The following is a 72089-nucleotide window of genomic DNA, read 5'->3' on the forward strand; positions in this document are numbered from 1 at the left end:
TCATGGTGAATAATTCTTTTAACATACTGTTAGATTCCATTTACTGGAATTTCATTGAAGATTTTTGCATCTATATTCATAAAGGGTATTGGTCTATAGTTTTCTTTTGATGCCACTGTTTAGCTTTGGTATCAGATAAATACTGGCTTCATGGAACAAGTTAGTGTTCCAATCACTTCTGTTATTTGAAATTGAGAAGGATTGAGGTTAATTCTTTATTAAACAATTGATAAGCCAATATTGATTTGTGTTTTTTGATTTCTTACATTAGAGTTTTGTAGTTTTTCTCATAAGATTTTTCCCATATTTTATTAGATTTATACCTAAGTATTTCACTTTGTTGTTGCTAATGTAAATGACATTGTACTTATATTTTAAAATTCCAGTTGTTCATAGTTGGTCTATAAGAAAGGAACTGGCAGTTGTATATTAACCTTCTATCTGAAACATTCCTGTGATGGCTTATTAGTTCCTGGAGATATTTTGTTGATTCTTTGACATTTTTCTACACAAAGAGTCATATAATATTGAGGTAATTTTTTATTTCCTTCTTCCAAACTGTACATGTTTCCTTTTCTTCTCTTGCTAGCTAGGGATTCCAGTATGATTTTGAGTAGGAGTGGTGAAGGTAGAAATCCTCACAGCTCTAATATTTATTATTTCTTTTATTCTGCTTATATTGAATTTAATTTGTTCTTATTTTTCTAGTTTCCTGAAGTGGAAGATTAGATTATTTATTTTAGCTATTTCTTCTTTTCTAATGAAGAAATAGCTAAATTAATTCTTCTTTTCTAATTCAATTTTCCCTCTAAACACTACTTTTTCTGCATCCTGGAAATTTCAATGAGTTGTATTTTCATTTTCATGTAGTTTAAAATATATTTTATTGTGGTAAAAATACTTAACATGAGATCTAACCTGCTAAATTTTTAAGTATGCAATACATTACTGTTAACAACAAGTGCAATCTAGAGATAGCATGTCTCTAGAAATTATTTATCTTGCATAAATGGAGTTTTATACGCTTTGAACAGCAATTCCCTGTTTCTTCCCCTTTGCCCCTGCATCTATCATTTTACTCACTCTTTCTGAGTTTGAATATTTTAGAGACCTCGTTTAAGTGGAATGATGCAGTATTTGTCCTTTTGTGACTGGTGTGTTTCACTTAGAATATCCTCCAGTTTCATCCATGCTGTTGAATATGGCAGGATTTTCTTCCATTGTAAGAAAGAATAACATGCTGTTGTATGTATATATTATATTTTCCTTATCCATTCATCTGTCAATAGGCATTTAGGTTGTTTCCATATCTTGGCTATTGCAAATAATGCTGCAATAAACATGGGAGTGAATATATCTCCTGCAGATCCTGATTTAGATTCTCTTGGATATTTACCCAGAAGTGAGATTGCTGGGTCATATGGTAATTCAATTTTTAATTTTTTGAGAAAACCCCATAGTGTTTTCTGTAGAAGTTGCACCATTTAACATTCCCACCAACCACATACAATGGTTCCAATTTCTACACATCATGACAAACTTATCTTTTGCTTTTAAAAAAAATAATAGCCATTCTAAGGGATATGAAGTGGTATCTCATTGTGATTTTGATCTAAAAAAAATCATAGTCATCCTAACAGATGTGAGGTGACATTTCATTGTGGTTTTGAACTTCCCTGATAATTAGAGATGCCAAACACCTTTTCATATACCTGTTTGACATTTGCATGTCTTCTTTGGACACGTTTCAAGTGCTTTGCCCCTATTTTAATCAGGTTGTTTGTTTTTATGCTATTGAGTTGTAGGAGTTTCCTATATATTTTGGCTATTAACCCATTATCAGACATATGGTTTGCAAATATTTTCTCCCACTCTGTTGGTTTTTTCCTTACACATTTTGACTATTGTGTTAATAATGTTGTTATGAACATGGTTTTACAAATATCTTTTCAAGTCCCTGGTTTCAATTCTGGGTATATACGCAGAGGTGGAATTGCTGGATCATATTATACAATAATTCTTTTTTTTTTTTTTTGAGGAACTGCCATACTATTTCCCACAGTGGCTGTATAATTTTACATTCCCTTCATTAATGCACAAGTGTTCCTGTTTCTCCACATCCTTGTCAACACTTGTTATTTACTTTTTTAAAAAAAGTCATCATAATGGATGAGAAGTGGTATTTCATTGTGGTTTTATTACATTTCCCTAATAATTAGTGATGTTGGGCATCTTTTCATTGGCTTAATGGACATTTGTATATCTTCCTAGGAGAACTGTCTATTTAATCTCTTTCTTCATTTTTCAGTTGGGTTTTTTCTGTTTGTTGTTGAGTTGTGGAAGTTCTTTATATATTTTTTTTAATGGATTTTTTTTTAAGTTTTGTTTTTTGTTTTTAAAGGAACTCCTTTATTTCTTTATTTATTTATTTTTGGCTGTGTTGGGTCTTCGTTTCTGTGTGAGGGCTTTCTCTAGTTGCGGCAAGTGGGGTCCACTCTTCATCGCGGTGCGCGGGCCTCTCACTATCGCGGCCTTTCTTGTTGTGGAGCACAGGCTCCAGATGCGCAGGCTCAGTAATTTGTGGCTCACGGGCCTAGTTGCTCCGTGGCATATGGGATCTTCCCAGGCCAGGGCTCGAACCCATGTCCCCTGCATTGGCAGGCAGACTCTCAACCACTGCGCCACCAGGGAAGCCCTATATATTCTTAATATTAACTCCTACTAAGCTATTTGATCTGCATACATTTTTCTCCTGCTTCATTGGTCGCCTCTTTACTCTGTTGTTAGTGTCCTTTAATGCACAAAAGCTTTTTAAAATTTTAATGTAGTGTAATTTATCCATTTTTCTTTTGTTGCCTATGCTTTTGGTGTCATACCCAAGAAATCATTTTCAAATCCAGTATCATGACAATTTCCCCCTATATTTTCTTTTTTTAAAATTTTATTTATGTTTTTGGCTGTGTTGGGTCTTCGTTGCTGTGTGCGTTTCTCTGGTTGCGGAGAGTGGGGTCTACTCTTCGTGGCGGTGCACGGGCTTCTCATTGCAGTGGCTTCTCTTGTTGCGGAGCACGGGCTCTAGGCCCACAGGCTTCAGTAGTTGTGGTGCAAGGGCTTAGTTGCTCCACAGCATGTGGGATCTTCCTGGACCAGGGATCAAATCTGTGTCCCCTGCATTGGCAGGCGGATTCTTAACCACTGCGCCACCAGGGAAGTCCCCTCCCCCTATATTTTCTCCTGAAAATTTCATAATTTTAGCTCTTACATTTCCGTCTTTGATCCATCTTAAGTTAATTTTCATATGTGGTGTAAGGACCCAATTTTATCCTTTTGCATGTGGATATCCAGCTTTCCCAACACCATTTGTTGGAAAAATGTCCTTCCTCCACTGAATGAACTTGGCACCTTTTTGGAAAATCATTTGGTCATATATGCAATGCTTTATTTCTGGACTCCCAATTCTATTCCATTGGTTTGTATATCTGTCTTTATGTCATTACCACACTCTTTTTTTTTAAACAACTTTATTGGAGTATAATTGCTTTACAATGTTGTATTAGTTTCTGCTGTATAACAAAGTGAATCAGCTATATATGTACATATATCCCCATATCCCCTCCCTCTTACGTCTCCCTCCCACCCTCCCTATCCCACCCCTCTAGGTGGTCACAAAGCACTGAGCTGTTCTCCCCTCGAGATGTAGCTGCCTCCCACTAGCTATCTGTTTTACATTTGGTAGTGTATATATGTCAATGCTACTCTCTCACTTAGTCCCAGCTTACCCTTCCCACTCCCTGGGTCCTCAAGTCCATTCAAGCCTCTTAGGGAAAGTAGGGCATTTAAAAGCAACTATGTATACACTTCCCAATTTCAAAACTTACCACACTCTTTTGATTAGTGTAGTTTTGTAGTAAACTTTGAAATTGGGAAGTGTATACGTAGTTGCTTTTAAATGCCTTCCTTTCCCTAAGAAGCTTACCCCTGTTTCTATTGTGCCTTAGCTGTTCTGTATTCCTCAATCAATAATCTCTTGCGTGGGCATTCTGGTGAGGAGCAGAGCGGTGGCGGGCACAGCTAGTCAGTGAGGTGTGGAGCCGGGGTGCAGCTCATTTTCCCACACACACACCCTTCCCCCTCAGGTGCGAGCCCCTCCCCTATGCCGGCCTGGCCCGCCTGACCAAACTATCCCTTATGGCGTGAGCAGGGGGTGGCTCCTGGTGCCCCTCAGCAGAACCCCCACCATGGGCAACCAGAGCTCCAAGGCTCCCTGGGGCAACGTGACCGCCGAGGAAGCAGCAAGCACTTCCCCCGCTAAGGTCAATGGATGGGAGAATGGCCACGTGAAAAGTAATGGAGACTTATCCCCCAAAGGTAGAGGGGGGTCGCCCCCACCCTGTGAACGGAACAGAGGAGGAAGCCGGGACCACTGGTGATGCCATCGAGCTGGAACCCCCTAGCCAGGGCTCTGAGGTCAAGGGGGAGCTTCCCCCTGCCCCCCAACCCCCTGCCAAGGAGACCCCCAAGAAGAAGAAGAAATTCTCTTTCAAGAAGCCTTCCAAATTGAGTGACCTGTCCTTCAAGAGAAATCGGAAGGAGGGGGCTGGGGGTGATCCATCTGCCTCGTCACCCACAGAGGAAGGGGAGGAGCAGGGGGGGTCGGTGCCTGCAGTGAGGAAGGCACTGCCCAGGGAGGGAAGACTGCCTCCGCCCCTAAGAGCCAGGAGCCCCAGGCCAAAGGGGCAGAGGCTAGTGCTTCCTCCAAGGGAGGAGGAGACACAGAAGAGGCAGGGCCCCAGGCACAGAGCCATCCACTCCCTCTGGGCCAGAGAGTGGCCTTACACCAGCTAGCGAGCAGAATGAGTAGCTGGGTGGGGGCAGGTGGGTGATCTCTAAGCTGCAAAAACTGTGCTGTCCTTGTGTGAGGTCACTGCCTGGACCTGGTGCCCTGGCTGCCTTCCTGCACCCAGAAAGGAAGGGGCTGTTGCCCCGCTAGCCACGTTCCCTCTCCTCCTCTCCCTGTGTGGATTCTCCCATCATCCAACTGGTCTTCCTCTTAAGGCCAGTTGAAGATGGTCCCTTGCAGTTTCCCAAGTTAGGTTAGTGATGTGAAATGCTCCTGCGCCTGGCCCTACCCCTTCCCTGTCCCCACCCATGCATAAGGCAGTTGCTGGTTTTCTTCCCCAATTCTTTTCCAAGTAGGCTTTGTTTACTCCCCAAATCCCTGAGCCACATGTGGGGGTGCCTACACTCCCAAACCCTGAGTGTCCAGCCTTCCCCTGTTGAGTTTTTAGTCTCTTGTGCTGTGCCTAGTGGCACCTAAGCTGGAGAGGACACTGCCCCTGTCTAGGTTTTTATAAATGTATTACTCAAGTTCAGACCTCCAGCTTGTGAATCAACTGTATCTCTTTTTTTACTTGGTAATCAAGTATTAAGCTTTCGGGTTGGGGGGAGTTCTGTAATGTGAAACAACTTCTTGTTGTCTTTTTTCCCCTCCCATTGTTGTAAATAACTTTTAATGGCCAAACCTCAGATTTGTACTTTTTTTTTCTAACTGCTAAAACCATTCTCTTCCACCTGGTTTTACTGTAACATTTGGGAAAGGAATAAATGGCCCTTTAAAAAAAATCTCTTGCATAGTAGCTGATACTATGGTGGTAATCATTTTGCATTTATAAATGTATCAAATCAGCACATTGTACACCTTAAACTTACACAATGTTATGTGTCAATTATATCTCAATAAAGCTGGGAAAAAATCCCCACAAAATAATCTTTTGCATGCAGGCATCTGGTGGATTTTCATTAGCCATGCTCTCAGCTTCCCAAGGCTACCCTTAGCCTGAGATCCAAGCTATTTTCGGTCCTTTGAACTCTGAGTTAAGCATTGTAGATATCATTCCCTTACACAGTGCGCAGACAGTTTAGAACATAGCAAATTCAGTCGAACTTTCTCTACTTCACTAAAAGTAACAAGGGATAAGACTATTGCTTCTCCCATCTGCGCTACGCTGTGCAAGGCAGGGATGGAGCACGGACAAGTAAAGATTCCACAAAATTCCCTGCCATTTTAAATGTGGCTTTTGTCTTTAAAATTTTTTTATGCAATTTTTAAAGGTTGCTTTCCATTTACAGTTATTGCAAAATATTGGCTGTATTCCCTGTGTTATACAATACATCATTTTAACCTATCTTAAACCCAATAGCTTGTACTTCCCACTCCCCAATCCCTATATTGCCCCTCCCCCCTCCCCTCTGATAAACACTGGTTTGTTCTCTATATCTATGAGCATGCTTCTTTTTTTGTTATATTCACAAGTTTGTTGTATTTTTTTTAGATTCTACATATAAGTGATATCATACAGTATTTGTATTTCTCTGTCCGACTTATTTCATTTAGAATAATGCCCTCCAAGTCCATCCATGTTGCTGCAAATGGCAAAATTTCATTCTTTTTTACGACCGAGTAGTATTCCACTGTGTGTGTGTGTGTGTGTGTGTGTGTGTGTGTGTGTGTGTGTGTGTGTGTATACACCACATCTTCTTTATCCATTCATCTGTTGATGGACATTTAGGTTGCTTCCATATCTTGGCAATTGTAAATAACGTTGCTATGAATATTGAGATGCATGTATCTTTTCCAATCAGTGTTTTTGTTTTTTTCAAATATACACCCAGGAGTGGAATTGCTGGGTCATATGGTAAATCTATTTTTAGATTTTTTGAGAAACCTCCATACTGTTTCCATAGTGGCTGCACAAATTTACATTCCCACAAACAGTGGGAGGGTTCCCACTGTTGAGGGTTCCCTTTTCTCCACATCCTCGCCAACATTCTTTATTGTGTTCTTTTTGATGATAGCCATTCAGTCAGGTGCAAGGTGATATCTCACTGTGGGGTTTTTTTGGGGTTTTTTAAAATTTATTTATTATTTATTTATTTTTTTAAATTTTTGGCTGTGTTGGGTCTTCATTTCTGTGCGAGCTCTTTCTCTAGTTGCGTCAAGCAGGGGCCACTCCTCATCGCGATGTGCGGGCCTCTCACTATCGCGGCCTCTCTTGTTGCGGAGCACAGGCTCCAGACGCGCAAGCTCAGCAATTGTGGCTCACGGGCCTAGTTGCTCTGCGGCATGTGGGATCTTCCCAGACCAGGGCTCGAACCCGTGTCCCCTGCATTGGCAGGCAGACTCTCAACCACTGTGCCACCAGGGAAGCCCCTCACTGTGGTTTGATTTGCATTTCCCTGATCATTAGTGATGTTGAGCATCTTTTAATGTGCCTGTTGGCCATCTGCATTTCTTCTTTGGAAAAATGTCTACTCAGTTCTGCCCATTTTTTAATTCAGTTGTTTGTTTTTGTTTTAATTTATTTATTTATTTATTTTTGTCTGTGTTGGGTCTTCGTTTCTGTGTGAGGGCTTTCTCTAGTTGCGGCGAGCAGGGACCACTCTTCATCGCGGTGCACGGGCCTCTCACTATCACGGCCTCTCTTGTTGGGAGCATAAGCTTCAGATGCACAGGCTCAGTAGTTGTGGCTCACGGGCTTAGCTGCTCTGCGGCATGTGAGATCTTCCCAGACCAGGGCTCGAACCCGTGTCCCCTGCATTGGCAGGCAGATTCTCAACCACTGCGCCACCAGGGAAGCCCCTGTTTTTGTTTTTTTTTAATGTTGAGTTGTATCCGCTGTTTATATATGTTGGATATTAACCTCTTATCAGTCATATCATTTGCAAATGTTTTCTCCCATTCAGTAGGTTTTTTCGTTTTGTTGATGGTTTCCTTTGCTGTGCAAAAGCAATGGTATGTTTTAATGAATAAGATTTTAATTTTGTTGAAGTCCAATTCAACACTGTTTTCTTTTATGATTAGTGCTTTTTGAGTCCTGTGAAGTCCTTGTTCCTCTAAGACTGTGGACACATTCTCCTATATTTTCTACCAAGAGCCTTATATTTTTAACTTTTATGTTTATGTAATAACCCATCTCAAATTAATTTGTGTATGTGATTTAATGTGGGGATCAAAGTAATTCTTTTTCTATTTGGATACAGACTGTCCCAGCACCATTTGATGAAAAGACTTTCTTTTTCCCATTGGATTACTTTCATGCCATTGACAAAATTGTTTGACTGTATAAGTGCATCTATTCTTGAACTCACCATTCTGTTTCATTGAATTCAATTGATGTTTATTTGCTCATGTGTATCAAAGTGATTGATTATTTTAACTACTAGCTTTAGAGTTAGTTTTAAAGTCAGGTAAGGTGCTCTACATTTATTTTAAAGTCAGGTGAAGTGCTCTACATTTGAAGGTTGTTATGAATATTCTAGGTCTTTTTCATGTCCACATAAATTTTCAAATCACCTTGATCATTTGTATAAAAGAGCCTGTTGGACTTTTGATTGGAATTGCATTTAATCTACAGCTTACTTTAGGGAAAACTAACAATAGTGAGTCTTCCAATTCAAGAACTAGTGTACCTTTTATTGATTTAAACTTTCTTAATTTCTTTCAACAATATGGTATAATCTTAGGATATTTTATACATTTATTAGTAAATTTGTCTCTAAGTATTTTATTTTTACAGATATTATTGTAAAATACCATTTACAATATTTCATATTACTAAGTACAATTTTAATTTCATATTAATTTAATTTCATATTATTTTAATTTCATATTATTAAGTACAATACAATTTTTTTTGGTTCTTTTTTGCAGTAAATTGTTTAAACAAGGAAACACAAAATGATACTCTTCAATCAGTTTTTGACAAATGAATATACTGATGCAACATGAACCCTTATCAAGATGGAGAACATAACTCTCACCTCTGCAAGTTCCCTCATGACCCTTAAAATTTCCACAACTACTCTGATTGAGTAACCACTGGTCTGGTTTTTCTCCGACTATGGATTAGTTTTTGTGCACATATGTCCATATTCCCCAAATTGTAAACATTTAAATGGATACAGTTGAATGTATGTAACTATACCTCAATAAAATTCACAAAATTTATGCTGAATCAAAGAAGCTTTACACAAGAGTGAATAATATATGATTCCATTGAATTTTAGGAAATGTGACATCATTCACAATATTGACTTTTTCAATTCCTGATGACTATATCCCTCTCCATTTATTTTGCTTTCTTTAATCAGTACTTTTTCAGGTTTCAACATATAGATCTTGCACATATTTTCTTAGACTTATATCAAAATAGCTCACGTTTTGGGGTACTAATCAATTTCAGTTTGTTCATTACAATTTTTTAGACATAAACTCGATTTTATGTGTGAATCTTGTATCTTATTACCTTGACACATTTTCTTATTAGAGCTAATAGAGTCATGTAATTTCTATGGGAATTTCCACATTGAGATTCATGTCATATGAGCCCATTTTATTTTTTTTTTCCTTTACTATATATTCTTTTTATTTTTCTCACCTTACTGCACTGGCTGGGATGGCTAGTAAAATGTTCATGAGGACTGCTCTACAATGAAATCATTGCCGTCAATTTTCTTTAAGGGTGATAAAATGAGTAAAAATACCTTTTAAATTTGCCTTCACTCTATCCATTTCTGGAGATCTTATTTTCTCTATATAGATTCAAGTTTCTGCCTGGTATCCTAGCCCTTTTTCCTGAAAAAAAAATTCATTTAATATTTCTTGTGCAGTTTTTGTGATAGTGGATTTTCTCAAGCTATTTTTCAGATTTCTATATCACTTTTGAAAGATAGTTTCATTGTGTGGAAAATTCTGGTCTGACATTTTTTTTCTTTCAGTGCTTTAAAAATTCCACTCCATTGCTTCCTGGCTTGGATTATATCTGATAAATCTGCTATAATTCTTTTGTTCTTCTGTATACGATGTCACTTTTTTCCTGAATGCCTTCAAATATTCTCTTAACCTGTGGCTTTCAGCAATTTGAATATAATATGTCTAGATTTTTTTTAAATCCTGCTTGGGGTTTTAGGAGGTATTTTGTTTTTTTGTTTTGTTTTGTTTTTGTTTTTTGGTTCTGTGGGTTAGTGTATTTTATTCTATAGGGAAAAAAAATTAACCATATGTTAAACGGTTTTACTTTGTTCCACAACTTTAGGGTGCGTGTTTCTGTGGGTTTTGTTGTTGTTGTTACATTTTCTATTTCTGTTTCAGTTTTTGTCATTTTCTGCTTACCTATATTCAAGTTCCCTGAATGTTTTTTTTTCTTTTTGCCTTTGTCTAGTCTATTGATGAGTTCATAAAAAGCTTTCTTAATCTCTGTTCCCATATTTGTTTCCAGCATTATTAGAAGCTTTCTGATAATTTCCAACTGTATCCTAAAATTCTCATTTTGTTCATGCTATCTTCCTTTTCCACCAGACCCTTTAACATATTAATTTTAGTACTTTTTAGATTCTGGGCAATCTCTGAGTCAGGTTCTGTTGAGAGATTTGTCTCTTGAGTTGTTTTTCTTGCTTTTTTTTTCTGCATGTTGTAATTTAAATTGATTGCTGTACATAGTATATAGAACAATAGAGATGGAAGTAAAGATTATCTAGAAACTGGAATGACCCTTCTGTTAGGCCTTTAGTACGACATGTTGACTCAATTTAAATTGGGAGTTGAGTTAGTTTTGTTACTGTTTTAATCACTGTCAGTTCACCATCAGCTGCAAATTTCTCTAGCATCACATTGTACCTAGGGTGGTAATTGGTTTACCTGAATATTTTTCTCAGTGCTCCTACTCCTTTAAAGCTTTAAGGCTTTAAGACTTTCCCTAAGCATGCCTTTCCCTATGTGAGATCTCTTCTGTATACTTGCCCCTCCACCAATATAGGTTGCAGTTTCTTGCTGCTCAGTGTTTCCTATCCTGTTGAGGTTAGGGAATGAGAGATTTTCCACTTTCCTGGTTCAGCCATAGTTTTAACATTAACAGATACTATAACCCTTTTTTTCAAAGGTGGTACCTTCATGGTAATCTCCAGTGGTAGGAAAAACCTCTAGTGCTTTGGTCCTAGTAGCATTTCTTGGCCCTCTTCAGGAGTAGAAGATCTTTCTTCCTGCAGTTGCAGTGAGTGACCTAAGAGCAATAGTTTACTCTCCTTCCCCAGTGTCATAAGACGTTTCTTTCTTATTGGAAAAGGTTTTTGGTGGAGCTTCATACCTTTCTCATAAACATGTCTGCTACTTTCCTCCAATCCTTTACCCAAGGGTGATTATTTCCACTCTCTTGTCTATCCCCCAATTCTTCTCATAAGCTCTCAATGATGTCTACAGAGAAGAACTTGCAAGGGTATGAGTTCACCTTCTATCTGTGGTTCCCAGGGGCTCTATGTTTTCATACTAACCCACACTTGACCTTTAGAAATTTGTTGAAACTTTTAGTCAAATTCTTATAACCTGCTTATATGAAGGCCACATCTTCTTCCCGTTGCCAGAGGTCAACCAGTGCTCATGTTTTTTAAAAATATTTATTTATTTATTTATTTTTGGCTGCATCGGGTCTTTGTTGCGGCAGGTGGGATCTTTCGTTGTGGCACATGGGCGTCTCTTTAGTTGTGGCATGCAGGCTCCAGAGCACGTGGGCTCTGTAGTTGTGGCACGCGTGCTTACTTGCCCCATGGCACGTGGGATCTTAGTTCCCCAACCAGGGATTGAACCCCCTGTTCCCTACATTGGAAGGCAGATTCTTAACCAGGGAAGTCCCTCATGTTCTATCTTGAAAGCACACATCTTTCCTCACAATTCAGGCTAGTTGGTTGCCCTGTAATCTCAGCTCTCTAATGTATTCAAGTTATGATTTTATAGTTTATCTGGCTTTTTCTTGTTGTTGTGGGAGTGATGCCTTTTCTAGCCTTCTATGTCTTATGTGGAATCTAGAAATTCCTGAAGTCTGTTTGTATCTTATTTGTTTAGGTTTTTTCTATAGTTGTTATAATGGGAATGATGATCTTTCACTATCTTCTACCTTATGATTTAAAATCAAATGTCCTAATAATCTTCCTAAAATGTAGATTGGATCATGACACTCCTTTGCTTCCTATCTTTCAGTGGTTTCACATTGTATAGCAAATTTTTTAAAGTAATAACATTTTAAACTAATTCATTCATCCTCTCTCTTTCTCTCTCTCTCTCTCATTTCTTTTTCCTATAAGATCTTGCATGATCTTGTTCTTTCCTACCTTTACAACCTTATTTCATGCCATTATCCTTACTTTCTATAGTCTAGCCCAGGGGTTGGCAAACATTCTTTGTAGAAAGCCAGATAGTAATTATTTTAAACTTGGGCCATATGGTTTTGGTTACAAGTATTCAACTATGCTGTTGTAACATCAAGCAGCTATAGACAACACTAATTAGTTTGGCTATATTCAAAAAAACTTTATATATGGACACTGATACTTGAATTTCATATAATTTTGACATGTCATGAAATATTATTCATTTTTAGTTTTTTTCCTTCTAACTGTCTAAAAATGTACAAACCACTCTTAGGATTCAGGCCATACAAAATATATATATATAACAGGTCAGATTTGGCCCATGAGCTGTAGTTTGCTGACCACAGTTTACTTACATTACATGGCAAGTACAATCCATTTCCTTTGGATTGACTTCTTTATCCTTAGGTTTGTCTTTAAATATGACCTTTGCACAGATTCCTTCTCTTAACCACACTTTCTAAAGTAAATATGTCCCTCTCCCTTGTCACTGCATCCTATTTCCTTTTAATGTTCTTATCACAATGTATAACTATAAGTTCATGTTTCCTTGGTTATTGTCTGTCTCCTCTAATAGATTTTAAGTTATTTGGTCAAGGACAATGTCTGTTGGGGTTTTATTCACCAATGCCTAAGACTATCATTTAGTAAGGATTAAATAAATATTTCTTAAATGTACTACTCAATCTCCTTCTGCCCTTTCGGCTTTAATTGCTTATTTGAAGGTGTTGATCCATCTGACTGCTTTAATTATGGATTTACTGAAGACACTTGGAAGGCTTAATTATGTCAAGCAGTACCAAGTCTATGGCTTGATGAACCTAGATTCATTTGCTTCCTCTTTGCACATCATGGACGACAGCTTGATGGTAGATCTATAACCTGTAAGTTTCCATAGCTGAGTTCTAAAATTCCTCTGATTTTGTTGGGAAACAAAGTAGAAAACTTAGTAGTTGGCCTCAACAGCACAGCTAAAATCTTACATATCTTAAAGAAAGTAGGATGAGGAACAAAAGAAAGACTTTTTTATGAGGTCATAACTGAAAGTTTATTAATTGATTAGTAGCTATCTGAAATGCTGTATAAAGGATTGTGGGGCAGCATCCAGTTGTTTTTAGTTATGGGAAAAAGAATAGGCTACTGTAAGAATGAAAATCAACAATTCAGTGGTTTAAAGAAATATTATTTCTTCCTTACATGACAGTCTCAATGTAAAAAGTTCAGAGCAGAAGGACAGCTCTGTTTCTTAGAGTTGTTCAGGGACTTGGTTTCTTTCCAAGTCACTGTTCTTCCATCTCATAAGGAAGGATCTGTCATCTGTAAGGTTGAAGGTGGATAGCCATTGTCTAGGTTGCAGCTGGTGGGAAGGGATAAGAGAGTGGAGAGGTGATCATACCCTAAGCCAGGCCCATAAATGACACCCATCACTTCCATTCACATTTTGTTGATTATAATCATCTAGCTATGCATAACTGCAAAGGAAGCTGGGAAATGTAGTCTAGCTGGGCAGCCACGTGTTAAACAAGGGAGACTATATTTTGGTGGGCAACTAGCAGTCTCTAGCAACTAGGCTTAGCAGGAATAAGTGTTAGGATTGTTTAATACCATCTGCCATGGATCGAAAGAAAGAAACTGTGATGTATTAGCTGTTCTTGCCTTAGGTGTGGAATGTCATGTTTTCTCTCCTAGAGGGTCCTGAAGTTTAAGTATGATTCAACAGGTATTTGTTGAGCATCTCCTATGGGCAAGACACTGTTATTAGTTTCTGTGCAGGTACAAAATAAACAGTCCTGCTTTATCACATATTGAAGAATCAGAGACTCAACTCCAGATAATGGAATATCAGACATCAGCTACGAAGAAGGGGAGACACAAGCTTGAGAAATAAGGCCTTCTTGTACCTTGGAAATCACATCACACAGGCACTATACAGCGCTACCTATATATAAGTCTAGCTTTATAAAAGTGAGAATGTGGGCTTCCCTGGTGGCGCAGTGGTTGAGAATCTGCCTGCCATTGCAGGGGACACGGGTTCGAGCCCTGGTCTGGGAAGATCCCACATGCCGCGGAGCAACTGGGCCCGTGAGCCACAATTACTGAGCCTGCGCGTCTGGAGCCTGTGCTCCGCAATAAGAGAGGCCGCGATAGTGAGAGGCCCGCGCACCGTGATGAAGAGTGGCCCCCGCTTGCCACAACTAGAGAAAGCCCTCGCACAGAAACGAAGACCCAACACAGCCATAAATAAATAAAAAATAAATAAATAAATTAAAAAAAAAAAAGTGAGAATGTGGTTTCAGAGATATCATTAGGAAATGGGCAGAGAGCACTTGGCAGGATAATAGCTGCAAACACTAAGGTGAGAAAGGATCAGAATATAGGCAAGGGTTATAGAAGCAACTAAATGGCATTGGTACCTGGTTAATCAGCCTATCAATTAAATGTGCAGACTGTCCTCCCCACTAAATTAACATGTTTTGCGACTCTAGGATATGAGAGCCCTTGCTTAATAATGGGTCCTTCTGTGCCTTGCTATCCTAAATCCTGCTGCCTCTTCTGTGACTTCCCTTACAGGTTTATTCCCTCTAATACTGGCCATTACTCCAGCATGTCTTATTCCAAAGATGGACAGGTAAAAATAAAAACAAAACTTTGTTGGAGGAAAAAGTGCGTAGGGATTGGCATTGGAAAGAGGAAGTTGAGCACTGTCTCTGGCTCAATTAAGAATGGCATTTAAGAGGGACTTCCTTGCTGGTCCACTGGTCCAGGGGTTAAGAGTCCGCACTCCCAATGCAGGGGGCCCAGGTTCGATCTCTGGTCAGGGAACTAGATCCCACAAGCCACACCTAAAAGATCCCGCATGCCGTAACTAAAGATCCCACATGCCGCAACTAATACCCAGTGCAGCCAAATAAATAAATAGTAAAAAAAAAAAAAAAGAATGGTGTAAGATGCCAACAAAGGAGTAGAAACTCTTGCCTATAAACACTGGGGTCATATGCCTATGAAGTCACCAATCTAACATTCAGGTATTTAAGTATAGGAACATCAAAGATCCCTTCACCTACTCAAGGATTGGACCTGTTACCTTCTTTAATTACAGTGACTACCTTCCTGAATACATTCTACTTCCCACAGCCTTAAAAATATTTTTATGCACTATTCCTATCCCAGCCCTCTTCTTCAATAATTTTTTGCTTCTCACATTTTTTAAATTGGGTTTGTGCTTCTCAGTATTCCTGACCAAAGCAACTGAAGCTAGAAAAAAAAAAAGAAACCTCAAATACTTACCCAAACTGGGTGATTAAGCTAATTTTTTTAAAAAAATTGAGGTAACTAGTGTGGTTAGGAAGGGACAGTGAGGTAGAACTTGTTACATCGAAATACAAAGTTTTCAAAACAGTACATTTTTATTTGACATTAAACAACAAACTCCCCAATTTGTCTCAGTTGTGACATACAGACAGCTCTAGATTGCTTTTTTGCTGGTCACCCATGCTGAACAAGACTTTTCAATCTTCAAAACAACCATGGCTCAGAGATTCTGCGTTTCACATCAGTTCACAAGTCCAAGTGTGTCTTCCATTCATCGGAGCATTTTGTCATAGATTCCCTTTGAGGTAGAAGGATAAAGATGAAGCCATTTCCTTTTTAAAAAAAGATTTGTTCACAACTTCATTTATGCCACAAAAATCAGATGATAGCATGTTCTCTTATTCTTGTTTAGCAGTAGTGGTAGTCTTGGGATGCCAGAAACTGTGAAAGGAAGGCTCTTAGTTACTTTCTCCTTTCTACTTTCCAATAATGCACCCCCCACCCCCATCTGAAGAAAGGGGAGTTACTGAATCCAGCTAATAGCACATATTAAACACCAAACATTAACATGTCAGATATACCTGATGCTTAAATTAAAATGTACAAAGCAAAAACTACAAACATCACCTTCAAATCCTCTTCAAATTTGCTCCCTCCAGCAACTATCTTTTGCCATTCATCTATTTCCTTCTCCATTTACTTATGTTATTGTTGGCTTGCCATGTAAACTAAAGTTTAGATGGTTTGAAAGTATGTAAGAATTATAGTCAACAATAAAGTCCTGTTCCTTTGCAGTGAATTTTGACTTTAACTTTAAGACTACCTTACGATGGAGAGGTAACATAGATTTAATTAATAAATTCCATAATTATCTAACCCAAGGCTTAATCAATAACCATTAAACAAAAAATTGTTTCTCAAAAACTTACAGAAATGAGTGGGGACAAAGGACTTTGTCCTCATCTCAACAGTTACCAGTTACTGGAATTGTATTAAACTAAAAACAGCAATCCCCAAGTTAGATCTGGAGGTAGTAATGCTTTTAAGACCGACCCTTTTTAGAATCAGGTTTGACCTTTTCTTTCACTCTTCCTCCTATCCCACCCTCTGTGAGTGATTTAAAAAATAGAAAAGGCCAAAGCCCATTTGGGCCTAGATATAGAAGATTTTTTTTTTTTGGTATTTTTTCCCTCCAATTTTTGCCAATTACTTCCAATTTTTATCATTCTTAAAACTTAAGCATGGTAAATTGTTAAGCTATTTCATTCACTGCATTATTTAATTATAATAAGTCTTTTCTTAAGCAGGTTTTGCTGGTAAAAAGGAAACGATTTCTAAGTTGTAAGTTGAGAAGCTGTTGCAAAACAGAAATCATGTCTCCATCTCCAAACTTGCTAAGTACTACCAGAGGATTGTTTTTTAAAGAGATCTATTTAGGCAGTGTATATTTGTTAGAATGTAAAAGGTAAAGAATTGAAAATAGACAAAACCTGTGTGTTTCAAAACCAATTGTGGCTTAAGTATGAGTGGTTCCCCAAAGCTGGTACCAATGAGACTGAGGTTTGTACCAATGAGACTGAGGTTTGGGAATCAGTTGTTTCTCATCCCTCTTTCTGCCCACCAACAGTCACAGCCATTTTTCATGAGGGATGGGTTAGGAAAACTGAAGTGTTTAAGGAAGGTTCCTGCAACTTAAGGAGCAAGCTCAGTAGAAACCCTTGCTTATTGTAGTGGCCAGAGTGGTAGAAGAAATATGGAGTAGGAATTAAACCACACATTATTATTGAGGAACTAAGCCATACCCCTAACCAGAAAACAGGCCAAAAGGCAAGTTTTAAAAGTTCTCTGGGAAGGTACTCATTTTTTCATGTCTCTGGGGCCAACTGAGAACCTAGCTAAGGAGCTTATACACAATAGGCACTCAAACATACTTGTAGAGTGAATGAATAAATGAAAAAAATGAATGAACAGTAACCTCTCCTCTTATATTCCAGTTTCCAAGCCAAGCAAGTGTCTTTCAGTCAAGATCTGAAATAGAATAGACACTTCTATTCAATGAAGAGTTTCACTCCATTTCTTGTTTTTTTTAATTGCGTCTCCAAGTGCTTTTTGTACCAGATCAATTTCATTTAGCATCACCTTCTTCAATGTTTGTATGAATGAATAACTAAAAAGCTCTCTTATTCCTACTCTACAAAACATGCCAAAGAGGTGATCTAATTAATCTTTCCATCTCAGTGTCTTAATATCACAGCTGCTCAATGAAGTTTTTTCAACTAATGAAAGAACTGCAGTCTCTTATTAAATTTGCTCTTGTGTTTCCTCCATAAGCTAGTTAGATTAAAGTATATTTTGGTCTAGGTTTTTTAAATCTCTTCATTCTCCTCAGCAGAACAGTATCTCATTCAAGTGAATAATTTACAAAATATGGAAAATTTAGGAAGAATCTTTTTTCTTAAGTGGCTTCCTGACTCTATGCCAGGCCAATGAGCAAATACTTTTAAAACTAGTTGTTTCATCTTAATTCTCATCTTAAACCATTTAACTATAATAAAAGCAAAATGTTAAAGAATTAAAGGACAAACCCTAAGGCCTTTTATCAGTCTTCTGGCTTCAATCTAGGTCAATGAGCAGTGACATTGGGACTTTCTAGAGCCAGGAAAAATGTCTTCATTTAATATTGAAAGAACCATATCTGGTTGTTTTTTTTTTCCTATTTTTTCAATCTCCAAGACAAGTCAATAGGTTTTCTGGACCAGACTTAATCAACTAATTCATCCAGAGAACAGGAACTCAAGTATTTACTCAAAAATCAAAGGTGTTTCTGGATCTTCAGCTATGATCTGTGATCTATCTAATGCCCTTTAGACTAGGCCCATTTCACTTCTGTTATGTTCAGGACCTAGAATGATGTATTCCACATAAAAGATGCTCTGTTAATCAAATTAATCTAAAAGCCAACCTGAGCCATTTTTTACTCCTTTAATGTCTCTAAGCCAGGCCAGGGTGGATCTAATTCACCTCCATCTTCAGCATTTAAAAGACCAATGGAGAACCATAACACCTTGCTTTAAAAAAAAAAAAAAAATCCCCATTTCTTTGGTCAGGCCAGGGAGCAAGTAGCCTTCTGGTATAGATTTTATCTTTCCACCTAGCTCAGCATTCAGCATACTGCCTTGCACAATTCCATTTTGCCCATGTTTTTAAATTTCATCAAATAGGCTTGGCAGTGGTTAAGTAACTTTCAGTCTGGGTTCCCACACCTGTTACCTCATTTCCTCCTGTGACCATCTGATAAGGATAAAATCATTTTTATATCCTAGGGCATGTGCAGTTCTGAGCCTCATAGAAAGGAATCAGTAATCATTCATTAAGGCAACAGTTAATTCCTTATATCTGTATAGAACAGTAGGCTTTGTAAAATTTACACACAGATCTCTGTTGCAGGTTCAATAATAATGACAATGAATTTTTGCAACCCCAGTTGCTATCTCTGGGAATAAGAGAGAGAAAGTAATCAAAGTTCATTCAGCAGATATGGCTTATATATTTATATATGCCAGTTTAAGACTTACAAATTAATTTTAAACATTACCTTCTGCTGCCCAGAACACAATAAAGAGGGACTATCTTCACATCCCTGATGCTTATCAAGGAGACTGGCACATAATAGATAATTATTATCCAGTCTTGCATTCATCAGACATCTAATCCTTTACATATAAAAATGTTCAATAGTTAACAATCCTTCCTCAAATTTTTTGACTTTTTTTCATGGTATAGTAACTGTGATATAATTTTGTAAACCTAGTACTAGGCACACCAAATGAAAAAATCAATAGTTACATTTATATGGTGCTTTAGAGTTCATAAAATGCTAACATTGCCTTATTCTCAGCTTTAGGCACAATAAAATGATAAATTTGTATGTTTCTTTATGCCTATAACAGTGAGTTCATAGTAGGCAACTGATATTAATAATCCATTTATTTAACAAGCATTTAAACCCTCAGTTTGTATAACTATTTATACTACCTTTCTCATATGGGTCAAGCACACAATGAGAATTTTGTAGAGACCATGCCTGTCTCACATAAGTTTTGTTCACATAGAAAACATCTAATGTCTTATATTTATACAGCACTTTATAGTTAGAAAGCTCAATCTCATTCATTACATTTTCCTGCTACCAGGGAAAATATACTGGTAATAATTTGATATCACCAGTAAAGTCTTTATTGATTAAAATAAGCAAGATCTAATTCTTACATTTAAATAGTATAGGACATAAACCTCCCTCTTATTACTTGGGAGCATTATCTTGGATTTCATAGTACCTGAAACAATAGCTGGTACATATAAGGCACTTAATACTTATTCATTCATTCATAAACATATAGCCCATTGGTATTTATACAGTGCTTTAGTACAAAGCACTTTAATATGTACTGCCTATCTAAAATTTTTAATTGTTCTATAATGAGAACAATTTTTTCCCTTTGACATCTGTAGTGGCTAGCATGGTATCTGGCACATTATAAGTGATCACAATAGCTTAAATCCCTTGTATTTCCAGTGTATTTTATAGTTTAAAAGCAGTTTTTATGTTTTCTCTTCTGCGACTTGGAATACTGTATTTTTACTCAAAATCACCATAGCCACAGAAACACAATGGCCAGAAATACATGAATTATTCATTTATCAAACACTTAATTCCTAATATCTATACAGTATTACATACTTTTGACAAAGCACTTTATTCATGCCTTTTTTATTCCTTGTATCTACAGTGCCTAGATTGTATATACTATGTAATCAATGTTCATTCATCAACTCTGAAACTTGTAAGTCTTTAAAGTGCTTTATAGTTTACAACTCACATTCACATATTTTTCTTCAGATCACCTAGATATAATCATAATCATTGCATCTTTAATGTCTAACACAGGGACAGGCACACAGAAGGAAATTAATATTGTTCAGCACACAGTCCCTGGCAATTACATCAGGGGTGATAAACTGTGGCCCACAGACCAAATTCACTTGCTTTTTTTTAAAAAAGCAACAGAGACCAAATGGCCCGTAAAACCTACAATATTTACCATCCAACCCTTTCAGAAAGGGTGTGATGACCCTGATTTACATAATGCTTCACAACTGACAGTGCATTTTCAAATGTTAGCTGTGCATGGATGCCAATACACCATTAATGAGAATGCCTTGCTTTTTTTCTGTGTTTTACAGTGCTTTCATATATATTCTCAATCATTAAAATTATCTTTCCTCAGGGTAAGAGGAAAAAAATCAAGGAAAGGATTAAACCTCCTAAATATTCCCAACTTCTCTCACCTTTATGCCTAGAGGTAGGTATTAAACCCAGGGGCAGGATTGGTACAGTTTACCACATTATTAGGCCACTACTATGAGCAGGGAGTTCAGGCTGCCTCCTTGGGGCCTCACTCTTTCCCAGGCCCAATCCTCCTTTTTCATAACTATCAGTAGGAACCCCAAACCTCAGGAATCCTGCTCACCCAAGCTCAAAGAAGTAATATGTTGCTGGCTGGTGCTTCTCAGCAAGCTGGCACATCTGTGTATTTCTTGTCTAGTTCTTCTCATTGGCCTGGAGCATCTCTTCACATTTTCTCTAGATAGCCTGGCACTTTTTTTCCACTCAGTAGCCTGATGCTTTCCTTCTCTCATCAGCCTAGAGCTTCCGAGGAAAGAGGGGACTGAAATATAATGTCACCTATGTGTTCCTCTCAAGTGGAGAGGAGGTGAAGAGAAATGGAACTTTGCAAAACACCAAAAACTTAATAAATGGCTTAAAACTGTGATAAAAACTGGCTTAAGACTGGCCCAGGCATAATATTACTGATCTAAAGGTATGTTTCTTTAAAGTAGCAGCAACATCAAAAAGGACATCTCAAAAGAAGTGGGTTTAAACGAAGACATGAGAACAGGAAAGGGAGAACTGAAAATGTCCAAGCATAGGGAGGAGAACAATAGAAAAGAGCTGCGGTTTAGGGTTCTCATCTTGGAATTTCCTTTGGTCTTGGGGCTTCTATCCTTCCTGGATTCTGGGTCATGGGCCTCCAGCTTCCCGCCTAATTTAGTCTGGAGATATCTGTCTCTCTTGGGCCTTCTGTCTGTATAGACAGGCTTGAGTCCTGGGTCTTTATGTGTGCTTGGGCCCTTCCATTTTTGGGTCATAGGTCTTCAAGCCAAGGCTTTTCATCCCATCCTGGGTCTTTGGCCTTCTGTCTCACTGAGACTTGAGTCTTCCGTCCAACTCCAGTCTAGACCCTTGGGCCTTTTATTGGTCTTGGATCATCTCACGGGCAGCCTGGCATAAGGAACAGCTCTTCAATGCTTATATTTTGATAGCTGACACTCTGCACCTATTAGGAAGGGGTTAGGAGGCCCCTTTGTTACAAACACACACACACACAAAAGCATGCACACACACATGCACAAAAAATATGCAAGGAGAGAGGACTGCATGAAATCGAAGTGGGGGAGACATAGACTCAAGAAGAGACTGAAATACTCAAAGGTAAGTAGAAAGGCAAAAGCAGAGAAGAAATAAGAGAACACAGAGATGAATGCTGACATGGAAAATCACAAAGAACAAAGAGACACTGGGGCACACAAAGCAGGAAAAGAAGAGAAAATGGCCCAAGAGAGGCAGAAAGAATATGTAGAAAACAGCAATGCAAGATAAAGAGTAGAAACAGCAGAAGGGTGGCCAGTATCAGAAAAGGTGAAATGTCAAGCCAACAAGGGGAGGGGGTGACAAACAGTTCACAAAGAGAAAAAGAAGAGAGGTAGGCATAGCAAGAAATGAGCAAAAGGTACACAGCATGTGACTCAAGAGACACAAAGAGAAGAGCAGTGAAAGAAGAGCCAGATCTAGGAGAGCAAGGAGAATCAGTAACAAAATGAAAAAAACTAGAGAGAGACATCTAAGACAAGACACAGACCACTCTTGGGTACAAAAAAGAAAATGAGACAAAGATATACAGAGAAGAAACTAGTAAGAGAATCATGGAAATGGGTAAGACACACTTTAGTTAGAGAAGAAAGACCAAAGACATTCAAGGAAGAAATAGATAAGCAAACAAATACACACTTATGAGTTTAAAAGATAAGCAAAGGCAGACATTCAGTGGAAGAGGCTAAGAAATAGAAGAGACAAAATACAGTGAGGAGCATGGTAGGCACAAGAAGCATCACAAAGAGAAGACAACAAAAGAAAACAAAAAAGTTCATTAATAATTGCAATAATCTATTACTAGTGCCAATACTATTTATATTACCACTAACATTAATAATTATAATAACAGTATAATAACAACAACAATCACCACCAACACAAATACTCTTCTACTTAAACTTTTAACTTAGGAATTTCTTTACATAGGACCAAACCACACCAACTCTGTGCCACTAGATGGTATTAGTGGTCACTTGTATTGTGTCAAATGAACTTATGAAACTTCTTAGGTTACCTTTAACCTACCATGTGCTAGGCACTGTACTAAGCTCTTTATATACATGATTTCATTTAACCTTCACAAACAGACAAGTTTAATCAGAATCTAAATTGCCAAAGGCTGTTCACCTAATGAGTGGCAGAGGATTTAAACACAATATGTGCCTCTTAACATTCTGTTACAACTGTTTCCTAGGATTTCCAGGAGAGCCAAATGAGGTGCCACAGATGAGTGAATATTATAATAAAGGGCCCTTAGAGAGCACCTAGTTAACCCTCTCATTTTATATCTTCACCTTTCCCCATCCCTTATAAAACTGACTTGATTTTCACACCCTTCACAATTATAATGGCAGCTTCAGGGACTGGGTTTTCCTTAACACTAAACCTTAACCATAGATTCTCTCACAAGAAGAGGTGAGAAAGGCCCACTCTTTCAGCAAAAAACAAAAACTTTTTTGGTTTAAGTTTCTGTATGTTTAGGCCTCTAAGGGTGGCAAAAGATTTATGCAGTGAAGATAAAGAACAGACAAGGTAAAACTAAATTACCCTGTGACACAACTGGTAGACAGACTATATCATCTTTGAGTTGCTTCAGGGAAACCAATTAATAAATAGATTACTGGTCATCCTCTCATCTCACATTCAGCTCCCCTTCCACATTAGATCACCATACCCCATCCCACACAAACCTCCAACAAACAGCTATTAGCTCTAAAGTGATCCTCACAGGATTACGCCACCACCAACTTACTTCATTCTGCTATTCTAAAATTCTAGAGTGCCAGGCATGTTGATCTTCCTTTGGTGTGTTCAAATGTCTTGCTCTTTGCACTGCTTCTGGGAAAGATAATGATTGGACAGATATGAAGGGAACAATCAGGAGCTACAAAAAATGAGAAGGAAACCATGTAAATGCCATAAAGAAGTATTAACTGAGTACTGTGCTAGAGTTATGGGAAGATTCAAATTAATGAGCTATAGAAACTGTCTCTACGGAGCTTAGAAAAGTATAAAGTTGAAGCTTTTATGTCTTTAGAGATAAAACTAACACAACTGCCTCATTCAACAGAATAGGAAACTATGGCATAAATAGGAAAACGTCTTGCCTAATAACACTTGGTGAGCCACTGGAAACAACACCATCAATCACAGCCTTATTCCTTTAGTTGGATAGTAATCTGTACAAAGCCTGTACAATCAGGACTTACTACACTGAACAGTTACCTCTATCTCCCAACCTACATCCCCCTAACCACCCTCTCTCATCACTGACCTAGAATACGCAGGGTGCTAGTTCTTTAGATCCAGCCTGACGATAGATAACTGTGCCACTTCTAGTCACATTCCCACTCATAGTTGTGAAGCTTCTGTCAATTAGCAGGCACAGCATAAAAAGACACAACTCTGTTTTATCTTCTCAAACAGCTTGTTTTTTGTTTTGTCCAACAGCTATCCCAAGGCATCTTGAAGTATGTAAATGATTGGTAAAGTTCTCCAACAGGGCCTCAAGGGAGACTTTGGAGACCAGAGGATCCAGAATGATGATCTGCCCATGATCAATGTCACAGATGTGGCAGTTGTTGTCCATGTTCTCCTAAAAGAAAGAAAATTTAGCTGAAAGCCTCTACCACATACTAAAGTCCCACCCTAAATACCCTAACTCATACAGCCTGCTATTCTCTTCACATCATCATTTTCACCCATATCACACCCAGTTGCTTCCCAGGTTAATTAGGAAGCAGTTTTTACCAAAGCAGACATAGTTGACAATGATGAAAATAATCTAAATGGAAAGCTAAGTGCAATGTATACTGAAAAAAAAGAAATTAAAGACTATTTATTATGCTTTTAGGGACAGCTTACCCACCTCTGGATGTGTGGTGGTTGTCTTGAGATTTCATCTTCCTAACTGGGCCCAGGAAAGAATCTTGGTAGAACCTCCTGGCCTAGGATTGTTGCTCAGTGATAGTGAGCTTTTCCCTTGGAGGATCCTCATGCCCCATCTCCACCTAGGGATCGTCAAAGGGAATGGGTCATTAACACTGTAAAGCAACAAGCCTATTCTTCTGAGGAAGATCTGGAGAAGAGATAAAAAGAAAAATAAATTACTTAAATGCAGTACACTGGGAAAGTCTGTCCCAGTGAGTAACTAGGGGTTAAATTAAACTATGTCTACCATTTTCTTCAGATGGATTGAGTACTGGAGATTTAGAACTATGTAGAACTCTATTTTCTAGCTACCAGTCTAACAACATGCAAATTCTTCTACTCATTCAAGCTCCATTCCTTGTACTTCCCCTCATCTCCAAGAGCAATTTAGAGCTGAATAATTACCAAAATTCCCATATTGTGTTTTAGTCGCCAGTCTCCACTGATGAACAATCCTCTAGAGAGTGTGGATTTTTAATGTCCTGGTATTCTCATAAAATACAATGGAGGTCAAGAAATTAAGGGGCTGAAAATAATAAAAGGAGAAGCTAAAGCTTTCTCAACCAAGAGAGCCATCAAGACACTTTAGAAAAGCTCCAATGTGGTCTGACTGTATGAGTTCTGTAAGAATTCTTCTTCACATTGCCTCAGGCTTCTTTTATACAGTATTATCTATCTTAAGAACTGAGCAATCTATCTCAACCAAAGTGCCTCTCTCTCATCTAGTTTTGTAGCATTCCCCTCTTTTAATTTGTGTATTAAGTAGTAAGATGCTGGAGCATTGCCAAGGTAAACAGAACTGTTTTCTACTCAGTCTACATGGTACATTTCTTGAACAGCTTATATAAATGAGGCACCACCAAAGTGCCAGGATATTCAGAAAAATCAAGAATGGCTACAGGTGTATAAAACCCCAGTTATTACAACAACTAAGCAAATCTATGCAAAAGGAAAAACAAGGTACAGAAGGCTAGGGGTCCAATAAGTAGCTTACACAGGCCCTTGGGTCTCTGTTATTCTACCCTTATGCCCAAAAAGAAAAAAAAAGAAAAAACTGTGTAGAAATTGATGAAAATTGGTCCATGTTCTGTTTTAAAAAGGAGAAGTGCAGGAAGTTAAAGCCCTTAAACCCAAAGACAGAATTCACACAATAATAAGCTCCTTACACTACCTTTTTCTCCAGGTAGCCGGCAAGCCATCCTCTTAGATTGGTTGGAGCTTATCCAGATTCTCAAAAGGAAAGACCTGTTGAATGTAGAGCTTCTTAAAGCTGCTTGCAGTTCCTCAGGTCTCACATGCTCAGAATGTCCTTGAGAAGAAAGACAGGGCTCAGTATGATACCAAAACTGCTGAGGAAACCTCAACAACAATCAAAAAAACCAAAACAAAACAAACAAAAAAGCCATTAAGAAGCATTAACCTGAAGCATTAGATATAGGTGTCTCCTGTCTCTCCTCTCTAGCCTGTTGTCTCCTTAAGGTCCTGTAATGGCAAGCACTGGCAGTGTCACAGAAGGACTAGGCAAGTATAGAAAAAGAACTAAATGAAAATATGGGTCAAACCAATAGCCACCTTAAGGGCTGACTACATTTGTGGCCTAAAGATGCTGAAAATACTTCAAGATACAAGGTAGCAGAGCAATTTCTACTACTGCCTGGAAGTACAATTGCCTTGACCATTTTTAATAATTAGCTACCTGCCCTTACTATAGGATAGGAGCTCACTGAAACAGGTCTAAGTCAGGTTTGCAATCTTGAAAGCACTTTTTATGTTATGGTATGGTGTGGAAAGCACAAGGTATGGCTTCCAGATCCCTGATCAAGAATTACCATATTATAAGGACCTTTATGTCAATATCAAACAAATCCTAGTCTGTGAAAGATCACTTATTCAACTCTATTCTCTAGATAAGATGTCCAATAAAGCCAAACTGGTATTCTATGATGTTCCCAATATGAGAACAAGCTTCAAAGTCTTTTGGTAACATCCTTCCCCATCCTTACTTAACTTAAGATTAGATACTTCATTGCTAAGTAAAGACTTCTAGTTAAACATGGCAGTTCATACATATTATACATATCTACTCTGGCTCCTTCTTGAAACTCCATTAATGATAGTTAAGTGGACAATCCATATGCAATCAAATTTACCCAGAGAATCTTAAAATTAATGAATCCAAGCTCAAATTCATTTATACACTGCTTAGTTAAGGTACCTAAAGGGAAACAACTATTCCAGTCTCTCCAGGTCTTCTGAGCCACTCTGAAGCATATTTACTGAGTATGGCTACTTTAGAATCAAAGCCCTCTAGTTTTGTTAAATTTAGCATGTCAGCTAAGTTTCATACAAATACTTGCGATCCAACTTGAGTTGGATTTTGAAAGACACCAGTGTTAAGTGCTAATTGTCTGTAGCCAAAAATATGGTAGCGGGAAAATAGTTTTCTTCCAAATGAGTCCTTAAGACTTGAGGCAGAGGAAGGCATTAACTCTGTTTAACCATACACAACTATACTCTTTGCCATCAGAGCTTATAAGGTTTGGGGGAACAGTTAGTTAAGTTCAGATATCAGTTTCCTTCTCTTCAAGCTGGTAAAAAAATTTTCCCAGGATGCTTTCACATATAATATTTTAGCAGCCACCACAGATCAACTTTTAATTCTTTACTTCAAGTCACAAACTCCCATCCAGGTGTACATTTGATGATCAGGGCCCAGCTACCCTGAAAAGAAATTATATCATAGCAGCCCTGGGTCTTAAGATCTTCTATAATTTAGGGAGGTGGTTAGAGAAATGTATAGATAAGCTACAGAAAGATAGTAGAAAAGCTCAAGGGGGATATAGGAAAAGACACAAAACTAGGGTCAGAAAACTCTCTCCAATCCTATATATTAAGGTTCTATAAGGAGGAAAATCAGAAATCACAATAACCATTTAGAGAAATGCCAAAAAATTTTAAGTGCTTCCTTTCTTGATCCTTTGAAAATGATAAAATGTAATTTTCAGGGGTTGAGGTATTTAATTCAAGTCCCTGTCTTAATTCATCAGCAGTCCTTGACACTGAAGTTGAGATGGATGGCGATTTGATCCAAAGTCAGAGTCAGGACCAAAAGGTGTGTTCTTATTCCCGGTTCAGAACTTTTTCATAATTTTGCCAGCATCTCACTCCTTCTGCCCCCAAACCCATGAAAAAGAATAGTGATTCACTCCATCCAAGAAAACAAGTGCTTCATTAAAATGCATTTGTAAAAAGCAAGGAATACTGGAGTAGTGCCTGTAAGCCCTCAGCTTACACAGCTCCTGACCCAACTGATCAAGGTGCTCCCTAGGCACACCTTGCATTTTCCCCTTGCTATCACTTTGCTTAGTAAGAGTGTTTTTCCCCCACTCTTCTTCCTCTATGCCCCACAGAATTTCCCAAACTTTTTACGGTACTCATCAAATTGCCCAACACCATAATGATTTGTTCATTTCTGCATCCTCCATGAGATAGCAAATTCCTGGACAGGAACTATGTCTTTGGTTTTACTATTTATTCCAGTGCCTGGTCCAATAAATATTTGTTGCACAACGATTATCTCAAGTTTGAAGATGCCCACATTCCCAGAGCATCCCTTTCTACAACTGCTAGAGATTTTATTTCAAGCAATGAACTGAAATACAACTCCAAGATTAACCTTTGGCTGCTGTCTAGGGCAGGCTTCAATCCACCTAAAATCGGTCCATCCTTCCTCTTGAGTGGGGGTACCAGCTCAGAATTCATCCCTTTAAAACAAATTCCAATAAATATAGTTGTATATTAGTATTGAACGATAATTTGATTAACAGCAATAACAGATTTCATAAGCATAGACCAGTGTTTCTCAAATTGGGGTGATAAGATCCCTGGGGGTTTATGGATATATTCTCATGGATCCCCAAGTTCTACATAAATTATTTAAAAAATTATATATCTTTGACAAAGATATCTTGAAATTGGAAAACATGTTTATATTGCAAATAACTTTAAGTCAGTGTTCCTCAAAACACATATTCTTTAGGATCTCAAAAAAAAATTGTTTCTTTAAAAGGTGTTGAATCCTGACAAGTTATTTCAGTTTGAGAAACAATTGCAAAGACCACGTTTCCAAGAAGGCTCAGGACCATCTGTATATTACCTCCAGTCGGTCAGACAAATAATGTCTTTAGGCATTGGCAGGGGGGAAAACAAGCTGTGAGGAAATACGGATATGAATTAAAATGGGCAGTAAGAGAAGCCCAGCTCATTAATATGATTCTTCTTGCTCCTGCTGGGATACATGTATATGCACAAAAAAATGCTTAAAATTTGATGTTAATATTTTTCAGCTGGATCTTTGTGTTTGTTTAACATCAAAGAGTCTAAGCTTTTTCGCTTACCAAAGTATCTGTTGAAAAAGGCGAGGGGGAAGAACATTATATCAACTTCATCATAAAGTAGACGAGGTCATGGTTTTCTTATAAAACATACTTCTCCATTGCCCTCTTGCCAAACAGGTTCCACAAATATCTCAAACTAAAAAGACATTGCTACTCTCATCTGTTCTTGGGCAGAGATCTAACATATCAGATTTATACCCCCAATCCCTAGAGCTTGAAAAGCATAAGCTTCAAACAATTAACAATCAACAATTTGTCAGCCTTGGCATATAGCCAAACACACTGGCTAGACCTTATCTCTAATCACTTTCCATGCCTCCAAAAGAGGTAAAACCCAAATGACATTAAAATAAACCAATTGTACTACCCAGATGGCTGCAATATTAATCACGTCCTGGACCAAAGACAAAAAGTTAACCCACCTCCTTTAAGTTTATCCTATTAACTTCAAACCCTAGTGTGCTCCCTTTTTAAAGCTCTATAACTTATAATTCACACAAGACAGCACTTGATTATCATATCCTAGCATTATTTCAAGTGTGCTTATATTAGCTCCTTTAACAAGACAACCATCTTGGGGATGAGATTATATAGGACTATATCATTTCTACCCCTCACTTCAGTGTAACCGAGCATAGGGCCAGATACACAATACTAACTCTGTAATTTTGTTTGTTAACTCATATGGTGATATATAAATTGCAGATGAGGTAGAAACATGGAAGGAGACTTATAGGACCCTCTGACTTTTCTATGAGTAGCATCTAAAAGAAAGAAAACAGAACAGGGAAAAGATTACTTAATAACTACAAAATAGTACTTACAGTATTCTAAAGAGCCAGAGACTTCTTACAGCTGTCCAAGGAGCTAGTAGTGCAAACAGCACCCTGAGCTGGGCGAATCTTTTGACATCCTTCTCAGAGAAGAGTATCCTTTCTCAGTGATTACAAAGAACTGCTGTAGTGATAACTAGTTATTTGCTCCAGCAGTTCCATATTAAATACTTCTATGCCACCAAACACCCTGTACACTAGAGCTGGAATATTATTCATTTTTACCAGGCAGCTATCTCACTGTTGAAATTTATATCCGAAAGAATGATTAGATCTTGGCTTATTTTTCTTTTCATATAAAATGGGGAAACTGGTTCCATCATTTCTAAGTCCTCACTTCAATGTGGTGCTTTAGGCTACTTTAAATTAGCAGAATTAAACAGGGGGCATTTTATGTAATAGATTAATCAAATAAATTGATCTATGGTTTTCAAAAGCACCTCAGCATATGTTCTCTCATTTTATCCTTTTACAGCAATCTTCTTGAAATAAGTAGGGGCTGGCTGGAGCTCCAGATGAAAAAATTTAAGGATTAGGAAGTTTAGGTAGTTTTTCTACAAGTGAAAATTGTTAAAGCCCAAACAAGGAATGGTTTGAAAATGGTGGTAGAGCCCAAAGATACTGGTCTTAAAAGTTCCACTCTAGAACTCCTTTGATCATACTAAAATATCAAAGTCACAGTGGTCTATCCACAGACCCACCACCCTTAGTAAAATGAGAGACACTGGTCATCAGGTACATGGTATAAATAGGTTTTTAGACTTCAAAATTTCAATGACCAGGTTATCAATTCTACCTTGCAATCGTCCTTACAACATAAAAAAATAACAGCAACTTTTTGGTTGTATCTTGGCAGTTGACACTATACAATGGCAATATACAAGAGGAGAGGAGAGATTCTTTGCCAGGCAATCTGCTTTGAAAGGAAGAATGCACAGATAGTGCTAAACTTCCTTCCTGGGGAGACAATTTTCAATTGATACTTATGTATAATGAAAACCCAAAATAAAGGGTAGCAATCCAGTTCCCTTGGGTCTGACTTGCCTTGGGCATTTTGCCTAGTAAAGCAGTAAGAGGGGGGCAGGAATGGTTCCTGTCCCCAGAATGTGAAAATAATTGGAACTGGGATCATTAACAAATGCAGGAAAAGGAGTGAAGGCCCAGCCACCTAGTTCAGGCCTGCTTTTGGTAGTCAATGCTGCACAAATACAATGTCAAAGTGGTAGGGAGATCTGGGGCTGATGGGCTAAAAAATGGGACAATTAATACTGTGTTAATAACACCGAAGGTGTTGTGGGAGGTCAGCACTACTCAGAAGTAATGCAAAGAAGGAAGTGGAAGGGTCCATGTCTAATAGGCTGGACCAAAGAAAGTGCAACCAAGGTATTACAGAAATTCAAAATGGGCAAAACAATGACATCTGAGATTGTTAACGTTTTAAGTCCAAGAGAAAAGCATTTTGCTCAGTCAACATTTCCCAGCAACAATGCAAAAGGGTCAGGGCAGGGCAAGAGCAGGAGGGGCAAGAGAGCACAGTCTTATCTGGATACATGGACACCTGAAATTGTGAGCATTAATATTCCATAAGAAGGGTCCAAGGGCAGGCAAGGGGTCTGGAGAGGGAAGATAATGGCAAGACTATGACTACTTGGAATTTGATACACTGGAGCCAGTGCAAAAGGAGTGGGAGTATGGGTCGCTGTTTGATGGACAAGTTCACAGCATACTGCAGTGTTTATACTTTATTATGCCATGGGAAACTGGAGCTGGGAATGCTTGCCTAACAAAGCCAGGGAGGAAAAACCCATTGCTAATTGCCATTGTGCTCATCACAGTCCCAGTAGAAGTTTTGTGTCATTAGCAGCCCCTGCAGTAATGCAAAGGGGCTGCAAGGGGATGCTATCCTACTCTAATAAGAAGGGAGAATAGATAATTGCAAATATTCACATTATCAGTCCAGAAAAGGGGCCTTAGTCAGTACCCCTGATGTATACAGTGAGGGTACAGGGGTCCTATCTAATGATCGTACTTTTGATATGTTATTGGTGCATATTAATTGTCCAAGAGCTGAGGTCATGATAGTTAGCTGAGGGGATATGACATTAGTCTACTGATAAAGACAACAATTTCAATTATGTATATTAACAGTCCACTAGAAGGGACCTTGGGGGAAAACAGTATCCCCTGCAGTATTACAAAGGAGATAAAATAGTCCTAGAAGTAACAGGGTTGTGGAAAACTGCAATTCTGCACATTAACTGTCCAAATAGAAAGGTCTTGGTGGTGGGCACAACCTACTGGAAGGCATAGGAAATGGGGGGGAGGAGGGGATCCTTGTCTACTGCCCAAGAACCAAATGCAATTATGCACATTAACAGGCCAAGGAATGGGGATTTAGGGGTCAGCAACCCTGGTAGACTGCAAATGGAGGGCAACAGGATAAGATGAACTAAGTTGCAATTATGTACATTAATGTCAAAGGGACATGGTGTGGTCAATTAAAATCGTATACCTTGTACAAATATAAGGATCTTAGAGTAGCGGGCACTCCCTGCTAAAAGGCAAAGGGAGTGGGGAGATAGGTGTCCCCATCTAGTGTACTGGAACATGCACAAATGCAATTATGCACAATAACAAGCCATAAAAAGAGGCCTTAGTGATCAGTACCCCTGCTGTACTACAAAAGGGGTCTGAGAGGATAGGATCTTATCCATATGGGATGAGCCATGTGCAATTATGCACATTAATGTCCAAGGTGACTGGTTGTGGTCAGTTACAATTGTGCACCTTGACTGTCCAAATTTAACAGTCTTGTGGATGGGGCACTTCCTGCTGGAAGGACAGGGAATGGAGAGGTGTCCTTGTCTAGTGCACAGGAACCCAGACAAATACAATAACAAGACAAGAAATGGGACCTTAGGGGTCAAAATCTTTGTGGTACTTCAAAGGGGTTTGAAGGGGAAGGATCCTAATGTAATTGTCATTACACGTATTTGAGAAAGGGGCCTTAAGTGGACAGTACCCCATGCAGTAAAGCAAAGAGAATGTGAAAAGAGTCAGGGACACAAGTTAACTCAAAGGACCATGGACAATTGTAATTACATAGTCACAGTCCCAAAACAAGGGCTTTAAGGTAGTAAGTAACCTGTGCTTCAATAAGTGGAGTCCTGATCTAAAAAGCACAGTTGTGGACAACTGAGAATGTGTACAAGACAACTAACATTGTGCACATTAACTGCAGTAGTGTGTAAGATCTTGAGTAGTAGGCACCTCCTGCTGGAATATAAATAGAATGGGGAGGGTCCTTACCTGGTGTACAGGTACAGGAGCAAATGTAAGTATACACATTAACAGTCCAAGAAAACGAATCTTGGCTAGTCAGAAGCCTCTGCAGTAATGTAAATGGGGCAAGGAAATGGGATTCTAATCTAACATAAGGGAGCATGGGTTACTGAAATTATGCACATTTAAACTCTAGAGGAGAAGCAGCCACAGTTGATCAGGACCCCTGATGCAAAGGAGGTGAAATGGGATGGGATCCTAGTGTAATTTTGCACATTAACTGTCCAAAAGAGAAACTAGTCAGTAGTCTCTCCTATAATACTAAGAACTCAAGATATTAGCTTGTCACGAGGGCACATGCACAATGAGTCCCAAGAGAAGGACTCTGAGTCACTAACATCCCCTGATATAATACAGAAAGGGAGGGATATTAGTTTAAAGAGAGGGGCCTTGAACACTGGAATTTTGCATGTAAATACTCCCAGAAAAAGTAACGGAGGTAATTAATACATCTTCTTATAAAACAAAGAGAGTACAAGGGACTTAAGTGAAAGATATATTTGTGGTCAATTACCATGGTTCACTTTATTCTAGTACAAAGGTCTTGAGTAAAGGGCATCCACCACTGAATAAAAGGGAAATTAGTGAGGTCTTTATATACTGCAGAGGAAGAAGGACAAATGCAATTGTGCATTAACAGTGAAAAGGGGCCTTGGTGTTCAGGACCCTATGCTGTAATGCTGACAGGGTGTGAGAGGATGGGATGCACCACAACAGTCCCAAGTACCCTCTGTGGTAATGCAAAGAGAGTAGAAAGGGACTGGAAACTAGACTAACAGAAAGGACTATAGTTGCAGTTAAGCATCTTAAGAGTCCCAAAAACGCTCCCATGTAATGCAAAGGGAGTAGGAGGTAACGGGATCCTAGACCAACAGAAGGGAACACAGGTGCAATTACCATCATGACAGTCCCAAATGCCCTCCCAGGTAATGTAAAGGGAGTCATGGGATCCAAAACTAACAAAAGGGACCACATCTGCATTTAAACACATTCACAGTTCCAAGTACCTTCTGTGGTAATGCAAACAAAGCTGGGGGGCATGGACCCCAGACTAAGAGAAGGGACCACAGCTGCAATTAAACACTTTAATAGTCCCAAGTGCCCTCTGCTGTAATGCAAAGGGAGTAAGAGGGCATGGGAAGTGAGACTAACAGAAGGGACCACAGATGCAATTAAGCACTTCAACAGTCCCAAATACACTCCTAGGTAATGCTAAGGGAGTTAGAGGGCATGGAATCCTAGATTAACAAAACGGATTACAGCTGCATTTAAGCACCTTTCTGTCCCAATACCAACAAGTAATACAAATGAGTAGAAAGGGATGAGATCCTAGAATTACAGAAGGGACCACAGCTAAAAACGAGCACAGTGACAGTCCCAAATATGTTCCCAAGTTACGTGAGGGAATTGGAGTGCTTGAGAAAGTACACTTAATAGATGGGACTACAGCTGTCACTAACCACTTTAAAGGTCTCGTATACCTCTGCAGTCATGCAAAAGGAGATAGGTGGGAATGGGATCCTAGGTTAACATAAGGGATTGTACCTGCATTTAATAAGCACATTAACAGTCCCTTGTAGCCTCTGTGGAAACGCAAATCAAGTAGGAGGGGATGGGATCCCAGACTAACAGAACGGACAGGAGTCCAATTAAAGTAGTCCCAAGTGCCCTCTGCAGAAATGCAAGGGAGTTAGGTGGGAATGGGATCCTAGGTTAAAAAAAAAAGGACTGTACCTGCATTCAAGCACAGTAACAGTCCATTGTACACTGTGGTAATGCAACTCAAGGAGGGAAAGGGAATCTAGACCAACAGAAGGGACAGCAGCTTCAGTGAAGCCCATTAACGGTCCCAAGTACCCTTTGCAGTGATGAAAAGGGAGTTAGGTGGGAACGTACTTCAAGGTTAACATAAGGGACTGTACCTGCATTTAAGCACATTGAAAGTCCCTTGTAGCCTCTGGGATGATGCAAAGGGAGTTACGTGGGAATGGGATCCCACCTTACAAAGGGACTGTAACTGCATTTAAGCACATTAACAGTCCTTTGTACCCTCTTTTATAATGCAAATTGAGTAGGAGGGCATGGGAATCTAGACCGACAGATGAAACTGTATAGGCAGGTAAACGCATTAACAGTCCCAAGTACCCTCTGCAGTCATGCAAAGGGAGTTAGGTGGGAATGGGATCATAGGTAACATAAGGGACTGTAGTGCCATTTAAGCACATTAAAAGTCCCTTGTACACTCTGTGGTAATGTAAATCAAGTAGGAGGGAATGGGATTCTAGACTAAGAGAGAAACCGTAGCTGCATTAAAGCTTGTTAACAGTCCCAATTACCATCTGCAGTCATGAAAAGGGAGTTAGGCGGGATTTCGGGGTTAACTCAAGGCACTGTACCTGCATTTAAACACATTAGCAGTCCCTGGTAGCCTCTTTGGTAATGCAAATGGAGGCAGGTGGAACTGGGATCCTTGAACTCTACCTGCACTTAAGCACCATAACAGTCCCTTGTACCCTCCGTGGTAATGTAAATCCTGTAGGAGGGGATGGGATCCTAGACTAAGAAAAGGGACTGTGGCTTCAGTAAAGCCCATTAATAGTCCCAAATACCCTCTGCAGTCATGCAAAGGGAGTTAGGTGGGAACAAGATCCTAGGTTAACATAAGGGACTGTGGCTGCATTTAAGCACTTCAACAGTACTTTGTAGCCTCTGTGGTAATGCAAAGGGAGTTAGGTGGAAATGGGATCCTGGTTATCATAAGGGACTGTAGATCCATTTAAGTACATTAACCATCCCTTCTACCCTCTCTGGTAATGCAAATCAGGAAGGAAGGGAACGGATCCTAGACTAACAGAAAGGATTGTAGCTGCAATCAATCGCATTTAAAGTCCCAAGTATTCTCTGCAGTCATACAAAGGGAGTTAGTTGGGGGTGGGATCCAAGATTACCATAAGGGACTATAATTGCATTTAAGCACGTTAACAGTCCCTTGTACAGTCAGTGGTAATGCAAAGGGGGTTAGTTGGGAATGGGATCCTAGGTGAAAAAATAAAGGGGACTATACCTGCATTTAAGCACATTAACAGTCCCTTGTATCCTCTGTGGTAATGTAAATCTGTAGGAGGGGATGGGAATCTAGACTAAGAGAAGGGACTGTAGTTGTGATTAAGCCCATTAACAGTCCCAAGTACCCTCTGCAGTCATGCAAAAGGAGTTAGTTGGAGATGGGACCCTAGGTTAACATAAGGGACTGTAGCTGTATTTAAGCCCATTAACAGTCCCTTGTACAGTCTGTGGTAATACAAGTTGTGTAGGAGTGGATGGGAATCTAGACTAACAGAAGGGACTGTAGCTGTAATAAAGCCCATTAACAGTCCCAAGTACCCTCTGCAGTCATGAAAAGGGAGTTAGGTAGGAATGGGTTCCTAGGTTAAAAAAAAAAAAAAAAAAGGGACTGTAGCTGCATTTAAGCACATTAACAGTCCATTATACCCCCTTTGGTAATGCAAATCGAGGACAGCCTGGGAATCTAGGCTAATAGAAGGGAGGGCAGTGCAATTAAGCCCATTAACAAGTCCCATGTAGGCTCTGCATTAATGAAAAGGGAGTTAGGTGGGAATGGGATCCTAGGTTAACATAAGGGACTGTAGTTACATTTAAGCACATTAATAGTTATACAGTTTGTGGTAATGCAAACCGTGTAAGAGAGGATGGGAATGTACACTAACAGAAGGGAATGCAGCTGCAGTAAGCTCGTTAACAGTCCCAAGTACCCTCTGCAGTCAGGAAAGGGAGTTAGGTGGAAATGGAATCTTAGGTTACATAAGGGACTGTAGCTCCATTTAAGCACATAAACAATCCATTGTACTCCCTTTGGTAATGCAGATTGAGTAGGAGGGCATGGGAATCTGGACTAACAGAAGGGGCTGTAGCTCTAATTGAGCCCATTAACAGTCCCAAGTACCCTCTGCAGTCATGAAAAGAGAGTGAGGTGGGAATGGAATCCTAGGTTAAAAGGGGGGGGGGGATTTTACTTGCATTTAAAAGCACATTAACAGTCCCTGGTGTCCTCTTTGGTAATCTAAAGGGAATTAGGAGGTAATTAGCTCTAATGGGATCCTAGGCTAAGATAAGGGACAGTAGTAAATTAAGCCCATTAGCAAGTTCTATGTAGGCTCTGCAGTAATGAAGAGGGAGATAGTTGGGGATGGGATCCTAGGTTAATATAAGTGACTGTAGCTGCTTTTAAGCACAGTAACAATCCCTTGTAACCTCTGTGGTAGTGCAAGGGAGTTAGGTGGGAATGGGATCATAGGTAAACATAAGAGACTGTAGATGCATTTAAGCACAGTAACAGTCTCTCGTATACTCTGGGGTAATGCAAACTGAGTAGGAGGGATGGGATTCTAGAGGAACAGAAAGGACAGCAGTGCAATTAAGCCCATTAACAAGTCCATGTGGGCTCTGCAGTAATGAAAAGGGAGTTAGGTGGCAATGGGATCCTAGATTAACATAAAGGACTGTAGCTCTGTTTAAGTACATTAGCAGTACCTGTCCTCTCTGTGTTAATGCAAATGGAGTAGGATGGAACAGATTCTAGACTAACAGAAGGCACTGTACCTGCAACAAAGGCCATTAAAAGTCCCAAGTACTCTCTGCAATCACGAAAAGGGAGTTAGGTGGGGATGGGATACTAGGTAATTGCATTTAAGCACATTAACGTTCCCTTGTATCCCCTTTGGTAATGCAAATGGAGTAGGAGGGCATGGGAATCTCAAATAACAGAAGGGATTATGGCTCTAATTGAGCCCATTAACTCCCCCAAGTACCCTCTGCAGTCATTCAAAGAGGGTTAAATGGAAATGGGATCATAGGTAAACATGAGAGACTGTAGATGCATTTAAGGATGTTAATAGTCTACACTCTGGGGTAATGCAAATCAAGTAAGAGGGATGGGCTCCTAGACTAATAGGAGGGACAGCAGTGAAATTAAGCCCATTAACAAGTCCCATATAGGCTCTGCATTAATGAAAAGGGAGTTAGGTGGGAATGGGATCCTAGGTTAACATAAGGGACTACAGCTCCATTTAAGCACATTAACAGTCCCAGTTACCCTATGTGGTAATGCAAATCCAGTAAGAAGGAAACGGATTCTAGATTAACAGAAGGGACTGTAGCTGCAGTAAAGCCCATTAACAGTCCCAAGTACCCTCTGCAGTCATTAAAAGGGAGTCAGGCGGGAATAGGGTCCTAGATAAACATAAGGGACTGTAGCTGCTTTTAAGCACAGTAACAGTCCCTTGTACCCTCTGTGGTAGTGCAAGGGATTTAGGTGGGAATGGGATCATAGGTAAACATAAGAGACTGTAGATGCATTTAAGCACAGTAACAGTCTCTTGTACACTCTGGGATAATGCAAATTGAGTAGGTGGGATGGACTCCTAGATTAACAGAAGGGACAGCAGTGCCATTAAGCCCATTAACAAGTCCATGTGGGCTCTGCAGTAATGAAAAGGGAGTTAGGTGGCAATGGGATCCTAGATTAACATAAAGGACTGTAGCTCTATTTAAGCACATTAGCAGTCCTTTGTACCTTCTGTGTTAATGTAAATCGTGTAGGAGTGAATGGGAATCTAGACTAACAGAAGGGACTGTAGCTGCAATAAAGCCCATTAACAGTCCCAAGTACCCTCTGCAGTCATTCAAAGAGCTTTAAATGGAAATGGGATCACAGGTAAACATGAGAGACTGTAGATGCATTTAAGGATGTTAACAGTCTCTACACTCTGGGGTAATGCAAATCAAGTAAGAGGGATGGGCTCCTAGACTAATAGGAGGGACAGCAGTGAAATCAAGCCCATTAACAAGTCCCATATAGGCTCTGCATTAATGAAAAGGGAGTTAGGTGGGAATGGGATCCTAGGTTAACATAAGGGACTACAGCTCCATTTAAGCACATTAACAGTCCCAGTTACCCTACGTGGTAATGCAAATCCAGTAAGAAGGAAAACGGATTCTAGATTAACAGAAGGGACTGTAGCTGCAGTAAAGCCCATTAACAGTCCCAAGTACCCTCTGCAGTCATTAAAAGGGAGTCAGGCGGGAATAGGGTCCTAGATAAACATAAGGGACTGTAGCTGCTTTTAAGCATAGTAACAGTCCCTTGTACCCTCTGTGGTAGTGCAAGGGATTTAGGTGGGAATGGGATCATAGGTAAACATAAGAGACTGTAGATGCATTTAAGCACAGTAACAGTCTCTTGTACACTCTGGGATAATGCAAATTGAGTAGGTGGGATGGACTCCTAGATTAACAGAAAGGACAGCAGTGCCATTAAGCCCATTAACAAGTCCATGTGGGCTCTGCAGTAATGAAAAGGGAGTTAGGTGGCAATGGGATCCTAGATTAACATAAAGGACTGTAGCTCTATTTAAGCACATTAGCAGTCCTTTGTACCTTCTGTGTTAATGTAAATCGTGTAGGAGTGAATGGGAATCTAGACTAACAGAAGGGACTGTAGCTGCAATAAAGCCCATTAACAGTCCCAAGTACCCTCTGCAGTCATTCAAAGAGCTTTAAATGGAAATGGGATCACAGGTAAACATGAGAGACTGTAGATGCATTTAAGGATGTTAACAGTCTCTACACTCTGGGGTAATGCAAATCAAGTAAGAGGGATGGGCTCCTAGACTAATAGGAGGGACAGCAGTGAAATCAAGCCCATTAACAAGTCCCATATAGGCTCTGCATTAATGAAAAGGGAGTTAGGTGGGAATGGGATCCTAGGTTAACATAAGGGACTACAGCTCCATTTAAGCACATTAACAGTCCCAGTTACCCTACGTGGTAATGCAAATCCAGTAAGAAGGAAACGGATTCTAGATTAACAGAAGGGACTGTAGCTGCAGTAAAGCCCATTAACAGTCCCAAGTACCCTCTGTAGTCATGAAAAGAGAGTGAGGTGGGAATGGAATCCTAGGTTAAAAAAGGGGGTGGGATTGTACGTGCATTTAAAAGCACATTAACAGTCCCTTGTGTCCTCTTTGGTAATCTAAAGGGAATTAGGAGGGGATGGGATCCTAGGCTAAGATAAGGGACAGTAGCACAATTAAGCCCATTAGCAAGTTCTATGTAGGCTCTGCAGTAATGAAAAGGGAGATAGTTGGGGATGGGATCCTAGGTTAACATAAGGGACTGCAGCTGCATTTAAGCACATTAACAGTCCCTGTACCCTCTGTGGTAATGCAAATCCAATAAGAAGGAAACTGATTCTAGATTAACAGAAGGGACTGTATCTGCAATAAAGCCCATTAACAGTCCATTGTCCCCCTTTCGGTAATGCAAATAGAGTAGGAGGGCATGGGACTCTACTAACAGAAGGGACTGTAGCTCTAATTGAGCCTATTAACAGTCCCAAGTACCCTCTGCAGTCATGCAAAGGGAGTTAGACAGGAATGGGATCATAGGTAAACATAAGAGACTATAGATGCATTTAAGCACAGTAACAGTCTCTCATACATTCTGCGGTAACGCAAATTGAGTAGGAGGGATGGGATTCCAGACTAACAGAAGAGACAGCAGTACAATTAAGCCCATTAACAAGTCCATGTAGGCTCTGCATTAATGCAAAGGGAGTTGGGGGGGATGGGTTCCTAGGTTAACATAAGGGACTGTAGCTCCACTTAAGCACATTAACAGTCCCTTGTGCCCTTTGTGGTAATGCAAATCGAGTAGGAAGGAAATGGATTCTAGAGTGACGAAAGGAACTGTAGCTGCAATAAAGCTCATTAACAGTTCCAAGTACCCTCCGCAGTACCCTCCTCACTCAAAGGGAGTTAGATGGGGATGGGTTCCTAGGTTAACGTAAGGGACTATAGCTGTATAAGTCCATTATCAGTCCCTTGTACTGCCTGTAGTAATGCAAATCATCTAGGAGGGGAATAGGTGCTAGACTAACAGAGAGGTCTGTAGCTGCAATCAAGCCCATTAACTGCCCGAGGTATCCTCTGCTGTAATGCAAAGGCAGTTAGTTGGGGATGGGATTCTAATTTAAAGAAAGGAGTCATTGGGACCGCAATTTTGCACATGAACAGTGTCAGGAAATGGCCTTAGATAATTAGCACCTTTCAGAACTAAAGATGATGCACGGTTCCTGATACAAAAGGCTCAGGTGTAATCAATTAGGTTCGTGCACATTAAATGTCCTAGTGCAGAGTTCTCAAGTAGTAAGGGTCCTCTGCTGGAATACAAAGCGGGTGGGTGTGACTAATTCACAGGACATTGACAAATGCAAGTATGGACATTATCAATTCAAGAGAAGGTTCCTTGAGAGTTTGACCCATATAGCATGCAAATGGGATACAGTGGCCCATTAAAGTGGACAGGACTCTGGACAACTGCAACTGTGCAAATTAACTGTCCAAAAGCTGAGTTCTTGAATAATCTGCACGACCTAGCAGTATTCCACCGAGTGTGGGATTTCATTTTTTATTGCATGGGACCATAGTTATATGCAATTATGCACATCAATTGTTTAATAAGAGAAGGGACTTTGGGTAATCAGAACTCCTCAGAAGAAATGGCACAGAGGTAAGGGATATCCTAGACTAATGGGTGGGACCATGGGAAATGAGGATTTTACATATTAATGCAAAGTGACAGGTAGTCCGAACTGCCTAGGAGCAATGAAGAGCATGGGTGGGTCTTACCTGTTAGGCAGGACCATGACTAACAGTGATTGTATCCATTAATATTTCAAAGCAAAGGACTTTGAGGATGAGCACTTCTGCTGTAGTGCAAAAAAGTTGCAAAGGACTTGTGTAATGAACAATTGGGATTCTTCTCATTAATAATTCAAGGAAGATGGTCTCAGGTAGTCAGCACGGCCTAATAGCAATGCGAATGGGATGGAGGGTCATTGATTAATGGGGAAGACGATGTACAGTTTGGTACTTTAATTGTTCAAGAACAGCAGGACTCCAGAAAAGCAGGGCAAAATTGGTAGGATGCCTTTGTTTAATGGACAAGACTATGACAATTGGGACTGAGCACATTAACTGTGGAACAAAAAATCTGGGTTTTCTGTGCCCCCTGCTGAATGCAAAAGGGTTTTTGACTGGGATCTAATCCAATGGGCAGGATTATGAACAATTAGAATTTCACTCAGTGCAAAGAGTTTAGGTGGTCAGCACAGTATATATGCACTGTCCAGAAAACTGGGATTGTGACTACTGCAGCAATGACAGAGGAATGGTTTCTCCTTCCTTAAGGACAGGGGATTGAGAAGATTATGAGTAACTAGACTTATGAAAGCTCTCAATTAATTAACATTTCCTAACATTAATGCAAAGGGTGTGTGGATTCTTTGTTCTAACATGGGACAATGGACAAAAGGGATTCTGTACATTAATTGAAAATGGTGACTCGGGTAGTCAGCATTCAAGATCAGCAATGCTAGAGGCAGACAGGGTATCCCAGTCTACTGGGTGAGCAATGGACAACTTATTTTTAGCACTGAATCAATGCAAATTTCACGGGCTTTAGGGAGAAACAGGACTGAGGCTGGGCTGGGGCTGGGGCTGGGGCTGGGGCTGGGGCTGGGGCTGGGGCTGGGGCAGGGGCTGGGGCAGGGGTAGGGCCAGGGGCCGGGGCAGGGCCAGGGGCCGGGGCCGGGGCTGGGGCCGGGGCTGGGGCCGGGGCCGGGGCTGGGGCCGGGACTGGGGCCAGAGCTGGGGCCGGGGCTGGGGCTAGGGCCGGGGCTGGGGCCAGAAAGGGGGTTGCTAGGAACAGGGCTGGGGTGGAGCTAGAGGCTGTGGAGGCAAGAAACCACAGAAACTTGAAATTATGAGCAATAATACTCCAATATAATAAGTTCGAATAGAAGAAGCAAGTCCACAGCAATTCAAGTTTCCTGCAGATAGGTGGGTCATTAGTCAATTAGTGCAGCATTAAGGGTGGGAACAAAGCAAGGCCTGGACCGGAGTGGACCTTCAAATATTCCTTTTTACATTCAGTCATAACGTTAAATTTTTAATTAACTACTTCTGTGCTATAAGACTCTTCAAAAATCCAAAGGGAAGTAGTTTAAGTCAACCCCAAAGTAAAAAATAGTAAAAAATTTAAAATGGCTTATTATTTTACTTTGAATATCTAAAGACAAAAAAAGTTTAAGCAATTTGTAGAAAAAGAAACTGAAAACTTGAAGGAATTTTAAAGGAACCCAAACATGAAAACCAATTAAATGTTAACTGAAATGAAGTCTACAAATAAAGCCCCTAAATACATTTCCATAGTAGTCCCTTAAGGCTTAAATCAAACACTAGCAAACCACATAATCAAACTATGTATGACTGACATCCAAGAAACAAATAGAAATCAAAATCCGACCCCAGCATTAGCCACGGGGTAGGTGTTCCTCTTGAGGAAGGCAGGGATTCCTCTTCTGCCACCTGTTGGCCAACGATCATCTGCGATCCATTCTGGTCCTTGCCACGACTCACCGCCATTTTCACACTTGGCAGGCATGGAGCACTGCCCCTGGCCAAAGTGCAGAAGAGCAGAGGCGGGGTTGGCGGGGGCGGGTAGTACACTAGCCTTAGGCCACGGCACCAATGCAGAGGAATGGCGTGAGGTTCAGCCCGCACAACCTAATATCCAGCACTGCAAGTGGCAATGCTGGAGGGGAGGGAGCAAGTGAAAGGGGAGGGAGGTGGAAAGGCCAAATGTCCTTGGAAAGACCTTGGTACCACCCACTGGGAGTAGTACAAACGTGGCCCGTCCTGACTGGCTGAATAGAGACGGTAGCAAGGTGCTATGCTAACTCGGTCTAATTCCATCCTCCACTAACTGGCTGCGACCAATTCCACCATCCTTTCTGATTGGGTGGGTCATGCGGCAATCCAACACTGCCAATCCCTCCTTTCACTTTTTCGCGGCAAAGCCCGCCATCTTTAACAATGCGGCAGGCCCTCCTGGTGCAAAGCCCGCCAAGAATGTAACGGTCGCTCACCCCTGCCATGACGTCCACGTGACAAACTGCCATGATATCCACATGACAAGGTCAGCCATATTGTCCCTGCAGCAAAACCTGTCAGGAAATGCACACGGCAAAGACAAAGGCCCGCCATGTTTTAGACTGCGGCAAGTACTTAAGCCGCCATCTTTTACTATGTAACAGAATATTTCCACCGCCATGCTGCACACTAGAACAAAGACACCCATGATGTGGCTTCCCGCCACTGGAACACTGCGGCAAAATGGATCCGCCATTTTGAACACTCTAACAAAGCAGAGAGCCATGCTAAGCAATGCTGCAAAGTCAAAATCGCCATTTTGAACTCTGCGCCTAGGTCCTCTCCCTCTCATTTTCGATTAGCCTTTTGTAATATGACACAGGATGATCCTGTTTTTCCACCTCATGATACCACAATTCATGCAAAGCTCTTAACATGACCCAAATCAGCTTATTCAAAACACTTAACTCATACAATGCATATCATTTCCTCTGCCTGTCCCACTATTCATCTTACCTTCCTAGTTTATACTTAGCACAAACAACTAGCCCTCAGCCAAGCTGGGCGGCAATTCTAAAGTGGCCGCCATCTTTCCTCCCCAGCCTAACCAACCCCCTAGCCTAACTGCAAAGTCATCTCCCAGCCAAAGCCGTAGGTCCACTCACACAACACCAAACGATTAGCAGCAACATTTTGTAGACATTCCAGATAGTACAACGAACCACAAAACCCAACACTTTTCCATCCATGAAAAGCCCCGATGGGCGATGAAAAAAAAAAAAATCTAAGCAGGTATCCGCGGCCCCGATGGGCAAGGAAAAAAAAAAAAAAATTAAAGCAGGTATCCGAGGCCCCGATGGGCAAGGAAAAAAAAAAAAAAATCAAAGCAGGTATCCAAGGCCCCGATGGGCGAAAAAAAAAAAAAAAAAAAAAAAAAAAGGCAGGTATCCATTGCCCCGTTGGGCCAGAGTGTTGGGGAGAGAGGGGGTACACAGCAGGTATCCGAGGCCCCGATGGGCTAAGGGAAAAAAAAATTAAAAGCAGGTATCCGCGGCCCCGATGGGCAAAAAAATAACAATATTAAAACCAGGTATCCACAGCCCCGATGGGCAAAATATAGAAAAGGGGGAGAAAAAGAAAACTAAACCACAAAAAACCAGAGGAGTCAACCAAAAATCATTCCAAAGAAAAATTCCTTTAAAATGGAAAACTGCCTAAAAATATCCCAAATATCTGTAAAATAGCGAGGTGTCAAGAAAATACTAGGAGAAATTTCAAATTTTTAAAAATATTTTATGAATTTTTGGTGAATTTTTTAAAAGAAATACGCCATAAGGCATGGTTGGGGGCTGGAAAATGTTCCAGAAAGAACCACACGGGCAAAGAGATCCAATATGAGCAAGCTTCTACCCCGGGAAAAGAAGAAATATGGCGGTCGCAGCAAAGTGCAGCGCTTTAAGAAGTGAGAGGGAGGGGACTGAGGGCGGAGGGAGTAGAAGAGGAGTGGCCTAGAAGATTGAAAGCCAGACATATTTGTAGTTTAGCCAGCTCAAAAATTGACCCAGTAACAAGAAAAAGAGAGATTTCAAAAAAAGCAGCAACATACTAAAAAGAACATTAGCCTGGAGGTAGGCTTCATTTCTAGTCTAGGAGCCACGACTTCAAAGGGTTTTCAATGGGTTCGCATCTGTAAAATAGGGACGTTGAGTAAATCAAATTAGATAACTGATGTTAAAATTCTCCACAAACAGTATAGCAAATGAAAAGGTTTTAGTTTAATTTGGTTTTGAAATAGGAGGAAAGGGGAAGTAGAGCTTTGATATGTTAATAAAGTATCCAAATGCCTCATTTAGCCAGAATGTATAACTGCCCCACCAAACGTTTGAACCAAAGAAGCTAGGAAGGGGCAATACATTAAGGTTAGAACCCTCTTCACGGGACTTTCCCTTCCGTTATCTAATGTGATAGTGAAGGTTTACTCGAAAAAGAGACCCATAAAGGTTACACGATGTGCTCAAAGTCACACACCATGATTCTGAGTCAGTGTATTTTCTACTCCAGCACTCTGCCTGTGTGGCCCCTGATAATAGAAGACTGGAAGTGCTTCTAAGTGAACAAGAGAGAGGAAGGAAAAGACATTTCACAGAATGCCGATTTAGCCTCTAAATAAGCTATATTATTTGTAATTTTTAAACTGTGAAACCTTAATCTTTAGTATTTTTCTACTTCCTCCGTGAATCTGATGACCCCAACAATGAAGCAGTCGTAAGAGTACAGTAGTGAAGTTCACCCGCTGCCAGTAACTGGTAGGAAAATGTTCATATAAAAGCCAAAGCTTCCCCCAGAAAGCTGGCTATTTAGGTGAGAAGCAATTAATCTCCTAAACCATCCTATACGGTTTATCAGAGAAACAATAGAGAAACTGAGGGAGACGATGGAAACTAAGTATTACACACAACTCCTAGAAAATCAAAGGATACATTGCCCTCCCAGTGGCTGAACTGGAAAGTATAACTATTAACCCAAATAGTATCAGGTAAGGATGCCCTCCAGTCTCCAAATAAGTAATAAAGTATGCAAAATTTTCTTCCTTAAAGGACGCACTCCATCTTCTAAGTGCTCTTGGTTCACACAAAAAGGTAATCTGACTTATTCCAAATGAAGGATATTGCATTGTAAAAGTAGTATAATTTTCCGTAGGACCTTCCCTCAACACTCAAAAATTAAACTATGAAGCAAACGCCTACAAACAAATTTGTTATGCTTTCCAGATTTGGGGAAGGAAATGGGATTCATATATATATATATATATGTATATAAAATATATATTTCTGAAAGTCTTTAAGATTTCACCCTAATTTAGTCTTTCACAAGTTTCTAATGAGACAAATAGAGGAAAAGGAGTCTTTTGTCGCATAGAGTGGTAAATTGAGATTGAGGGATGCTGTTTTCTTTGCTTTTGGTTTAAAAACTAGTGGCAGCAAGAGGATCCCACAGTAGAGGTCCTTGGACTCAGATAATTTTGGTTGCACTTTAGTGAAATATCTCTGTTGACAAGACTGACTTGCATGTCAAATCTCTCTAGTGAGAATTGTGGAATTTAAATGGAGTTTAAAATTACTGTAGTGATCACGGTATATTTGAAAAATAACCATACGTGTAAAAGGCAGTAAATAGTGACAACCATTTTGATATCATTTCAGTCAGCAGGAAAAAAATGATTATATAAGTGGTTGTTATGTAACAACTACTGTGATCTCAGCCTAGACTAACCAGCAAGACCTAAAAAGCAAGTCAACTATCACCAGCAGCAACAGTATCAGGTCCTAAGCTCCTTCTCTATAGGCCACAAACTAATAGTATCACCAGGAATCTGATCCCACTATAGAATTTAACCTGTTTCAGCTTATTTTGTCTTTAGCACAGGGTACCAATTATTAGGGTAACTAGGCCTGTCCAATAGAATTTTCTACAATCGTGGAAATGTTCTATACTTTTTAGACCTTGGGTTAGGGAAAATTTTCTAAAACAAGACTCACTACTAAAAAATTGATAAATTTGAATTTTTGAAATCAAAACGTTTTGTTTCACAAAAACACCTTAAAAGGTGAAAAGACAAGTTATAAACTGGTTGTGCCGGGGTTCTGCAGCCAGGCTCTGGTTCTGGGAGGGTGGCCAAACTAGCAGATTACTCCCATTGGCTGTCATAGTAATCTTTCATGGGATCGGGTGAGATTAGGCCACCAAAATGGTGTTGACATGTTGATTTGGGGTGACTCTCACTCACATCAGACACAGGACATTTTAAGGCTCTAGGCTACCAAGGTCCACTGCCAAGACTTGGGCTAAAAGAACTGCAGAGGATACAAATAGATTCCAAAGAGCCAATGCATTGGAAATGGTAACAGCATTGCTACCTTTTTCTAGTAATGGAAGACATGAAATTAGCCAGGTATGGTGCATTTGACAATAAAGAACATGAAGAAATGGTTTCTAGACCTAAAAATGAAGAGATAGTACTCAGACATTATGGAGAATTTCCACATGAACTGTTAAATAAACAAGTGTATAAGTACCTCTTCTCTACCCATCATTCTAAATCTTCATTGCTAAATCACTACACCTCACATGGGTCCATGACATTTATAGAAAGGGACTACTTATATAGAAAGGCACGCTCCCGAAATATGAGCCTAGGACTCAGCATGTCCTGCAGCAGCCCTGCATTCTCCTGCTGTTTATCATGTTCAGGCTTTACTTATCCCTTTCCTACTGCCCCCCTCCCCCACCTTCAGCCCTCAATCCTCCACTTCACATTCCTCCTTTCACAACCTGGCTTTGCCTTCACTTCTGCTTGACTTCATTTTTTTTTTAATTTATTTATTTATTTATTTATTTATTTACGGCTGTGTTGGGTCTTCGTTTCTGTGCAAAGGCTTTTCTCTAGTTGGGGCAAGTGGGGGCCACTCTTCATCGCGGTGCGCGGGCCTCTCACCATCGCGGCCTCTCTTGTTGTGGAGCACAGGCTCCAGACGCACAGGCTCAGCAATTGTGGCTCACGGGCCTAGTCGCTCCGCGGCATGTGGGATCTTCCCAGACCAGGGTTCGAACCCGTGTCCCCTGCATTGGCAGGCAGATTCTCAACCACTGCACCACCAGGGAAGCCCGGCTTCATTTTATAAATATGTTGGGATCAAGGTGTGGAAACTGAGACACTAGAAGGAAAAGTGACCTGCTCAAAATTAATTAGTCAGATTTGGACCGAAATGGCATGTTCCCGACATACTTTCTGTGGCTATAACCTAGCTGTGTCCACGCCCTCTACTTTGGGCTCCCAAAGTATGTATGCATGACATACAGCAGGAATTATATGAGGGGAAGGAATCAAGTCCTCTTCTTAAAAGACTCCGCTTATTTTACTTCTTAACCTATAGTTCCTCTCCCCTGCGCCAATAGTTCAAAAAAAAAAAAAAAAAAGGCATGAACTACCTGATCTAGCCACCAGATGGCAGCATGGAATAATCAAAGAAACACTGAGTCGCCTTGGGGAAAAGAGTCAACGTCCTATACCAAGCTCGACTAGGGTCTGAGTCAAAGGGGCAAACGTCTTATAGACGTTCAGCATCAGAGGAAAGAGTGAAAGAAAAGTACTCAACTCCCTCTAATTTGAACAGCCCTCCTTAGTGGGAGTTTGTCCTTGGCTTTGACACAGTGCCATTTAAAGAAGACTTTGATACAGCATTCCGAGTCGAATTAGCAGGCTGGTGGGTGCAGTGAAAAGCAGTTAAAGGAACCAGGACATATTATGGAGAAGGGAATACTTGGGGAAGGACTCTTTACAGCTCATAAGGACTGTCTGCAGTGGGAGAAAGATGATTAATCTTGTTTTGTGTAGCTCTAGGATGTCTGAATAAGGATGTCTGAATACTCTGAGCTGTCCAAAGATGAAACAGACTACTTCCAGAATTGGTGAGATGCCAATCCCTGAAGGTATAGAAGCCAATAGTGGATTTTGTGGGGATGCTATGGAGAGAATCATCAGATAGAAAAGTCGGGCCACGTGCCCTGAGGATCTTTTAACTAGCTCAAGATCCTACTAACCTCATCAGAGTATTTGGGACATTCCTCAAATGTCAAAGTTACACATGTCAAATCTCAGTGAATGTATACTTAATAATTGTGTATTTCATCATAGGTACACTTTACATCAGAGCTTAAAATACTAAAAGGAATATTGAACTCTGTTAATGATATACATATGGAAGTGTCAGAGGGTTTATGGAAGTCTGCAGTTTACTTTGAAATGCATCAAAGCATAAGATGAGTTAATGGATTGATAGAGGGATTCATAGATTAATGGTTATATGATTAAAAACAAGTATAAAACATGTCTGTGGTAGAATCTATGTGGTAGGTCTTCACTGTACTATTCTTTTATCTTTGCTGTGGGATTGAAAGTTTTCATAATCAAAATGAAATGTTGGGGGGAGGGATGACATCACTAAGAATGAAGGAGAGGAAGCTCCGGGGATTCATCCATCCACTAAAGCTACCACCACTAGGCTGGGAAAAACGGTCAGAATCAACTTTTTCAGAACTCTGATATCTAATAAAAAACAAATAAGAGCAACTAGAGGAGTGCTTAATGAAGAAAGACTGCTAAAAAAAAATACAGTAAGAGAGCATTATGGCATCTTTGGTTACCCACCTACCACTCCCCATTTCTCAGCTGGGCATCTTCTGTGGGGGTGGCAGCATTCACAACTATTGTGTCAGAAGGGAGAAAATAGACCTTGTTTTATAATTTTTAAAAACCTTATAGACATTGCTACAGCCTAACAGAAATAAAAAGACCTTACTTTTTTATGTTTATAAGATTATAATAAGTGATCACTATTATCACATAATAATGCGATCACTATGGTTACATAGTAATAAGTGATTATTATGAACAATTGAAGACCAAAAATGTTGATAACCCAGATGAAATGGGCAAATTCCAAGAAACACACAAGCTACCAAATCTGGCTCAAGAGGAGATAGAAAACCTTAACAAACCTATACCAAGTAAGGCAATTAAATCAGTAATGTCAAACCTTCCAACAAAGCAAACTCCAGGACCAGATGGCTTCACTAGTGAAATCTACCAAAAGTTTGAAGAAGAATTAACACCAGTTAAAAGAGAAGGAAATACCTCCTGTCTCATTCCATGACACCAAAGCTAGACAGACACTACAAAAGGCTACAGACCAATATTCCTTATGTACAAAAATGCAAAAATTCTCAACAAAATACTAGCAAACTGAATCCAGCAACATATTAAAAGGATTACAACCACAACCAATCAGAATTTATCCCAGGAATGCAAGAGCGGTTCAACGTATGAATATCAACCTATGTAATACACCACATTGATGGAATGAAGGAAACAACATGATCATCTTAATTGATACAGAAAAAACATTTGATAAAATCCAATGCTTTATCATTATAAAAAGTCAGCAAACTAAGAATAGAAAGGAACTTCCTCACATCATAAAGGGCATTTATTTATTTATTTTTAACTCAGCTAATATCAGACTCAGTGGTGAAATTCTGAAAGCTTTTCCCCTAAGATCAAGAACAAGACAAGGATGCTCACTTCCACCTCTGCTATTCAACATTGTCCTGGAAGTTCTAACCAGAGCAACTAGGCAAGAAAAAGATATAAGGGACATCCAAACTGGAAAAGTAGAAGTAAGCTTATTTCTATTCATAGGTGACACAGTCTTTTATACATATATATACATAAGTCATAAAGCATTCAGAAAAATAATGTTAGTACTAATAAATGACTTCAGCAATAGTGCAGGATACAAAATCAGTTGTGTTTCTATACACTGGCAATGAAAAATTTCAGAAGGAAATTAAAAATATTATTCACGATAGCCAAAAGGGAGAAATCTCCATACTGTTTTCCATAGTGGCTGCACCAATTTACATTCCCACCAACAGTGTACTAGGGTTCCCTTTTCTCCATATCCTCGCCAACACTTGTCATTTGTTGTCTTTCTGATAATAGCCATTCTGACAGTTGTGAGGTGATATCTCATTGTTGTTTTGATTTGCATTTCTCTGGTGATTAGCCACATTAAGCATCTTTTCACGTGCCTGTTGACCATCTGTATGTTTTCTTTGGAAAAATGTCTATTAGGGTCTTCTGCTCATTTTTGATATGGTTGTTTGTTTTTTTGATATTGAGTTGTATGAGCTGTTTATTTATTTTTGATATTAACCCATTATCGGACATATCATTTGCAAATATTTTCTCCCATTTAGTAGGTTGTCTTTTTGATTTGCTGATGGTTTCCTTTGCTGTGCAAAAGCCTGTAAATTTAGTTAGGTTTCATTTGTTTATTTTTGCTTTTATTTCCTTTGCCTAAGGAGGTAGATACAAAAAATATATTGTTAAGACTTCTGTCAAGGAGTCTACTGCCTATGTTTTCTTCTAGGAGTTTTATGGTTTCCAGCCTTACATTTAAGTCTTTAATCCATTTTGAGTTCTTTCTTGTATATGGTATGAGGAAAATGCTCTAATTTCATTCTTTTACATGTAGCTGTTCAATCCCTGGGATCATCTTGAGGAAAAGAAAAGGAACCCAAACAAAATCTCAGGAGCAAGGTCATTTATTTGACTTTAAAAGTAAATGAATAAGATGGAGAGGAGGAAAAAAAGACCTAAAGACCAATAATGGGGTAATCCCTAAATTACTAAGCAACAGTGAGAATTTCAGGGGACCCAATTCTACCTTTTCTGAGCTAAGGGCAGATGTAGTCTGATGAAGAGGCATCCGGTGGTATGAAGGGATGGATCCTCTCAGAGAGTTTCTGCTTCCATAAGAAATAATCAATGAGAGCAGAAAACCACAAACTTCAAAATCAAGAAGTTCAATAATATAGGAAGAGAAAGAAAAATATGCTCCAATTCTCAGCCCACTACTTCTGACTCTTCAAGTATGGGTAGTAGATGCCCTGCTCTTATAGGTCAGTGCCTGCTTGTATGTTGGGAGACTTGAGGTGAGAAAGGAACCAACAGGAACCAATGTTTTTCTGCATTGCCCTCATTGCTGCTGTTCACACTGTTATTACTGCCTCCTGATCCCCACTGACCTGAGCACTGTGGTTGACCCTGTCACCAAGCTGAATATGCCTGTGGTCCTCTTCCTGACATAGTTTCTGAAAGGTATCAAACATACTCCCTGGCAGAGAGCTTGCTATCCAAGTCACTGGAAACCTGCACAATGTCTTCTGATGACGGGAGGTGGTTCCATAGCAGGTCATCCTTGTTGGCTACCGGCAGCATGGGGATGTTGAGGCTCATGTCAATCAAGGAACAGGAGGTACATGAGGTGGTAGCTTTTATAGTCAGTGACAGAGTAGACACAAACCAAGCCACCAGCCTATGAGAAGGAACAATTGATTCGCTCAGGGAAGATGACACCGTTACTGTTCTCCTGCATAAACAAAAGAAGGTGAGAGTGAGAAGTAGAATGAAATATGGTTGAGCTCCAGATAGTTTGGTTTGTACAGGGAAACCCGAGGGCAGCACAATACTGGCCTGGAGCTCTTATAGGCAAAAGTGTCCAAATACCTGAGTTGGAAAAATTCAGCTGAAGGTAGGGGCATCCTGGGTGGAAATAGTGCGGGGAATAAAATCTGTTGATAGGACAAAGCTGAGTTTACCCTTACCACATTGAAGAAGAAAAACGTCTTACAGGTCCATATTCATGTTCTTGCTTACTCTCCACTTCCAAATTCCTTGGCTAAGGAAGATTAGAGGTTGCCGCTCTGAACAAACACTGAACAACTTTTCTGAAAAGTCCTTAAGGCTACATTTGCTAATGGAGTATTTTCCACCACTAATACTCTGATCAGCTGTGCATCGTTTTGGAAGTTCTTGGGGCCAATCTCAAGTGTAAATCTCTATTCAAAAACTGCAAAGGTCCGTCTAACTCATTTTCTCTTGTTTTAGTTCTTGGGAAAACAGGTGAATAGAGATTCATTTTTATTAAATTTTATTTTATTTATTTTTTATACAGCAGGGAGATTCATTTTTGAGTGTGCCATCAAGCACAGAATTCTGAGATGCCAGCTCTTAAGCACACACACACACGAACACACATACTTCTGAGCTGCAGTAGCTCAAATGTGCAGCGCTTGGGACTAAAACCTTAGGGCTTCTCCTTCAACACTTATCTCTCCTTGCTCCCCACCTCCCTTCCCACTCCTTGACACTCACCTCAGCACTTGCTTCTATCATTCTACCCTGATACTTGGATCCTGCTCACTCTCCACACTTGCACCCACACTCACCTACCCCTTATCTTCACTCACTCCTCTTTTCTTTCCTATCTTTTTTCTCATCCCTTACTTTCCCCCACTGCACAATCCCAAATCTCTAGCCTTATGTGGGAGCTGAACTGAGTAGCAATTTTCTTCTTCATCAGAAAAAGATCAATCCAAGAAGAAAGATAAACACAATTCAAACTCAGTCTCCTTTCCTTTTATCTTCTCTCCTCTGCATTCCTTCTCCAGGTCTCATTTACAAGTGGCATTATTTGTTAAAATCAAGGTTGTGGCATTAAAGACTAAGGAACAAGGAATTCCCTGGCGGTCCGGTGGTTAGGACTCCGTGCTTTCACTGCCAAGGGTGCAGGTTCGATCCCCGGTTGGGGAACTAAATCCCACAAGCCCACAAGCCGTAGGGTGCAGCCAAAAAAAAAAAAAAGACTAAGGAACAATCAAAGGTCTTTTGATGAAAATTATGACCCATCCACTCAAGCCAAGTGAAGAAATAGCTGGAGAAATAGAAGTTAAGGATAGTAGAACAAACACTCAGACATGCATCTCAGTCTTTTTTTTTTTTTTTTGGTTAATGAGTAATAAATAAATTTTTTAATGAGTATATTGGGAAGTAAGCCTGGAGGGAAGTGTGATGTGAATTGTGATTCAGTAGGAATTGCAATCTCATCCTGTGTCTATAGACAATATACTGAAACTTTCTGGGAGGTTATTTTGTCTTTCATAAAATGAGGTGTACCACTTTTAAAAATAGATTTCAGATATTTAATGACTAAAGACTTTCAGAGCAGCCTCAGAACTAATTATAAAATGAACAAGTTATTATTCATTTTCCTAGATGTTTCTGAAATATCTTTGAATATTTAGCATTGTTTTGAGCAGGATGCTGTGTATTAGTTTTATACATTTGACAGGAAATTACATTTATTAATCAAATATATTTACATTCATTTTTCCACTAAATCTTACCGACAGTGGTTCAACTCTAGAATTATCTAAAGGAATTTTCTCAAGATGACTGAGACATTATGAGTCTCTGAAATACGATGTCTTGAAAGTCTTAGTGTTAAATATAATACCATTCTCATAGCAAATGCCCAAGAAATAGATGCTTTAATTATTATATAACATTGGTGGGACAACTGGCCATGAGTTTAATTGGATGGTGTAAACAGAATTTGTTTTCATAGGCAGTTAGTTGATCAATGTGGAGATAAACACTAAAATACTTGAATGAAAAGAACCCATCTGATTTTCTTGGCATTGAATGGATTCTATGTGGTTTTGGGGGTCTCTCAAAGTTTTCTGATTTTGTTTTATTTTTCCAAGTAATGGAGAAACTGACTTCTTGGGGTGAAAATACACACACAAGTCTGAAGGCCTTATTCAGAAATGTGGGAGGTGTACCATTTTTACACTTTGTGAGATAGGCATAAGGAATAAACAATGCCAAGGAAGTTTCAAACAGAAAATATCTCCTGTTCTCCATCTAGAATCTCTGGACTTCCTGCTCAGTACTCAGCCTTAATATTGAGGTATCTGGGCCTATATATGTGGCTTTCGACTCACTATCTCACTTTTAGTAGTTTCAGAAACAATTGTTCTTTCAGGGACCAGTTCATTAAATACCTAGGGAATCAAACCATGGCAGAGTCCTCCTCCCAGGTTGCCACTGGGAAGCCCTTCTCCTTCATTGTATTGGGCACTTGGGACTTTGACAGGGAAATGACTCTATCTTCTCTCTTTCATTTAAAACATCAGATTGGACCATCTATTAAATTTATATTCTTTCTAGAAATAAGCTTTTTAAGATCTAGGCTTCGTCTTTCCTGATGGATGGAAGTGGGGAGTCAAGAAATGACATGGCCTTAAGCCATTATAGCCTCCTCACGACAGCCTGGCCAGATGTACTATAGAGACAGGCTTATTCTTCTGAGAGAAAAGCTTGATCCTGCTGTGGTTTTTCTATCTAAAATAGCTACCTAGAGTGAGTATTTCATGAGCAGTGGGTATATTCTTCTCTAAGAGGCCTCAGTGTCCTTTAGAAAGTCATTTCTGGGACTTCCCTGTGGTCCAGTGGTAAAGAATCCGCCTTCCAATGCAGGGGACACGGGTTCCATCCCTGGTGGGGGAACTAAGATCCCACATGCCGTGGGGCAACTAAGCACACACGCCACAATTACTGAGCTCGTGTGCCTCAACAAGAGAGCCCGCGTGCCGCAAACTACAGAGCCCATGTACTCTGTAGCCTGCGCACCACAACTAGAGAAGAGAAAATCCACAAGCTACAGCTAGAGAGAAGCCCATGCACTGCAACGAAGAGCCTGCGTGTCGCAATGAAATATCCCGCATGCCTCAACGTAGATCCCGCATGTCGCAACTAAGACCCGATGCAGCCAAAAAAAATAATAAAATAAATTAAATTAAATTAAATTAAAAAGTCATTTCCCACCACTCTCACTCCCTCTCCTGACTCTGATCAGTAGATTAGCCAAGTTTTAACTGAGTACTGAGCCAGGCTACGTTATGAGAAATACAGAGATTTAAAAATTTAGACTCTTAATCCCCTTAGGATCTTATGGGGAGAAAAGACTAAAGTGAATATAAAAAAAGAGGTTCCATGAAAAGCAGTTGTATTCCAAGGGTGAAATGAGTGGTACTGATCATCAATGCTACAGTTCAGAGAAGGGAAAGACTGCTGTGGTCACAAACGTTTTCAAGATGCAAGTCTTGAAGGATGGGTAAAATTTAGAGTGGTGAAGAATAAGGAGTGGGAGGCAAGGACAGCCCAGGCAAAAGTAAGATACATAGAATGGGTATGACAGGATACTGTGTAAACTGGTTTTGGTGAAGTGGAGAGAGAGGAAAAAGAGATGAGACTGGAACATACATGGGTACACAGAGGTGGTTTGACCTCTAAGCTAAAGAGCTTAGACTTTATTCAGGAAGCAATGGCAGTTGTTTGGTATTTACAGCCTAGATTGCACTGTTGCTTCTATTGATATATGTTCTGGCTCCTCTACTGGACTCTAAGCTACTTTAAAGTGAGAATGGTATCCTATCTCTTTATAACTCCAGAGTGCTTAGCAGTGTAAATAAAAGGACGAGAAATATGAAGGAGGAGTTGGTAGTTGGTTTATGAGTTGAATTCCTGACTTTGCTTGCGCCATATGTTAAATTAGGTATGTGAGACAGAAATAGGTCCTACTATCCGCTCAAAAATTCAGGGTAAGTGAAAAACAACTGAAAAATTGAGTTGAACTTTGAGTGAGAGCAAGAGCAAGAGCAAGAGCAAGAGAGAGACAGAGAGAGAGATCCCTTGCCTTTGTATGAAATCAAAGCCTCTTCAGGGAATGACAAGTATCCTTAAGGAATTCAAACTTTGCTCTCAAGGCCCTAACTAAAGGTCTTATGACTTGTTATTCTTGGGCATTCGTGAACTGTTATGTGAAGCCATTGTAGGGCAAGGAGCCTTCCTGCTACCTCTGAAATCATATTTTGTACAGTCTCTAACTTACAAATGCTTGATTCACAAATGACACTTTCATGAAGTCATCTACTGCCATCTCTGCCCTTCCTTTCTTTTATCTCTCTCCCTCTTCTCCAAGGCTCCTGATGCCACTGGCAGTTGAGCCATAAAGAAGAAAATAAAGTGAATTTGCAGAAAATCTGTGGGAGGAGGGAACAAAGTTGTGATAAATAGGAACAACTTAGGGGACATGAAGAGGGTAGGAGTAAGTTCCCAAATAGGTCTTACCTGACTTCATGATGGCCCTCTGCCCCAAAATACCTTTCACCAAATGGCCTGAATTTTTCTCAAATTTGTTATACTGTCTGAAAATAAACTATATGGAAATGTGTTTAGATTAATAAGCACCTTCTTTCTATGTATACAAATATCTCTAGGAGGATTAGGGCAGCCACTTGACCTTTACTTATTAGTATTGCTATGCCAAATAGAGGCCCATTGCATACAAGCTAATAATCAGCTTACTTTTCCCCATGACATGTAAATATTAGGATCTCAGGGACTGAGACTTTGGGTTCTGGTAGAGAGGGTAGGTCACTCTGTGAGGCCTAGCAGACTTCAGTGGTATGATAGAGAGAATTCTAAGATGACCTCCTAAGATTCCTGGGTTCCTGGTGTACACACACCTTCTGCCAGTTATTCAATCAAATACTAATCTAGGTACTGCTGTGAATGGATTTTGTAGATGAAATTAAGGTCCTAAATCACTTGACCATAAAATAGGGAGATTATCTAGTTGGGCCTGATTTAATCAATGGGTTCTTTAAAAGTAGAATACCTTTTCCAACTAGTGGCAGAATAAGAAGTCTGAGAGAACTGAAGTACTAGTGGGATTTGATGTATTGAGAAGTTTTCTGTTGTTGGTTTGAAAATGGAAGAGGATATGTGGAAAGGATTGTGAGCAGTCTCTTGGAGCCAAGAGTGGCCCCTGCTTGACAGCTTGCAAGAAAACAGGGACCTCAGTCTTACATATGCAAGGCATTGAATTTTGTCACCAATCTGAGTGAGCTTGCAAGAAGACCCTGAGCTCCAGAAGAGAACAGCAGCCCTGGGCAATAACTTCATTTTAACCTTGTGAGCTCTGAGCAGAGGATCCAGCTAAGCTATACCAGACTCCTGACCCACAGGAACTGTGAGTTAATAAATGGCTGTAATTAATATTTTAAGCCACTATGTTTGTGTTATTTTGTTGTGTGGCAAAAGTACATATGTGATCTCCTAGGATGAGCCTGAGGGTTTTGGCACTCAAGAGTCTGGGGGGAGGGGCTCTATAAAGCAAGGGGCTACAAAAAGCAACCTATTTGAATATTTCACCGATGGACTGGCTCTCTGCTCAAGAAAGGGAAGGTAACTCTCTTCCTTTCCTCCCCCTATACTCCATCCCATGAACAACAGGACCTTCTTCTTCTAATACCTAAGGCTCAGATCTGTTATATTATTTTTATGGTTCAGCTTTCCAAAAGTTAAATAGATTTCTACAGTCTGGCCTGAGAACTTAACTATCATGTATAACGTTGTTTCTATGGGAAAATGCATTCCGAGTTCCAAAGAACTTAAAAGCAAGCCTTTGAAGCAAAACCCATTCATTCTGAAAACAGACTGTACTCATTTTAATAGAATATAAAGCCTTAAGCTAAAAGAAGATATCTATATCTATATCTATCTGTAGAGTTCCAGGCACCTGAGAGCTGGTTTTTGGGAGGGTGAAGGGACCAGTTTCTTAGCAAAGCCATATATATCATAGCATATCATGGATCTAGATCTTAGTTGCCTGTGTTTAAACCCTATCTCTGTCACTTGTTAGTCGTGTGACCTTGGGGCAAGTTGCTTAACCTCTGGTCTCCATCTATAAAATGTGATAATAGTACCAATCTCATAGGATTGCTGCACAAATAAAAGAGCAGATATATGTAAAGCTCTTAAACTAATACTTGGCATACTACATAAGTGTTAGTTATTACTGTTATAAATCCTCAGAAACTTTTTTTTTTCAGAAACTTTTTTATAGTCTCTTTTGCCCCTCAGCTTCCTTAGCCTTACCAGCTAATGTAATTCAGTTAATCTCTAAAACTTTAGCTATTTTTAGCATCCAGGCATTTACAGTCTTGGAATATAAGGGCCATCTTTATACCATACCAGCCAAAGTTTCTCTAGTCTAAGGCAAAATCCTATCTAACTCAATAGAAGCTCAACATCTTTTTGTGTGGTCACCGAGGAAGAACAATTCTTGTGTGTTTGTTTGTTTTAAGTAGAAGAGTATAAAGATGAGGAGAGTGAACCTGGAGGTGAGTTTTAAAATCTCAGTCTCGAGGGTATGCCTAGAATCTAAGTTCAAAGTATGAAGGTGATCTGATTGGGAAGCCTGACATCTGAGTGAGGTTATTATGACTAAACTTAGAATTTTGCTTTTCAATCTTTGGTCAAAGCTTTTGAACCTAAAATTCAAATTGCATAGCCTATTTGAGTCATACTGCAGCATTCTGGCATATCAAAAACAAATAGCCATCCTTGGCACAGAAGGGTCCAGTTTTAAGAATAGCAAAAGATAACTTAGGCTTATTAAGAAGCCAAAAGAGGCATTGGGGCAGCACATAGCTATTTATTTATTCATTTATTTATTTATTCATTTATTTATTTATTTTTGGCTGCATTGGGTCTTCATTGTTGCACGCGGCCTTTCTCTAGTTGCTGAGGGTGGGGGCCACTTTTCGTTGCGGTGCGTGTGCTTCTCATTGCGGTGGCTTCTCTTGTTGCGGAGCATGGGCTCTAGGTGCATGGGCTTCAGTAGTTGTGGCATGCGGGCTCAGTAGTTGTGGCTTGCGGGCTCTAGAGCACAGGCTCAGTAGTTGTGATGCACAGGCTTAGTTGCTCTGTGGCATGTGGGATCTTCCCAAACCAGGGATTGAACCTGTGTCCCCTGCATTGGCAGGCGGATTCTTAACCACTGCGCCACCAGGGAAGTCCAGCACGTAGCTCTTTCTATAAACATTTTTATGAGGTAAATGCAAATAAATCAGAAACATGTTTTGGATTTCCTTGAAATTACATAGAATGTAACAGGCAGAGAGGTTCAGTTCACATTTGCATAGACTGAAGTGTTTGTTTAGAGATGATCAATAATGCCATTTATTAGTCTACTTGGCAAAGAGCAAGAGGCTGGCACAGAATTCATGAAGGGGAACTCTAGTATATCCCAGTACAATGTGTATATATCTTTTGGCTAAGGACCTGTTCACTCCTGCCTCCCTCATCCTTTTCTAGTGTTGGCTAAGGCTTTGGGAATATCTGTGAGAGCAGATTTTGAGGGTGTGAAGGAAGATAGAAAATTAAACTCATTCAGTCACTCCTCTTATAGCTCCAGTACAATGACCTGAAGAGAGTAGACAGGCCTGTGTGTGCAAGAATTGCAGGATATAGTGAAAAGATCATGAAACCTGGATTCTAGTCTTGACTACCATTCAGCTTAACCTCATTTTTTTCATGTGTAAAATGAGAATACCAATCTCTGCTCTGAAAAACTCAGAGGGTTGTTGTGAAGATCAAGCGAGATCATGGGTGAGAAGGTGCTTTGTAAACTATAAAGCACTGTGCAAACCCTAATACTTTCCTTCCTCTGTGCACTATCTCATGCCTTTATCACAGTACTTGGCACTATACAAAATCAGGTCTTTACTGGTCTATCTCACTTACCAGATTGTGAAGTCATTGAAAGCATGGAACCTATCGTTTTGTTCACTGCTGTACTCCTGTATCTACCCAATAGCCTGACACAGAGTAGGTATTCAATAAATATTAGATAAGTTAATCATAGGAAATTTATATTAAAAAGGCAGAATTTGCTTCTGTGGCCCTCAATTTTTTTTTTCTGGATTTCTCTCATCCCCAGTTCCCTCTTTGTTTCAGAGCCCTAACGTCTCACACTTTCCAATTAAAAAATGTTCTGGGGAAAAGAACCAATAACTTCACTTACAAGATGCGAATGGTGGACACTACTTACTGGGATATTCTCTGCTCCTCTTTCTCTTGGGAAATTAACATTCTAATAGGAATGAAAACCTCAGGGTAAAGTAACAATTTCTAATGGTTGGAATTTCAGAGATCAGTAGCTTGTGGGCAATGCATGATTTAATGCAAGAATGTCAGAGCCAGGACTGGATAAGGTATGGCACTTGCCTTGGATGCAAAATTTAAGAAAGCATAAAAAACTCAGTAATAAAGATAAATAATATTTTAATGTATTTGTTTACTTTTTTACAGTTTATTTTAAATTTAAAATTTAAAGTGCACAATAAAATGGTTTTTAGTATATTTACAGAGTTGTGCAACCACCACCATAATATATTTTTACGACATTTTCATCACCCCGAAAAGAAACCTTGTACCCATTAGGAGTCAGTCCCCACTCCCCTCAACTTCAACCCCTTTCCTCCCAATTTTAGGCAACCACAAAGCTATTTTCTGTCTCTATGGATTTGTCTATTCTAGACACCTCATGTAAGTAAAATTATACAATATGTGTTTTTTTGTGATTGGCTTCTTTAGTATAATGTTTTCAAGGTTCATCCATTCTATGGATATAATACATTCCGTTTACCCATTCATGAGTTGATGGACATTTGAGTTATTTCTACTTTTTGGCTGTTATGAATAATGCAGTTATGAACAAGTTTTTGTGTGGACATATGTCTTGTCTTGGGCATATACTTAGGACTGGAACTGTTGGGTCATATGGTAACCCTAGGTTTAACTTTTTCAGGAACTGCCAAACTATCCCTCACTGTACATTCCCACCAACAATATATGAGAGTTCCAATTTTTCTACAATCTTACAAACGCTTGTCTTTTTTATTACAGTCATCCTTAGTGGACATGAAGTTGTAAATGCAATATTTTAAAAAAATTAAAATTAGTGCAATAGATCCATGATGAACAGAATACTGAAATTTTAATAAAGACAGAAACCAGCAGTGCTGTGCTGAGCCATATTAGAGCCTGAAGCAAAAGAAAATATGTGTGCTCACATATATATATTTCTATATATTTTTAATGCTAATGAAAGAAATCAACTTTGAAAGTATGTTTTATGAATGTAAAACTTTATCAACAGATATGAATATTCTTCCTGAACTTGAAAATAAATGTAAAAAAAGGAAATAAATTGTAAATGTTCAAATCACCAGATGAGAGCATCAATTATTGTGGAGAAAATGCATATCAAATAGAAATTGAGGAAATTATAGATGCCCTAATTTCACATTTGAAGTGGAAATATGAAAAATTAAGTGAAGTACCCTCACAATTTTCATTTTGAAGAAGAGAAAAAATTATTTTCTATGAATACTTCTGACTTACGAAAAGCATCCAATGACTTGGCTCATAACTATTCTGATGACTTAAATCCTGTAGAAATTTCATCTGAAATAGTTAAGTCGCATGCAAAAGGAGAAAAACTATCAACAACTGACTCAAGAAGAAATAAAAAATCTGAATAGACTTTTAAAAGTGAAGAGAGAGAATTAGTAATCAAAGAAAAGCCCATAAAGAGAAGCCCAGGCCCAGGTGGCTTCACTGGTCAATTGTATTAAATGTTTAAAGAATTAACAGTCCTTCACAAACTCTTCCAAAAAACAGGAGAGGAAGGAACAATTTTCAGCTCATTCTCTAAGACCAGAATTACCCTGATATCAAAACCAGGTAAAAACATGTGAAATGGAAACTACTGACCAATATCTCTTAAGAATATAGACACAAAAGTCTTCAACAAAATACTACCAAACTGAACCTGGAAATATAAAAAGAATTATATGTCATGATCAAGTGGGATTTACTGCAGGAATGCTAAGTTGGTTCAACATAAGAAAATCAATCACCCTATTAATAGAAAAAGCACAAAAAACACATGATCATCTCAATAAATGTAGAAAAAAACCTTTAACAAAATCCAAACTCTTTTATGAAAAAAAACACCTAACTAGGAATAGAAGGGAACTTACCCAAACTGAAAAAGGGCATCTTTGGTAGGCTGAATAATGGTCCTTGTCCTAATTCCCAGAACCTGTAAACATGTTATCTCACATGGTAAAAGAGACTTTGCGTATGTGATTAAGATCTTGAGATGGGGAGATTATGCTGGGTTATTCAGATGAGCCCAGTGTAATCACAAGGTTCCTTATAAGAGGGAGGCACGGGATCAGAGTCAAAGAGAGAAGATGAGAGGCAGGAAGCAGAGGTGAGAAATTAGAGATGATGTTACACTGTTGGATTTGAAGATGGAGGAAGAGGCCCATAAGCCAAGGGATGCATGCAGTCTCTAGAAACAAGAAAATGCAAGGAAACGGATTGTCCCCTATAGCCTCCAGAAGGAACACAAGCCTACTAACACCTTGATTTTAACTAAATGAAACTGATTTCAGATTTCTGGCTTCCAGAACTGTAAAGAGAATAAATCTGTGTTATTTTCAGTCACTAACTTTGCGATAATTTGTTATAGTGGCAATAGGAAGCTAATACAGCGCCTATGAAATCCCTTTCTTCCTTAGATCAGGAACAAGCCAAGGATGTATATTCTCAGCCTTGTAGTGGAGGTTCAGGGCAATTAGGCAAGAAAAAGAAATAAAAGGCATCCAAATTAAGAAAGAAATAAAACTATATCTATTTTTAAATGACATAATCTTGTATATAGAAAATCCTAAGAAATCCATAAAAACTAGTAGAACTAGAACTAATAAACCATTTTTAACAAAGTCGTAAAATACAATACCAATATACAACAATCAGTTGTAGCTTTATACACTTGCAATGAAAACTCTGAAAGTGAAATTAAGAAAGTTCCATTTAAAATAGCATAAAGTCAGGACTTCCCTGGTGGTCCAGTGCTAAGACTCTGCACTCCCAATGCAGGGGGTCCCAGTTTGACCCCTGGTCAGGGAACTAGATCCCACATACTGCAACTAAGAGTTTGCATGCCACAACTGAAAATCCCGCGGGGCGCAACTAAAGATCCCACATGCCGCAATGAAGATCCTGCATGCCTCAACTACGACCCAACGCAGCCAAACAAATAAATAAATATTTAAAAAACCAGTATTTAAAAAAATAAATAAAATAGCATAAAACCACTTAGGAATAAATTTAACAAAAAAGTGCAAAGCTTGTACATAGAAAGGTTCAAAATGTCATTGAAAAAATTAAGACGACCTATGGATCAATATACGGGAAGACATCCATTCCCTGTTCATGGGTTGGAAGACAATGCCAATATTTCCCCCAATTTTCTACACATCCAACACAATCCCTATCAAAACTCCAAAACTCCACCTTGATTATTTCAAAACTTACCAAGCTAATCCTAAAATTCATAAGGAACTGCAAGAGACCAGAATAGCTAAAACATTTGGGGGAAAAAGAAAGTTGTAGCACTCATACTTCTTGATTCTAAAACTTACTTCAAAGCCACAGCAATTAAAACTTATGGTACTGACGTAAAGTTAGACATATATTTACATCAATGGAATAGAATTGAGAGTTCAGAAATAAGCTCTCACATTTATGTTCAACTAATTTTCAACAAGGAAAGACTAGTCTTGGGACTTCCCTGGTGGCACAGTGGTTAAGAATCCATCTGCCAATGCAAGGGCCATGGGTTTGAGCCCTGTTCGGGAAGATCCCATATGCTGCAGAACAACTAAACCCATGTGCCACAACTACTGAGCCTGCTCTCTAGAGCCTGCAAGCCACAACTACTGAGACTGCGCACTATAGGGCCCACACTCTGCAACAAGAGAAGCCACCACAATGAGAAGCCCGCGCACTGCAACGAAGAGTAGCCCCCACTCGCCACAACTAGAGAAAGCCCGCACACAGCAACGAAGAACCAATGAAGCCAAAAAATAAATAAATTTAAAAATTGCTTTAAAAAAAAAAAGTTGGATCCTTATTTCCCACAATATACAAAAATTAACTCAAAATAGATCAAAGATCTAAGTGTAAGTGCTAAAACTGTAAAACTCTTAGAAGAAAACTTAGGTGTAAATCTTCATGCCCTCAGGTTAGACAATGGTTTCTTAAATATGACATCAAAAGCCCAAGGAACAACAACACATACCAAAAAACCCAGATAAATTATACTTAATCGAAATTAAAATTTTTTGTCCTCTAGAGGACACATCAAGAAATTGAAAAAACTCATAGAATCAGATTAAGTATTTGCAAACCATATATCTGATCATGGACATGTATCCAGAATATATATAAAACTCTTACGACTCAATGGTAAAAGACCAATAACCTGATCAAAAAATGGGCAATGCATTTGAATAGACATTTCTTGGAAAAAGATATACAAATGACCAATAAGCACATAAAAAGATGTTCTACATTATTAGCCATCAGGGAAATGCAAATCAAAACTACAATGAGATGCTACTTCACACCTACTAGGCTGGCTATAATTAAAATGAAAAATGTTAGCGAGGATATGGAAAAACTGGAACACTGTTCCATTGCTGGTGGGAATGTAAAATGATGCAGTACCTTGGAAAACAGTTTGGCAATTCTTCAAAGGGTTCAACTTAGTGTTTCCATATTACCCAGCAGTTCCACTCCTAGGTATATTCCCTAGAGAACTGAAAATATATATCCACACAAAAACTCATACATGAATGTTCATAGCAGCATTATTCATAATAGCTAAGAAGTAGAAACAACTCAAATATACATATTACTGTGCTAAGTAAAAGAAGTCAGGCACAAAATGCCACCTATTGTATGATTTAATTTATATGAAATATTCGGAAGGGGTAAATCCATAGAGACAGAAAAAAAAATTAGTATTTGCCAGGGACTTGTTTTGGGAAAGAGGGAATAATTGATAATGGTTATGGAATTTCCTTTTGGGGTGATGAAAGTGTTTTGAAATTAGATAGTGGTAAGAATTACACAAGTCTATGAGTATACTAACAACCGCCGAATCATACTCTTTGAAATGTGAATTTTATGGTGTCTGAATTATATCTCAATAAAAAAGGAGTTTCAGCATCATTAATCATCAGGGAAATGCAAATCAAAATCACAGTGAGATATCACCTCACACCTGTCAGAATGGCTTTTGTCAAAAAGATAACAAATAACAAGTGCTGGCAAGGATGTGGAGAAAAGGGAACCCTAGTACACTGTTGGTGGGAATGTAAATTGGTACAACTGCTATGGAAAACAGTATGGAGATTACTCAAAAAATTAAAAATAGAACTACCATACAATCCAGCAATTCCACTCCTGGTTATTTAGCCAAAGAAAATGAAAACACTAATTCAAAAAGATACATGCACCCCGAAGTTCATAGCAGCATTATTTACAATAGCCAAGATATGGAAGCAACCAAAGTGTCCATCAACAGATGAATGGATAAAGAAGATGTGGTATATATTTACAATGGACTATCACTCAGCCATAAAAAAGAAATGAAATCTTACCATTTGTGACAACATGGATGAACTTGGAGGGTATTATGATCAGTGAAATAAGTCAGACAGAGAAAGACAAATACTGTGTGTTTTCACTTATATGTGGAATCTAAAAGATAAAACAAATGGACAAAAATAACAAAACAGAAACAGACTCACAGATACAGAGAACAGACTGGTGGTTGCCACAAGGGAGAGAGGTGGGGGAAGGGGCAAAATGGGTGAGAGGGATTAAGAGGTACAAACTACTAGATATAAAATAGATATGTTACAAGGATGTAATGTATAGCACAGGGAATGTAGCCAATATTTTATAATAACTTTTATGGAGTACAATCTATAAAAATATCGATTACTATGTTGTACACCTGAAACTAATATAATATTGTAAGTCAACTATATTTCACTTTAAAAAGTTTTTAAAGCGCTTCAGGATAGGTTGACTTTACACATAATGTAAATAGTGTGATTTTTAGATGTCTCATGATATATTTTCCTTCTAATATATTGCCCTCATTGGTTTGCAGTATATTCATAGATTTCTTTTTGTTGTTGTTCTTCCCATTCGCTACATCACTTAGTACAGCCTTGCAAAATGTATGACTTTATAAATCATTTTAGGTGTTGAAATGTGTGTATTAAATACTTTTCATCTCCTTGAGTCCCCTAATAAAAATATTACCCAAACTTCAGGTTTTATTTTTCCCCACTAGTCTGTATATTCCCTGAGGCTAACACACTCAAGCCTCACTTTTATTCCCACCTTGTACCTAGTACAGTGCCTGATACAAAGATACTGCTTATAATTCTTTAGAACTCCTCTTATTTTCCCCAACTTGAATCTAATCTCCTTGAGGACCAATACTTGGTTTCATTCATATTTGTACTCTCTACTATCCTCTTGTGTAGCCTTATTCTTTACATGTAAGTTCCTAATGAATGAATAAACTGTTATATCTGCTCTCCCATTTGCCACAACAAATTGTACTTTTTCCCAACTCATGTTTCAAATGAATGTATTCAAATCAAATGCAGAATCTAACTTTGCATGCATCAATTATTTTGATTGCCATTTATAGATCCATTATCCATTTATTTGCCTTAGATTATGAATGCAAAGGTAACAGAAACTATTGTCCCAGAGGTCTGTGCGATTATCTTTGTAAATTCTCCAGCTTAGAGCCCTTTGTAAGTAAGTGCCTGCTAAATGTGGCTGGATGATGGAGAAACCCCAACCCTTCTTTTGCCTATTTGGATTTTATATCCTTGCAGGAGACAGTTTTATTACTTTTGGAACAATTACTTATGAAAGAGGAAAATTGGACTCTCATAGAGAATGGAACAGGTATTGACTGCACCAGTAGAGTCCAGGAAGCTAAGAGGATCAGCCTTGAGGAGCAAACGAATCTCTGTCTCTGGTGTTTTCTGGAGGCATTTTTCTTGGGTTGGAATCAAGGCAGGCAGACTAGGGGAAATGTGAGTGGGTGGAGGCAGGGGTATGAAGCTTCCACTTTGGCTGTAAATTAATAGGGCTTTTCTGCTCCTAGGTCTCTGGGTCCAGCACCTTTCAATGTGAAACACCACTAAAGAAAACCAGTGCATCAGGGTTTTTTTCCCCTAAAATTGACTTGCAGTTTTACAAGCCTATTGTTCTACTAATGCTTCCTGCTGATTATTTATTTATATATATTTCTTTAAATCCAGTCATTTTTCCAGACAGAAAACATCCTGAGAGTCATCAGAGCAAAACTGTAATAGGTTTCACTTATTTTTCTCCACCTTTCTACTTACCATTAAATCACTGCAGAGAGATGTTGTGTACCTAGCTTAAAATAAATACATTTTGTAGTACAACCAAGAGATATGCCACTTGATGGGAAAAGATAGTTGAAGTCACAGATCTCCTGCAATACCCAGAATTGACCCTCCATTTACCCTAGGTTGTCTGCCTGACTCCATCCTCTCTTAAAATGAATTCTTTCTCAAAAGTTCAGCAGTTCCTCTTGCAATTGATTTCTGGTGTCTGCCCTACCAACCAGTTTCCAAACTGTGCTCAAACATGTCTAAACCCCAGGAAATGACATACTTTAAGCTTAAGCTAAGTCCTTTTCACCTCACTACACACATTACTGACAACACAGGTCGGCTCTATGCAGTATTTTACATAAAAATGGCCACACATCAAGGCCCAGATGTTTATACAATTCTCTACCATTACCTCCTATTTGAGGGTGACAATATCAACATAAAGAAAGAGAAAGTAATGATGTAAATGAATAGAATAAGAGGTGTTCTATGCTGGGTTCTTGTAGAAAGCTAATGATAACTTTAGAATGTAGAAACTATTCCTTTGGAAAGGAATTAAGACCTCTAAATTGTCTTTTCCTTAACTGTGCAGCACGAACCTTCCCCCACTAACCTTCCACACCATTCACATGTAATTTTGCACAAACAAGTTTGAGTCTCAGTTTAAAAAAATGTTTTGGGGCCTGGCATCCAGCTAGTGTATTTTTCCTCATGGAGAGGGACCAAAAAAGATACACGTTTTGATTAATATAGAGGCTTCTTAGAGGAGTCAGAAGTTGAGCGAAGTCTAAAAGAAGGACTTTTGGGCTGGAGAACAGCATCCCAACCACTTTATAAAGACGCTTTCTGTTACAGAATTAAACAAGGAAGCATCTTGTTTTGAATCCAGTTTTGTCATTGACTTATTGTATGAATTTAGGCCTAAACCCTTCCCATCTCTGTACAGTTTTCTCATCTTTTCAATTAGCTGGTTGAAGTAGACCGTGATCTATAGGAGCATGGAGCTCAGTGGAATGAAAAGAATTAGGTTTTGTACACTCTAACACTCACTAGCTGTTGCAGCTTTTGGAAAATTGGTTCATCTCTCTAAGCCTTAGTTTCCTCACCTATAAAACAGGGAACATCAGTTCTCAGCTTACCTTATAATGTTGTGATAATTTGGTAAAATAACAGAAAGATAGGTTTGTCTATTAAAAAATGCTATACACGTGTGAGGTAAATGAAAGTTGACTAGTACGAGAGATATCTAGAAATGTGGAAAGGAGTCGGGGCAAAGATAAAAGCAATTTGGAATGGAAAAAGAAAAAAGAAATTAAGGGAAAGAAACTGGGAAATAACGAGGGAATTTCAGCGGAGATAAACGCTGTAACAGGAAGCGCAATTGGTCAGGAACACTGGGGAGGGGCCGCAGGGCGCCTGGGTCACGTTGCTGGGGGAGCCATTTGGCCAGTGCACGGCGGTTGGGCGCCGGCGCTATTTGGCTGTGACGCCCAACTCAGGTTTCTATCGCCCTATCCCCTAAGGCTCATCTAAGACCTAAGATGGCGGCGTTTGCATGGGGTGTAAGCGCTGCAGGCGTACCAGGTATGGAAAGGCGGCCAAAGGACGAATCTACTAAGGAGTGTCGAAGAACTCGCCGATATTTGTGTTGTGGTGAGTGCTGAACCTCACATCGGGTAGAAAAGTGACCGTTAGCAAGGTTACACACTTCGGGATCGCGTGGCCTGCCTGAGTGGGGGAGGAGCCGGCCTGCATTTCATCTTTCTCTCTCTCCTCTCTTCAAAATATCGGAGAATAATTTCTCTTTCCTTAATCACCTTACTGTCACGGATGAGGATAGGTGGTTGCACAAACTAGCTCCTAGGAGCGATCCTGGGTAGTTTTCCTCTTTGTTTTACTTTTTTAAATGGGTTTTTATTGATACCATGCCGCCCTAAAATGAAAGATTCTGTCTCCCTAGAGCGCTTTCAGGAACTGCCTAACCTGTTGGGCCTACCCGTCCTTAATTCCTTCGGGCTGCCTTTCATGTGCAAACTTAGTAGCTTTGATAAACCAATCAGTTTGTAACATATTCATTGTGGGCTAGGTTAAAAATTTTTTTTCTATACCCTTTATATATACCCCAAATAAGGACTTTTGGGCATATAATACTTAACATTTGTTCTGGAAGCATGTCAGAGGTAGAGGTGTGTGTGTGTGTGTGTGTGTGTGTATAGATAATATTTGTGGGAGTTGCTACGTTATTTTGTGGATTGTTAGTTTGATTACTCACTGAGTAAGAAAAGAGCTAAATTTCCCGTGTTCAGATCTCTTGGTGAAAATAAATTTATATTAAGCATAATATAACATGTTTACTATATGGAGAAGACAGTAAAACTGAATTTAATCTATTAAATGCTTATGTGGTTAAAAGAAATTTCACTCAAGAAATGCCCATATCTCACTCATACGTTGCTGGAGAGTATGAATTGCTGTAACCTTTTGAAAAAATAATCTGCCAATGTTTAGGGAAATAAAAAATACAGATACCACTTGACTAAATACTGGAACCTAATAGTCTGACTTTTAAGAATACATCCTACAGAAATAAATGTACCATTGTATAAGGACATATGAACAAGGATGCCTTTGTAGCTTTTTTTTTGTGACAGGTAACTGGAAACAGCCTGTATATCCATCAATAGGAGAATGTTTGAATAAATTGTGGGACATTCGTATTATGAAATATTTTGAAGCTGTGGAAACAGATTTACCTCTTTACACTCTTTTGATTTAGAGAATGCTATAATGTATTGTTATGTGAGGAAAGTAAGTTGTAGAATACTCTGTCTAGTATGATTTAGTGTTTTTGTTTTTGGTGGTGGTAGTGAGTAGTGAAGGAATGTTAGATTAACTTTCTTTTCTTTGTCTTTTTTGGGGGGCTTTCTATATATGT

The 72089-nt window shown here is 39.3% G+C and overlaps 1 long non-coding RNA gene and 1 pseudogene across 9 annotated transcripts; one reads left to right on the forward strand and one right to left on the reverse strand.

The window, feature by feature from the left end:
- The first annotated feature begins 4238 nt into the window (after nucleotides 1-4238).
- On the forward strand, nucleotides 4239-4861 carry LOC118888193 (annotated as a pseudogene).
- A 10722-nt stretch (nucleotides 4862-15583) lies between these two features.
- On the reverse strand, nucleotides 15584-45925 carry LOC118889149. 9 transcript variants are annotated; one of them, XR_005018422.1, is made up of 8 exons: nucleotides 30156-38429; nucleotides 28611-28698; nucleotides 26106-26243; nucleotides 24873-25082; nucleotides 24279-24599; nucleotides 23757-23888; nucleotides 21042-22638; nucleotides 15584-15951 (listed from the first exon to the last, which is right to left on the reverse strand). It is a non-coding gene; the product is annotated as an uncharacterized LOC118889149 (long non-coding RNA). The 9 variants fall into 9 exon arrangements; XR_005018429.1 differs by adding an exon at nucleotides 25340-25460 and having other exon boundaries at nucleotides 15587-22638; nucleotides 24873-25014; XR_005018425.1 differs by adding an exon at nucleotides 26355-26451 and having other exon boundaries at nucleotides 15587-22638.
- Between the last annotated feature and the right edge of the window lie 26164 nt (nucleotides 45926-72089).

The sequence above is a fragment of the Balaenoptera musculus genome, chromosome X (genome assembly GCF_009873245.2).
Source record: "Balaenoptera musculus isolate JJ_BM4_2016_0621 chromosome X, mBalMus1.pri.v3, whole genome shotgun sequence".
In the NCBI taxonomy this organism is placed as follows: Eukaryota; Metazoa; Chordata; class Mammalia; order Artiodactyla; family Balaenopteridae; genus Balaenoptera; species Balaenoptera musculus.